The sequence below is a fragment of the Chlamydotis macqueenii genome, chromosome 14 (genome assembly GCF_036417535.1).
Source record: "Chlamydotis macqueenii isolate bChlMac1 chromosome 14, bChlMac1.mat, whole genome shotgun sequence".
Taxonomy (NCBI): Eukaryota; Metazoa; Chordata; class Aves; order Otidiformes; family Otididae; genus Chlamydotis; species Chlamydotis macqueenii.
In genome coordinates, this window is record NC_141569.1 from 13,514,986 (window position 1) to 13,584,004 (window position 69,019).

General features: G+C 50.3%; 3 protein-coding genes across 10 annotated transcripts; 2 read left to right on the plus strand and 1 right to left on the minus strand.

Moving 5' to 3' along the window:
• Positions 1-8,965: 8,965 nt before the first annotated feature.
• MFAP3 (microfibril associated protein 3) lies at positions 8,966-19,763 on the minus strand. 4 transcript variants are annotated; one of them, XM_086758537.1, is made up of 3 exons: positions 19,577-19,763; positions 14,429-14,890; positions 8,966-13,052 (listed from the first exon to the last, which is right to left on the minus strand). In XM_086758537.1, exons 2-3 carry the CDS (start codon positions 14,706-14,708, stop codon positions 12,307-12,309), a joined length of 1,026 nt encoding a protein of 341 aa, XP_086614663.1. In that variant the 5' UTR covers positions 14,709-14,890; positions 19,577-19,763; the 3' UTR covers positions 8,966-12,306. The 4 variants fall into 4 exon arrangements, with proteins under 4 accessions (XP_086614663.1, XP_086614665.1, XP_086614664.1 ...); XM_086758539.1 differs by having other exon boundaries at positions 19,657-19,719; XM_086758538.1 differs by lacking the exon at positions 19,577-19,763 and adding an exon at positions 18,867-19,464.
• Positions 19,764-19,910: 147 nt separating this feature from the next.
• Positions 19,911-30,137, plus strand: FAM114A2 (family with sequence similarity 114 member A2). 5 transcript variants are annotated; one of them, XM_086758535.1, is made up of 14 exons: positions 19,911-19,941; positions 21,239-21,450; positions 21,668-21,767; positions 22,223-22,318; positions 22,603-22,715; positions 23,650-23,784; positions 23,948-24,106; positions 24,732-24,855; positions 25,855-25,934; positions 26,645-26,770; positions 26,984-27,123; positions 27,877-27,949; positions 28,518-28,571; positions 29,294-30,137. In XM_086758535.1, the coding sequence occupies exons 2-14, from the start codon at positions 21,241-21,243 to the stop codon at positions 29,393-29,395; spliced, it is 1,512 nt and encodes a 503-aa protein (XP_086614661.1). In that variant the 5' UTR covers positions 19,911-19,941; positions 21,239-21,240; the 3' UTR covers positions 29,396-30,137. The 5 variants fall into 5 exon arrangements, with proteins under 5 accessions (XP_086614661.1, XP_086614662.1, XP_086614659.1 ...); XM_086758533.1 differs by lacking the exon at positions 19,911-19,941 and adding an exon at positions 20,404-20,738; XM_086758534.1 differs by lacking the exon at positions 19,911-19,941 and adding an exon at positions 20,404-20,650.
• Positions 30,138-46,282: 16,145 nt separating this feature from the next.
• Positions 46,283-60,858, plus strand: LOC104483163 (LON peptidase N-terminal domain and RING finger protein 1). Its single transcript, XM_086759132.1, has 12 exons — positions 46,283-46,815; positions 49,756-49,874; positions 50,538-50,660; positions 51,254-51,385; positions 52,121-52,232; positions 53,035-53,125; positions 54,425-54,539; positions 55,186-55,307; positions 55,716-55,874; positions 56,878-57,040; positions 57,130-57,276; positions 58,389-60,858. The coding sequence occupies exons 1-12, from the start codon at positions 46,422-46,424 to the stop codon at positions 58,584-58,586; spliced, it is 1,875 nt and encodes a 624-aa protein (XP_086615258.1). The 5' UTR covers positions 46,283-46,421; the 3' UTR covers positions 58,587-60,858.
• Positions 60,859-69,019: the final 8,161 nt, after the last annotated feature.

The following is a 69,019-nucleotide window of genomic DNA, read 5'->3' on the forward strand; positions in this document are numbered from 1 at the left end:
TGCTGGATGTTCAGCCCAAGAGATGCTCCCTGGGAAGGGTCTCAGATGGGTTGGCATGGGCTCTCCAGTCCTCTTTTTCCAGAGGTCCCAGAGGCTGGGGGAGCCCAGTGTGACCAGCACAGGAGCAGAAAAAGCCCTTGTGGGATCCCTGCGGGCTGTACAACCTGCCCTACATCCCCCAAGGAGGGCTGCGGCAGCAGGTTGCTGCTTGTGCTGCTTGGCAGCTCCGTGAGCTGGAGCAGAGCCGTGCTTGGAAGGTGGCGGTGGGGGGGAAACCTCATAGGAATTGGATTTTAAAGGCAAGTCCGAAGTTCAAAAGTAGCTGCAATTTGAACAGAAATATGCTCTTTGCAGCCAATTAGCAAGGCTGCGAAAGCAGCGGGAGCGTCTCATGTTTTGACAGCATTAAAAAGGCACGGAAACTAAGCAGCGCAGATTGAACGTGCCACCCGTGCGAGCTGTCGCTCCAGCGTCAGCCACCCAGCGCTGAGCGGATCTGCCGGCGGCCCCAGCAGCGCAGCAGGTCCCGGAGATCGGCGGGGTCCCAGCCTGCCCGCCAGAGCCAGCATCCCTGCCATGCCTGCCTGCTGGGGTGATGCCGGCAGGAGGAAACCACACATTTTTTATTAACTCCAGCCAGAGCAATTTTCTATGCAAGGCTCTGTGTTTATGCCACATGGTCCCCTCTTTTTTTTTGTTCTTGGATTGAAGGTTTTCTTGGTGGAAGTGTCTGATTTGGGCTGTCTCTGCTGCAGAGGGGCCCAGAGTAGCAGGGAAGCTCTGGCTGCCTGGCTCTGCTCCCTTGAGCAGATCAGTTTGAGCTGTTTCACTCTCCCAAAGGAGTGAATTGGTGGGTCTGGCTCCAGATTAATTCAGCCGACTTGGTCTCTGGAGAGTCAGACAGACCCGGCACAGCGTCCAGGGCAGAGCCGAGGCAGGGCAGAAGGCGAGGGAGACCCTTCCCAAGGGAGGGTGAACCCTCCCACCCAGGGAGGGGACTCCCTGTGTGCAGGGCGAGGGATGCTTCGCTGTCCTGAGGATGCAAGAACCGGGTCCTCAGGTGATTCCTTCAGGACCTGTGAAATGCCAAGGCTCCCAGTCAGACAGATTTTGTTTCTCTCTTGACTAATGAACAGTGAAAAACTCCATGTCTGCTCTCTGGGGCTCACAGAAACACACATGCAGAGCCCCTCTGGGACCAGCTTGTATCAAGAGCCTCCCACTGCAACCCTCTCATGGTTTCATAGTGAAAAGAGGCTGATCTGCCACTACAGCATAGCTGTGCCCATTGGTGTGGGGCTCCAGGGTCCCCTCGCCCTGGGTGAGGCAAGAGGAGGGACACTTGTCACACGTGGCACGGACAGAAGCAAGCAGCATCCAACCCCTCTTCATTTTAGCACCCAAGGAGACTGGAGACCCCCTTCCTGGGCCACCTCTAGATCTTCCTGCCCCGCTGATGAGACATGCATCCCCTTCCCAGGATACTTCCCAAACAGCAGTGACAACCAAGCCAGTGGCTTTAGAGATAGCACTAAAAAGACACCTCTGGTCCGGGACAGAGCTGGCATGTGGCCCCACAGCCTCCGCACCAGCCCGTGCCTGGCTGACACAGCCAGTGCTCCGGCCGCTGCCATCGCGTCTCCGCTCCCCGATCGAATTAACGAGGAGCGGCGCAGGCGGATCGTGAGCCAGCGGCGAGGGGGCGGTGGGAGAAGGTGTGCGGGGGGGCGATGCTCTCAGTGACTCACTGCCCCGCTCCACGCGCAGGGAGAGGGGTTTCTGTTTTGGAGGTGAACGCTGGAAAGCAACTCCCTCCTTTCCTCCTGCCTTCCTTTCCTCCCTCTTCCCCCCAAGCCAAAAAAAGCTGCGACAGCTTGATGTAGGGCTGGATAATGAGGCAATTGTGAGGAGGATAGGTACAGCGGGAGCCTGCGCTTGCCAAATCGTTCGGCTTAATTGATCAAATATTTTTATGCATCGTTTATTCCTTTAAGGCAACCGTAAGCCTCTTCTCCTGCTGCACTGAAATGAAAAGAACGATGCTAGAAATCGCTCCAGCGGAGCCCCGGTGCGACAGAGAGGGGTGGGTGGCGGCTGGGGACCCCCTCGGCCACGCTGCCCGCGCCAAGCGAGGGGTGGGCGAGTGAATCCGGCCTCTCCAGGGCTCCCCAAGGCAGGCAGCAGGCAGGAGCACAACAGCAGGCAGCATCCCTCGGGCAGGGCTTGTCCTGAAGGGCCGGCCAGAGCGCGGGTGCGGCCATTCGTGCCAGGAGCACCGGGGCAGCGTGCCACGCGAGGGCTGGCCCTGCCATTTGTGGTGTGAAGGGAGCCAAGCCGGACACAGAAGTAATCGCTACGAAATGCTTCCCTCATGCAATTAAGTCACTGTAATCACTAAATCCCTCAGTCAGAGCTGGATCTGTTAATCTAGAAAAAAAGAAGGACAAATCAAATCCTTTCCTCCTCAGTTTTGATCTCCCACCCTCCTGCCACAGGATGCCGCTGGCAGGGAATCGCTCTCTCCGGGGCTGTGGCCCCGGGTGCGGGCAGGACCTGGGGGCACATGGCTCTCACGCCAGCCTCCTCCCTTGGACATCGCTGCTCCCAAGTGCTCCCTTCAGCCCTCTGAGCCCCCCCATGTCCCCTACAACCCCTTCTCGCCTGGGTTTAGGTTTGTCAGTAGTGCTGGGGTCCCTTTGCCCACCTCAGCTTTGACACAGAGTATTTGCCACGGTGGAGAGAAGCCACTGGTGACCGGGCTGTCGGGTGGGCTGTGGCGAGGGGCTGTGGGTCATCGGCACAGGAAGGGCCATTGCTCAGGGCAGGCTGGAGCAGCCTTGTCCCTCCTGCCCGCAGCGTAGTCCCTGGGCTGCGGCTCGATGCCTGCGAGCATCCGACTCTTTCTCCGTGCTCAAAACAAGAGCTGCCTCTAGCGGCACCCGAGACACCTCGGGGCTTGTGCTCCAGGCATGGAACTCCTTCCCAGCCCTGCCCTGGGGTCCGCTGTCTGGCTGTGATGTGCCCCCCGCCACCCCACAACTGGCTGGGGCTGCACAAGAGGGTCCCCGTGGCTTCCCATCCCACCCACCCCCAGCATCCCCCTTCTTCGTCCGCGTTTGCCGCTGTCAGCCCAAATCCTGGCTCTGAGCTCACCTGCGTGTTCCTGCTGTTTGGATTCAGGTTGGCATGTAAAAACCTTGACCCAGGCTCCCTCTCAGCTGAACAAACTGAAAGCCTTGGGCTGCTGAGACGAGAGCGGCAGCAAAGACATGCCTGGCACTTCGCTGCGTCCCTTCAAGGACGGTTTGATGGGAAGCGAAGCGCAGGCACTCACGGGCAAGGAGACATCAGCAGGGACAGCTGGCAAATGAGGAGACACGTGGACCAGATGTGTGCTTCTGTCCAGGATGGGCTTCACCCGTGCACAGAGAAATGTCGGGGACTGAAGAGAATCAGTCTGTCCCATTGGCCCCATGCACAGTACATCCTTGGGGCCACGCTCAGCCCTCACCACCGTCCTCATCACACCCTGGCTGTGCCCTGTGCTGCCTCTAAGGTTTCCTTTCCAGGCCAGGGGACGCTGGAACATGCTCTGGCATGAGAGCCAGAGGTGGGGCGGCTGATGGGTACAACATATCCCAAGATGTTATTTTGGACTTGCCCTATCACCGAATTCTGTTTTCTCCTATTCAACCCCCGCTCCATGACAAACCTTCACCAACTGTCCTCTTACTTCTCCTAGAGAACTAGCAGACAAAAAACCTCATAGTCCTTTAGGAGCTCCCCCCTAGCTGGCCAAGGCCAGGTGAGCTCCACCAGCACCCATGGGAAGCAGAGGTCTCTTCTCCCAGATGCAAATTTCTCCTTTGCTCAGAGCAAGTCCCACACCCGGGACGCTCCTCTATGCTCTTGTCCTCCAGGGATGAGCAACTAGACTGTTAAGCTTCAGAAGAAGACTCCCAGCCCAGACTCTCAGGGGAAAGACGGCTGGGCTGTGCTCCTTGCTGCCAGATGAGGAGGACACCGTGGCTGAGGCATGTCAGGAAGAATTGCTGGTCTTTATGACCACTAATGGTATTTGCAGCTCCGCATTTAAAGATGATGATAAAGGTAATCAGACTGTCAGGAACAAAGATAGATGGGGAGCTCGCTGGAGCCAGCGAGGGATTCCCTGCTTTCAGTGAACAGCTGTGATTTATATTTCATCCACACCTATGGACTCGGAGCAAGGAGCAGGGCAGCAGTGCTTTACAAAAACACTGCAGGGAGGAGTAGAACAGACACTGAGTTTATTTGCACTTGAGCTTCTAGACCTGTTTGTGCCATCTTTATACATCACCATGAAGTACTGCAGGGGTTATAAACTTTTCCCCAAAAATATTTTGATAAGCAGGATTCCCTGATGCGATAACAAGCAGTAGCTTAATTTCCTGCAGCTGGATGAGCCCTGACAACCCTTCCCTTCCTTCTCCTCCCACGCAACGTTTTGACAAGGTCCTGGCAGCAGGCACGGCAGTCCCTGTGATTTATCCGAGCTATGAAGTCCGTGGTTCTTTCAGAAGAACAGGCTGCAGCAGCAGCGGCAGGGATGAAGGAAGGGGAGCGAGGTGCAAGGACTCCCCAGCTGCATAGCCATTGACCTTGGCCTGCCAGCAAGGTCCGTGACTCAGATCTCTGACGGCTGTGGATCTCTATTGGAGACCTCTCTTGCTATTCTCTGAGCTCTTGCTTTGGCACAATTCTGGCATCCCTCCTTTCTTCTGTCTTCAGATGTTGTCTCTTTTCTCATCTTACCTTTGTACAGTGGCACGTCGACGGCGGGGACAGCTGGCAACCTTACTTTCTTTATCACACAGCCATTCAACACGGCGCTGTGCCGGCGCTGATACCGTATCCATGCAACCTGGGTTTCAAGGATTGTGTTTGCTTTATTTCTGTGGATTAAAAAAAAAACAAAACAAACCAGTAAGAAAATAGCCTTCCTAAGAAGAGTTCCAGCAGTTAATTAGTTTCAACATTGAAAGGGCCACTGCCCAGCAGCTAAAAATCATCACGTTTGAATGGTGAATTAAGTCAGCCAAGCAATAAATCTGAGCAACAAAACAGTCCCTTTAACTCAGAGGAGTTCTCTTTCCTCAAAACACTGATAAATGGCTTTTTCTGAGAGCCTACGAGGTCATCAAATTAATAAAGCATTTCAAGCAATGTACGGAAATGAAGTGACACCCTGCTGCAAGAGATTTGCTGTTAAAGTCAACTCTCTGTAACAGAGTGTGATGCATACAGGATCTCCAAAGCAAAACCATCCTCTAATTTAGGACAGTTGTCCAAACTCCTTCATATCTGTTCTGGTCCATTGTCCTCCTCTCTAGTCATTATTTAGCAGAGTTAAGCTTCAGAAAAACTCACAGAAGAAAAAAATGAAAGAAAAATAAAAACTTGGCATTCTGCCGTTGACCAGACGAGATACTCGGAATGTTTCCCATGAAGGAAAGTGAAGAGAAGGCACTGAGGAGGGGAAGTAAGGGAAATGCTGAAAAGCTGTGGGGATAACGGTGGGACACGCTCTTGTTCTTTTTAGTGGCTGCTTTCCATCCCTGACCATACACATGTATGAAGCTATCGCAAGAATGCTGCACCCAAAATACTGGATTTACTCTTTTGACCTGAATTTACTCCTTTGACAGGGCAGGAACTGTTGGCTGCCAGCACTGATGTCAGGGACATCTGCACGACCCGGCACAGTTAGACAGCAAGAAGGTCCAAAGCCCAAGAAGCAACACTCCAGGCATTAAATAAGCGAAAGGAGTTTCACTTTCAGTTAAATGTGCAGGCTCAGCCCAAGCACAGAATGACCTCATCAGACCTAGCAAGGACGTAAAGCCAAGTACGGTCCCTGCTTTACATCGCCCTGTGATTCCTCTCCCGTGTGGTTGGAGCGGCCCTGATTTGGGCTGCAGGTGTAGCAGCACAAGGCATGGATAGGACGAGATCAGTGATGAATTTAGAGATGCTTGGGGGTAGATATTAAGGAAATCATTCCTGTAGTCAAGATAATTTAGCAGGGGAACAGATTGCCTGGGAGATGCGACATCTCTGCCAGTGGCTGTTTCTAAGGCGGGATGGACATCTGTGGTGGAGAGCGTGTCCTGGGTGGCCTCTCATGCTCCCTTTGAACCCAGGGCTGTTCCCAGTGCCCTGATCTTTAGAGGAAGAGAAAGTAGCACAGGACACAATTTTCACTTTCCTCTCTTGCAGATGACCCGTAAAAAGCCCTATAGCGGAGGCAGAGAGAAGGAAAGGCAAGGGGAACTCCTGCTAGCTGTCTCCGACGACTTCACTGGAAACTTGTGTGATGGCAGACTCTCCCTTAAACTTAAAGCTGAATATGTTTCCCTACTTTCCACCAAAATGGCTTTCTGCAAGCTTGTTTTACACTTGGAACAATTTAATATGAAATATGTATCTAATAATATGGTAGCACAAAGAGGCACTGAATAGGACAAACATAAAAAAGAGCTAGCACAGCCTCTGCAATATTGTATCCACTGGGTACCCTTCTTCATGAAATCCTAGCCCGGGTTTCATTTGCCTTTGACTGACTTCGAGTACAAACCTCTTGAGACAGCCTCCAGCACATTTACACACCCCAGCGCTCTGCCCTCCCAGCGCCGTCGCAACACAGCGCTCACCATCGCAGCGGTGCTGCCTCCGGCCCGCGGCCGTGCCGCGGACAGCCGATCTCCGAGGGGACGCGTTCATCGCTCCTCCGGCGTCTGACAACGGCTGACGATCCCGGCAGCGCACAGGCGACGGCCACTCCAGCCTCTTTGCAGCCTCATTGACATGCAGAAGAAAGCCCAGATGGCAGATGGAGCGCGGAGGCAGATGGATGGACATATGCATAATCTGAGAGCATCTCTGCCGACGGAAACGTCCCCGCGCAGGCATTAACACTCCAGTATATGGTTTGCATTTGGGGCGCCAGAGAGTTTTTCTCCCATAAAATAAATAAAATGTGTTCAGAGCATCTTGGGATTAAGCCATTCTAATCCTTTTATTCTTTCCAAAGGAAAATGATTCCATATTCAGGGCACTGTGCAAACAATTAATTAGCTTAATGAAAATGAAAGGCCTAATTGCTCAGTATTATTACAATCACTGGCAGCCAGGCGTGACCAAAGAATAGACTTTCTTACCAGGGATAAAGTGCAACTTTCCAGCTTTTGGAGCTTTTTTGATATTTGAACATCTAGCAAATCAATTTTTTTTTTTTTGAGTGATGGTGTAATTCTCCCTTCCACAGGCAAAAAAGCTGGCAGCATTTGGAGACATCTGAATGTGCTGCTATATAATAAAAAAACAAAGAGGAGAGAGACCCAGCTGGTGTGAAATGACCTGGCTGAACAGAAGTTGATAAAGCTGTAACTCGCCCGAGTTGAATGACATGGTGGCATCTCCACTGCATGTCTCCAGCAGGAGACTTGACTCACAAGACAAGCGTTCTGCAACGTGAAGAAAAATTGTATTTTTTTAAGGAGCACACCTAAAATTAAAGTACGATCATCCTTAATGCAGCTCCCTTTTCAATGATCTGTTGTTATCCAAATGGAAAAGTGCTTTTAAATTCCTGTAGATGAGTTTGTTCACTGTGGATAGGATCATGACGAGTCAGGTTTCAGGAGCTTTAAGAAACTGAACCATTATCGTTCATGCGTATCTCGTAACATGGAGATAGAAAGCAGATGCTGACTCAACACTGACCTAGCCTGAGGAGTATGGGTCCAATAATTCTTCCTTTAAGCAGCTGATTCTCGGGGGAGATTCCCCAAGATTCAGCTTTAATTCTATTATCTGCCTTGTGCAGAGACTGGCAACCAAAGACTATTCTGTAAAAACAATGTGAGTGAAGTCTGCTCTCATTCACCCTTGCACAACCCCGCTGACGATATTGTAGAGGGTTTCTCAATTTTTGGTCTTTGGGGTGAGGGGGACTGCAGTTCAAACTTAGCTAGGGGCACTTCTACTCTGTGCTCCAGGCTGGCACGCAGAGCTGCAGGACATGTCCATACAGAAGATAGCCTTATCATGCCAAATCAGATGCTCACATGGGAAACACGTAACCGGTGGTGATAGGTAAGTGCGGAGCTTGGGGGCTTGGGATCATCTCCTGGCAGAGTTTAATACTCTGAATTGATTGCAAAGGGATCAGGAACCCACGCCTGGTCACTGAAACGAGGTGGGATGGGCGCTTCCCTCCCACTCTCACTACACTTAGCACAGCGCTCCAGGGGATGTTGTTCCCTCCCCCTGCAATTTAATGAACTACTGGCTAGCAAAGAGCAAGGGTGAAGTCAGACCTACACCTCCTCCAGCTCTAGGGATGCAGAGTGAGAGCAGCCCACACACTTCCCTTGGTGCACAAGCAGAAATTTCTCTACGCCATGTCAGCAACTCACTGGAAAAACAGCAACACAGACTTCATCACTTGAAGGCTTTAGACTCCACATTTGTGCTGTGTTGCCTTTTAGGAGATAAGTTGTGTTCAAATACACTGGCTTTTGAGGATGATTGAAAGGAGGAAAAAAAAAAGGTTATTACAATACAGAATAGTACAATCCTGTGAAAAAGGTAAGAACAGAAAATAGAGGCTTGTGGCTGAAGGTCACTGCACTTCACAATCGTCCTTTCAGCTTGCAAAAGTGAAATCAAGGAGAACGCACGGGTCTTCCTGAAACCATTTCAGGTCTGTAACCATTTGTTTATGCTGGCAACAATTATGACAGATTCTGCTGGGGACTCTGAGACAGAAAAAGATGATAGACCCAAAGATGTCATAGCAGGAACGGTCTATCAGGCCACTGAATATCTCAGCTACCTTTGTCAGGCCGGCTAACAACACTGTGCTTAGCTGAATCCAGCTGCTATTTAACCTTACTGATACAAAAGAAAACTCTAACAGAACGAGGCTTTTGTTTTTAATTTATTTTGCAAATCTACCAGTTCATTTTATGAAAGTATGAAATCCTATGTGGTTACATTAAACAGTTACATTACAATCCAGGTAATACAAATAACCACTACAAAGTTAGTTTTAGGTACTCTTGGATAACAAGTGGGTTTTATGTTACTTAAAATAAAAACAAGTCACAAAGAAGAGATAAAATAGCCTTGTGATTGTCAAAGAATTTAGTTTAAAGCAAGGAAACCACTGTAGACTCTCCTTGTCCTACAAAAAGTTAAGAGAGAAACACTGACATTTACGTAATCTTTCAATGTTAATGTTCAATTAGATGCATCAAACAAATCTAAGTGCACACATCTACTCAGGATAACAGGAACAGTTCACAAGTTGTTTGGAAACCAGTGTCAGGTTTCATTCTCTGGAAATTACATTTACTGTATAACATCATCACCATCATCCTTGCTTTCAGATGCATAAAAATCCTGTAATATCATTTGTCAAACACACTAGAGCTCCAGATCTGCTCTAATTGAATTCAGTGGGAGTAGGATCAGTTCCTACATTTAATAAACACTCCTGATTTACTGCAATCCTTACGAAACAGCCTCCTTCCTGGGAATGAAATTAACTTAGGGAACAAAAAACTGTCATAATTCAGGAAAACCCTTAGCTTTACTATCCAGCAATTGATACTGCAACTGTGTTTCTGAGGACAGAATGATCTGCGTGATCATTCCTCCCTCTCCACCAGCAATAGGACACACGAAGACACCAAGTAACTGTGCTCGGTAAGAACTCTGAGCTATGTAAATAAAGTATAAAAATCAAAGAACAGATTGAATTAATGCACAAACTGCTCTCCTGACACGCATCTGACACACCTCTAGTGTCATCCTGCTGCCTGTAAGCTCCCACTTCTGATGAGACGTGTCAATCACGATTGCATAACTGCTTCTTAGGAAGCAATTAAATGAAGCTTTGATTTTGTAGCTGCATCTCTACATGGCCTACCTAGTTAGGGGCAAAATGTCCAAGCTGCTACTGCTGCATATCATGCAACAGTTTCACAGAGGCAAGGGAAGCCATTTATGGGGGAAAAAGGCAGGTGCAGGTACAATCCTGGTGGGCTGTGGCACCAAGGAGATTAAAACAGACCATTCTCGTAGCCTTCACCCCTTTCAACCAGGACATCCAAAATGGTGCAAACCACCCAGTCTCCACTCATGCATGGGCAACAAACTTGCAGAGCTCATTGTGGCACAGAAGTGAAGCCAGCAGCATCTCAGCCTGGCTTCTAAGGGAACTAGGCATTTATCCACAAGAGTATCTTTTAACACTCATCACCTCAAAAAAACTTGAAGAAACCAGACAGGTTACATAAAACTACACAAACTTTTCACCTGGACATAAAGTGCCATCAAATTATGGAAGCAAAAAAAGACGTTACTGTTGAGGGCAGTAGCTATCATAAATGTCTACAGAAGGCTTTTTTTCCCCTGAAGCAGATAGTTTGCTAGTCTTGGAAATGGTACCAAGCTGGTGGGAACGCTACTATAACCAAGGCTGGCAATTTTCTTCCCAACAAACATCACTCTTACCCAACGCACCAAAGTCAACTAGGCTGCACTTACTGGTGGCTGACTGCAGAACTTTCCCCAGAAGGCAGCTTAGAATGGTAACAGATGTTTCAGTTTCTCATTCTCTGATATGATACGATACATACAATTTGTTCAGACCCTTTGTTAAGAGCATGGGTTACAACAGACGACCCCCACCCTGTTATTACCACTATGCCTGCTTGTTTTCCATCTCTACCCATGTAAATGTAATGTCAAATCCTCTTAAGAATCCTGAGCAGCCGTCCAGAATCACTTGTTCAACTGACATTTCTGCAATAATAAGGAAAGAAAAAAGAGTTGTGGGAAATTAAATGGTGCTCCTGTTGCCAAGTTGTTAAAATTATATGGCAATATGGTTCCAGTAGTTGTAAGAAATTAATTTGTGGAGTGCTTACAAGCCTTACATCTACTAAATCTCAACAGGATGTAAAATGCTATTTAAGTGATACAACTTACAAACGTTCAGGAGAAAAGAAATCAGCACCAAAGAGTGAAAGAAGAAACTAGATTCTTGCCTGCACACTGATTCCTGGAGGCTGAATCTCTACAGCTGAGGAAGCCATGCGGGAGAACCTTGGTGAAGTACTTACGTTGTGTACATCAGCACCTGCACCTCTCCCTTCTGCCACTCCTCTTCAGCAGGTAAGACAGGGCATGTTCAGAGAGTTACTCCACTCAGCCAGCCCCTCCACTAACCACTCTCTCTTGCACCGCTTACTGGAAGTACTAGCCAGAGCAAAGTGAGTGTCACTGCTTGTCATCTCCTTTATTAGAATGTTATTCAGAAAGAACTGCCTGAGACACCTGATCTGTAGATGAATTCATTTTTAAATTATGCCACTACATGATTACTGTCATTCTTTTCTCACAACAACGTCAAATACAATATAAAACTTTGGATTTTCTGTAGTGAGTGAAATCAGCAAAGTCAAAAGACAGTGCTAGCAGTGCTTTTACTGCTCCATTCTGTAAGACAGAACCAGGGTAAGGCGCTTTGGCAATCAGCACCAAGTTTAAGTCACAAGCTTTGTAAAAACAATTCGCTCTCCACACACTAGAGTACACACAAGTTTTCTGCAGATGCATGGAAAACTGAGACTCCCTGGTCGTTCTCTAAGCTGCTTTGAAACTACAACAATTCATTTAATCCAGCAGCAGATCCTGGTACTATTATCTTCCTAAGTACAGTACATTTTGATAGCAACACAGAAGCACACGACACAAAACAGACTTGTTCAAGCTCACCATGGTTCTGATGGGCTACACGCACCAAGAGGCAATTCAAAAAGAGCATACAACATCAGGACAACACTACTGACTCAAAGGAATTCTGGCTCCACTTTGTGAAGGAAGAAAGAGTTCACAAAGGAAAAGATCTTATTGCAAGTTGTACTGCTCACCTCAGCCACTTCTAACACAGACCAGAGGTATTAGAAGCTACCAAGGAGCCAAGGACAAATAACTCCTGTTTTGTAAATATTTTAAGTATAGCAAGCTTGCTTTAAAAAGAAAAGCCACTGCACAATATTCCAAATGGCCTTCTCTAACAGACTTGAAATTGTTAGAACAACACCGATAGAAAATACAAATTTCAGTAGTTCTGGCACTTGGCAATTTGGAAAACTCCCGTGCATATGGGACTGAGGCAGCTTGTTTGCACATCTGTTTCTCACGGTATCCTAGGGTCACCTGCGCTTCCTTCACAACAGCGTATCGCTGGACTCAGCAGGTGCCTTCCTCAGAAGGCGCAAACTGGCAGCTGTCGTGAGAAACAGTGTCAATGCTCTGCACTTCCGACTGCGGGTGGATGGACACCTGCACGGCTATCTCTTGACCTTGCTCATTCATGGACCCATCGTCTGAATCCCCGGCCGGTGAATCGCTGCGCTTGATCTCTGGGTTGATGGGGTATATCGCAGCTTGGGTCCCGCAGGCTTGGGTCTGTTTTTCCTCCTCACCAACTTCATCGGGATCATCAACTCGCACAGCCTCAAAGATCTCTTCCATGAACGCCCTGCAATTAAGGATCAGAGGTGGAAGTGGAATGCTTCTGGCAAGCTCTTCAATGTACCGAGCAAACTCCATGGTCTTAAACTGAGTGACTTTGGCCAACTCTAGCGTTTTGGCAGATGTAATGATAGGGATACGCTTGGCTATCTCAAAAGCCTTCTGAAGCTTCTCAGCCCCTTCCGTCCTGAAGAACTCGTTGATAGCCTTCTCTGTTTTGCGGAGGTGACTGCTCATCATGCACAGACGAGTTATGTTTAAAATGAGGGTGATGGCAAAGGCAATGAGGCACACAATCATGTAGTAGATACTCATGTCCCCCGAGGTGAAGATAACCCTCAGGGTGACTGTGTAATACAAGGTGTCATTGCGATTAATAGCTGCACACGTGTATCGCCCCCGGTCCGCAAAGTTGACCTTTGTGATGTTAAGGGAATTATCGGCAATCCTCCATCGGCCACCTGGAGATTCAAGGGAAATAAAATGAGCTAATGAAACAAAAATCACTAGGTAAACAAGACACATGCTGTTTGCTCCATCAACAGGAGACAGAGCTTGGAAGTAAGCAGTCCATTCCTAGCATAATACAAACAGTACACCAAGGACTGAAATTTCCCTTTCCTGCTTGTGATACAGAAAGTCATAACCCAGTTACCCATCCTGCTGCTTAATGGTAAATTATTCTGCACGCCTGCTAGTCTGGATTTTCTCCTTTTTCTCACCTGCACTTTCTCGCGTGGTTTTGGACTGCTAGCTCTTTCTGACAGGGAACCTAATTCTTACCTAGTGCTTCTCACCCACTGTGTGACACTACGTTGAAAGACTGTCCTCTATAAAGTTTCATTTTCCATACGTTCAGAGTCAAAAGCCAAGTGACCCATGAAAAAGATCAGAGTCTGTAAATGGCTCCACTGGCAAAAGAACCCAGGATCTTCTTGAGACAGTTTTCTGCTGAGCATGCAGTGCTGATACACAAAACCCATGTAAAAAGAAATCAATAGAAGAAGCTAGCTTTATACAGTATCTCTAATACATTTATAACTTGGGGGGGAAACTATTTTCATAATTCATTCTTCTAATTACTCTACTTTGAACTAATCTCCAGATGGCATTATAACTACGAAGAGGTTACTGAATACTTAAGGCAGAAAGATGGCCTCTGAGAAGATCCTATCAATTAGCTCAATGACCTTCATTAATACTAATAAAGAAAACCACATGCATCTCTAAAATACATTCTTTTTTGAAAATTAAAAACTATAGGGACAGAACTATAAGAGCCAATGGCTAGGAAAATATATTCTCCCTCTGTACAAAAGGGTTAAATAGGATGTATTTCATCACTGGCCATTACAAATTGCGTTACGTTTCCACAGTCTCACTGGTGCATAAACCAGAAACTGAATGGAGTAAGTTACTCCATGCTTTAAAAAATCCTGTAACAAAATTAAAGTATTGATTGCCAGCTGGAAAAGGTCACAAATTGTGGAGAACTGTGTTTAATTCATGTGCTTGGAAAAATACAATATAAACCAGAGTAATAACAAATAAAAACATCAATATCTGATAGGATGCAGATTCATTTCTTCTGGATTGAATACCGCGATGCCTCTCAAATGCAATGATTCTGTGGGGCACCAGAGCAGGATGGATGGGCTAGGACAGAAAAGCCCAGATATAATTCACACACCACATGCCAGAGGGCAAAGGGCTTTGTCTTGCTCTCGTCTCATCTCCCAACTCTAAAAATGGGAGGCTTGGAAGAGAAAATGATACGGTTTTAAAATACTGCACTAACGGGGAATACTGAAGGACAGAAAACAGCAGGAAAGCTCACCTTCATCTTCCTGTTCAAGCAGGTGTCCTCTGGAGTTATACCAAAGAATATATTCATACTGGCTGATGTTCAGTTTACATTCAATTAAAATACTGGTCCCCTCTTTGGCTATGATATCATGGTGTGCCGGAGAACTTACTAAAGCTTGAGGTACTGTATGAAGTGATGTATTGAAGGACCCAAAAGCAGCTGTACCATTAAAAGCTACATTTTCCAGTGTAAATCCAATTGAAAGATCAGCACTAACAGTCAAAATTAACAGGCAATAGCTGAGCTTCATGGAAAACTAGAAAAAATTCTTTTTTCATTTAATTTGGAAAAATGAGGTCATATGATCTTAAGTCGTCTGTATTGCTCTGAGATACGAGAGAAGGCTCTTGATTTGTTCAGTGATAGAAAATGTCTTGGATCCAAATGCACTTTCAAGACCATCAATATTTGAAGTGGAAACTGGAAATCCAACTGAAAAAAAAAAAAGAATTAAGTTTATTAACGATAGCAAGCTTACAGCGTATTCAAATTTCATTTCCAGTAAACATATTTCGACTAGCATAACATAAACCGTCAGCTGAGAGGTTCCAAATCAGAGCTTTGCTCACAACACAGTAACGAAATGAGGATAAGAAGGCACTAGCACAATGTTCAGTCTTCTAGATGTCCATCTTCCCATCCGAATAAATAACCTCAGCAACAATAATAATTAACGGGAAAAAGGTTTTAAAAACAGAACAAACTGTTCAGACTACTCGAAATGCGTAACTATCTTTAGGGTCAGGAAGTGGATTCTGCATTTGTTAACAGAGAAAAAGCACTTTCTTAATAAAGGAAGAAAAACAAGACAGAACATAGAATTTCTGTCTCCCTCCTCACCACTATCAAAGTGCTTTCAAGCCCGGGTTTTCTAAAGCCAGTCTTTCATTTAATATCTAGAGAAAACCGAAGCACATAGACATCTGATTTTTAGCATTTATACATTCACTTGCTTGATTTTAGAGGAACAATCAGTGTTAGATGACGAAATACTACACAATATATGTTTAGAAAACTCTCTCGGCAGTTGCCTACAGCCACAGGAGGAAGTCCCTTTCTAAATATCAGGACATTGATGTCTAAAGGCACTTCCTTTTCTGCAGTCTCTCTTTGCTGCTGCTTTATTTTCTAACTCTGCCTCTTTTTTTACTCATTTGTTTTACAAGAAGCTCCTGTTGAAAATCTTTTCATTTATGCTGCTACATCTCAGCAGTCATATCTTGCTTATCCTCTTCTCTAACCAAATGCTGCCCCATATTTCACAGCAATTTGAAAAATGGTTTTGTCTAGGGACAGAACTCACTCCCTTCAAATTAATGTGCACAAAAGATATTTTAAGCCATTAGGATATAGTCTTTAATTTTATGTTCTTTGCACACTAGGATTTTCCTTTTTTAGAAGCCAGAATAAAACCAACTTGTAACAAAATGAGATGATACTGATAAAAAGGAAAATCTGTAATCAATTTTCCTGGAAGCCTGATTCAAGAACATTTCTAATCCAATCTGCATTCCCTGAAGTTATGATTCCATCTAGACTGCTCCAGAGCCCTAAAAAAAAATTACAAAGTACAGAAGCCACAAGCCAAAATGTTATCTTACAGAATACCTCACTCAATCCCATTGACTGTGTGACTTCAAATTTAACATCTTGCCTTCTACCAATAACAACTGCCAGCAGAGTTGAATTTCATAAATATCACAACACATAGGAATACATTTTCTTAATAAATGACACAGACACTTCTCATCCTTCCAGAATCACTAGTTAAGAGTGCCTAAAGCAGACAGAAATCTTATCACTTACGAAAAATAATTTACTATAAATAAATACAGGTGATTTGTAGTAATTGTATTTTCAGTAGAGAAAAATTAAGCGTACTCAGGAACGGGAAAACTTGCTGGTAACACAGAGACTCAGATTAGGCACTTTTTCATTTTAAGGTAATTTGACAGAGGTCAAACCAGATTCCAGACTTGACATCTGATGAGAAACGTGGATCTGACCTGCTTCTGTTGCGGCTACTGCCAAAGCCAGTTTAACAAAGAAGGCAAAAGCCAGCTGTGTCCTTAAAGCTCCTTCAAGCTTGACTAACCAACTCACCCTCTGAATCCTGCACGAGAAACGGGAAAACAGGCTCTCCACTTGTTTCCCTGTAAACAGCAATGCTTTCATCACTCCCTTTTTTTTTTTTATTGGCCCCACTCTTTTTTCTATCACGTCTCTTGTCCGTTCATTTAAGATGAGACTACCACTGAGAACTCAATTATACTGTTGTGCTGAAGAAACTACTTTCCCACAGCTAAACAGTTCAAGAAGTACCAAGGCCGCTCTCATTCCTGTTTTCCACCACTTTAGGGAAAGTGCTACGAAGCCCTGCTGCCTGTGGAGAAGAGCATCCCAGCCACATCAACTGCACAGTTCTGAAAGAAAAACCCAGTACGAAGGTTTCTGCTGATCAACAACTGTTCCGCTGTTTGAAGGAGTGGTTTTAGCCTTCCTTTTTTTTAGACCCCTAGTATTTCCTGAGGGTTTCAGAGCCTTCAAAAGGCTGCTGACAACTCGGTAATCTCGTGCAGATTTCTTAAAGGCAGGCCATGGATTGTTAACTGTGGACCACTGACATCTGGATCGCCAGTGTTGCCACCTGAGCGTCTGCTTGTGCTAGCAAGTAAGGCACCGTGGTCGCAGATCTTCAACACAGATCACTGAACGACCCAGCTGCCTTCAGCCAAAAATGCCACTGCACTTAATGGCTTTTGCACGCATCGGGACTTCACCTCACAGCCTCTGACGCAGTTACGACTGAGGACAGCTCCGCAGCACAGACAAACTCTCCTCTTCAGTACTGGATCCAACGCACAGAGGAACTTCCAGTCTTCCAAAACAATAACCCCCCAACCAATAATGTTTTAGATTTATTACAGAATAATTCCAGTGTCTCCTGGACTTTACCTGTATTACTGCCATTTTAAATTATTAAACTGTTGAATTTCCAAGTGTCTGTGACACTCCTCCTAAAATGACATTAGGAACCTCAGTCAATTATTTAACACAGGAAATACTCAGCAACACTTTCCCTCACAAGATAATTTTCAGTAATTGCATATGCTCTCCACTACATTTGCACTGAGCTTGCATAATGTATAAAACATTGGTGACGGGTCATTGAATTTTACTATGCAACTCTTGGAGGTCTGCTATAAGAAGGACGTGAACTTGCTGGAGCAGGTCCAGAGGAGGCCACGAGGATGATCAGAGGGCTGGAGCACCTCTCCTGTGAGGACAGGCTGAGAGAGCTGGGGCTGTTCAGCCTGGAGAAAAGGAGGCTCCAGGGAGACCTTAGAGCGGCCTTCCAGTGCCTAAAGGGGGCTGATAGGAAAGATGGAGAGGGACTTTTGACAAGGGCATGTAGTGACAGAACAAGGAATAATGGCTTTAAACTGAAAGAGGGTAGATTTATATTAGATATTAGGAAGAAATTCTTCACTGTGAGGGTGGTGAGGCACTGGCACAGATTTCCCAGAGAAGCTGTGGAGGCCCCATCCCTGGAAGTGTTCAAGGCCAGGTTGGATGGGGCTGTGGTTTGGTGGAAGGTGTCCCTGCCCACGGCAGGGGGGCTGGAATGAGATGATCTTTAAGGTTCCTTCCAACCCAAACCATTCTATGATTCTATGATTTATTAGAAATTGTTAGTCACATTTCGGTTTTGGAAAAGCCATTATTGTTAAGCAGACAATGATCTCTCACTATTGAGTGCTGGGAAAAATAAAATTATTTGTGAAATCCTTATTCTTCAACCATCACAGTTACACAAAACAGCCGCTGGAGCTGACAAAGGATCCAACAAGGATAAAGCGTCAGCAGTGCCAACATCACAATTGTTCAAGAAAGCATTAAGCCCAAGCAAGATGAAATGTGAGAACAGAAACTGGCTATTTTACAACTAAACCTGAAGTTGAGCTCAACATATTTAACCTCTATTAAACCCTAAGCTGTAACAACAAATAGCGGTGGAGAGATTAAAATCTGTGATGTGTAGACTCGTATGAGTCATCTTTGGCTCTTATCCTGAAAAAAGGCAGGTGTGTTCAACTCCGAGCACATAAGAAGTCCCACTGAGGTCAATGGAAGTACTGACAGTACTTAAAATTACACACATTTATAAGGCACTGCAAAATTGGGGCCCAAGAGGTTGCAGGTTATACGGCTTTACATTCACCGCTCGAAACATCGTTTCACACCTGGGGAAACGCGAAGCAATAACCCGAGACACACCTGACACACCACAGCCTGCTCTGACTGACTGCCACGTCTGGCACACGACGTGGAGACGTATTTTTGGCATTTACAGCAGGCTAAGCGGTAATAACGCCCACCAAACGGATCACTCGAGCACAGGGCACACCTTCCTACTCAAGCGCGACGTCTTGCAGAAATAAGGCCGCTGAGACCATCCCGCGGGGCCCCTCTCTCTTTCAAATCTGGGAGCAGCACGAGGCAGAGCCCTGGAGACATCAAATCCTAGAAGGTTTGTGAAAATACGCGGCGCAGTCTTGACGAGAGCCGTTACCGGTGTTCCCGGCGCAGGAGAGGCCGGCACCAGCGAGGCTCCGCGGAGGGGAGCGGCTGCACCCACAGCCCCAAAAACCAACGTGAGGAGCAAATCTCGAGGAGAGCAGAGCCCAGCAGACCTCACCCACCACGGCTGCCCGACGGGACGCGGCGTTTCGCCGTGTGCGCGGTCCCTCGGCTGCCCGACACGAGTCACGGGGTGACCCACGACGGGCACGGGATCAGGAGCGCACAGAACCGCGGTTTTCCCCCTCTCTCAGCCGAAAACGAGCGGGGACAAAACCCCGCAGGACAGAAACTGCCCCGCGCAGCCCCGGCCCCGCGCGCGCCCACGTTCGCTCGTGGAAAAACCCGGCTCCAGCGTGGAAACACCACGCACACCCACACCCCCCACACTGCGGCCCAGGGAACCCTGGCCACGCCGGCGTGACGTCACGCGGCCTGACGTCACGCCAGAAGACCCTGACGTCACGCCAGAAGACCGGCTCCCCCCCCCCCCCCGGGCGGCATTTCCATGCCAAAACACCGAGGTAAAACACGGACCCCCGACTTCGCCCGCAGTAGCGGGGAGGGCGCGGAGAGTCTGCGCGCCGCTGCGCCATTCCCCCTCGCTCTGACGTCACCAGGTGAAATCTGGCGTCACCGCAACGCAGGAAGGTGAGGGTACACCGCTCTCACCCCGGGCAGAGTGGCCCGGCCCGGCCCGGCCCGCCCCGCTGGCCCCGCGCCCCGGCTCGCCGCGCACCTCCTCCGCCGCCCGCCCCGCCGCCCGGACGTGCTTCCTGCGCGCGCGCTTCCGGGCTGGGCCCCACTTCCTGCGCCGCTCTGCGCATCGCCTCCATGGTCACGGTCCGCCCGGCGCGGGGGCGAGCGCCGCGTTGGTGGGGCGGCCCGGCCCGGCCCGGCGGGTGAGGGGGCACTGGCACCGGGAGCGGGGCAGCGGAGGACGAGGAGGGGGCATTTGGAGGGCTAGGGCCAGAAAGGGCTCGAAGGAGCCGTCTGTGGGACGGGGAGTCCCAAGGGGAGGGGAGCTTTGGGGTACCTGGGGGTCCCCTGTGTGGCAGGAGTCCTATGGAGGGGCTTTAGGCAACCTGGGGGCCCCCTGTGGGTCAGGCAGCCCCATACGGGGGTTATGGGGACCTCCCGGGGAAACGGAGGTACAGGGAGGCCCCCAGGGCTGGGGAGGGCGGGGGGGAGCCCGGTGGGGTGACCCGGGTCCCGGTGGGAGGCGGCGGCGGCCGGGTGGGCCCGGTGATGCTGGGGTTGCTGCGGGGTGCGGGGTCCTGCCCACCGCTGCGGGGGGTCATGGGGAAATGGGGTGGGGGTCCCTGTCCGCAGGGGCTGCTGTCCTCCTGCTTCGCTTACAGCCAACAAAATCTCCTTTCTGGGGCAGCTGCCCCGATTGCATCAGTGGCCGCCTCTCTGGGGACGCTGCTCCGGGCCAGCAGTGATGTCGGAGGGCCGTGAGGTGCTCGGAGTGGCCCTGCCTGCTGCTGCCTCCAAGTTACTGCCGCGGAGCTGGTGAAGCGCTGCCAGCGAAGGCAGCGGGACCGAGAAGCCTCTGCCCCCTGAGCAGGCCGCAGCCTGGCAGCCCCGTTCGTAGGCACCTTCGTCCTGGTGGGCAATGTCAGGTTGCTGTGGAGCAGTGTCAGGTTGCTGTGGCAGCTGGAGCGCGTTTCCAGTCCTAGGTGGTTTTAATGCCCTGGTGAGGCTCAGCCCTAAGTACAGAAGCCGACCAGTCGCTGCGTCCCTACCTGCCCAGCGTTCTGACAGCTGTCCCCATTCATATCAGACACCTTTCAAAAAGCCATCCCAAGCAATTTGTTTTCACTTTTTTTCTTTTTTTTTTTGTTGGTGAAGCAAGGCTTGGATTTAATTATCTGAAGACCTTTTGTACCTTTTATTTGCTTTTCAGAGTTAGCAACCTGTTTCTTTCCTGCGGAGAGGGTGTGTCGGTTAGATAAACCCACGTGTTTCTGTGGGACTTTAAACTTCCAAGTGTGACATTTCTTCCAGTCAGATGGAACTCAGCATACACGCTCCCTTAAAAACATAATCTGTTTGTGTGGGTATATATGGCAAGATGAAGGGATTTCTGTCTTAGTTGTGTTTAATTATTTAAAACGCAAAGTGTGCTTTGAATGAATGTCGAAGTGTACAAGGGAGTGATTATTTTAACTGCTCTGCTTTCTGTGGATGCTGTAGTCATGTCTGAGAAAGAGAGCAGTGAAAATTTGAAAGAAGAAACGTCTTACAAAGATGAAAACGAACAGAAAACAGAGGAACTTGGCTGCTCTGAGAGCAATGAAGAGAGAGAGCAAGAGCTTGAGCCTGTGCCTATGACTCGGAAAAGACCTGAGCCCAAACCCCCAAGCCAGCCTTCTGCCACAGAAAAGCCCACAGCTGAAACCCTCAAGGTATGTTCCTGTGCTAGCTCTGAATAACGTGACTTCACATTTCATGGCTTTGAGCACAGAAGAACTCTCAGCATAAGCCCCACTCCTTTTCTGAAAATTCACGTTGCTGTTTATCTGAAAATGAAAAGCTACACAAAAGTTAAACATCACAGACTGCTGGTGTTCCTCCCGTCACCATAGTACCTGCATCACTCTCTTCTGCTTTTCTTCATTAAAGGTCTCAGATTCTCCTGCTGCAGTTCAGACAGGATGGGGATACTGGGGAAGCTGGGGAAAATCTCTTTTATCAACTGCATCTGCTACTGTAGCCACTGTAGGTAAGGTTCTTTCTGGTATTTGATATATATTTTAACCATACTTAATGTCTCAAGCTAGTGCTTTTGAGCTTGTTTCTAGAGAAGAGGATTACTGGAAAAATGTCAATAGAATTGTTCAAGTAATGGGGAAAACTTTTTTACCAAAAGGTACAGAGAGATTAAGGAGATATGCACAGCCAAAATTACTTTTAAGTTTTTAAGGTGCTTGCATAATCTTCAGCTGGTATTTTAAATTGGTATTCAGCTGGTACTTACTACTTGATTTAAAAGCTGACATGAAACCTGAGTTCATTACATTGGTAAGGAAGCTGGATAGTAGTAGCCTGTAGTGCTGTCTAAACTGTCTTAAGCGGGAGGAATCCAGAACAATAAAAACGAATATGCAGTCCTGATCCTATTTTTGTTCTGATTTCTCTGGTATGTCATGGTTAAAGTCATAATGCTATCTTCTCTAGGTCAAGGTATTTCAAATGTCATAGAAAAAGCGGAAACAACCCTTGGGATCCCCAGTCCTAGCGAAATCTCTTCAGAGACTACAGATGATACGAGAGGTCAGTTTTTACTGCGTAAGAACTACACTGAAATGTTTCTCATAACATAATCGCCCCCAAAATAATATCACCTTACCCTGCATCTTGCCTATTGAGCTAGATATTTGTATGCCAAAGTAATACTCTGTCTTACTTCTGTTAGCTCTGAAAAGTAGGTAGGAAAATAATCCAAATTCTAGCCCTGCTCCTGGCTGATAGTTGCTGTTCATTAATTTTCTCCACTCTGCGACTGACGGGATCTTTTTCGGGAAGTGAGGAAGGTAATTTTCTGCCTTCTAATGCAGGAAGCGAGAATCCTGGTGCCAGCAGCACAGATGCAGTTGATGATGGCAGTTCCTTTCCTATTGCTGGGGCTCTTGGAGTTTTATCAACTATCTCTACTGCTGTCCAAAGCACAGTGAGTGAGTTGGGAATGCAGGAGAAAATGGGTTTAAGAGAGCATTGGGGTTTTTGCCTTTCATCTGAAACATTGTAAGAGGAAACTTTTAATTTTGACTTTTGTGGAATGAATGGTGAGAAACTGTTTCAACCTTCAGACAACCTTTATCCTGTGCCTTCCTTCTAAATGGCGCTTAATGTGTAAGTTGTCTTGAATTTTGATAGTTCTGTGCTAAATGTTGATAGCTAACAAAAAAACCCTAATGGTGAACTGTGTGGTGCATGCATTCATGTGCACATCACCACTGTGTTCTGTTGTCTCTGCTTTCTTCCTTTAGAGTATTCAGGTAAATGCAGGGTCAGACTCATTCCTGGAATATTTCCACAGAACTGTCTAGAAAAGAAATCCAATCTCCTCTTCAAAAACTTCTGTGAAACAAGCCCACATTGCTTAGAAATCAGCTTGCTCCTGTGACCATGAGAAATGCACTTCAAAGGACCCCATTACCCTTAGAAATTGTGCTTTTGTGATCTGCTGTCTTGTCAGTTTGCCCATGAATTCGAAAGAGACACAGATGGAAAGCTTGCTTCTGCTTTTAAGGCTTGAACAAGAGTTAGCAACCAAAACCCACAAGTCTAGTATTTTCTAATTGGAGGGATGAGAATGAACTACTTTAATGTGCTGCAAAGCAGCTTGTTCACAAAATAAAAATGTATTTCCCATCAGATTGCTGCAGCTGGCTGAGTGCTATATTAAACTGTTGGATGACAGTGTAATGTGGCTCTTTCTGTATCCTTCTACTCTCTTTGTGGCAATTAAAGTTGAATTTTAGGGTGACAAAGTCCAATTTGGCTTGTGAATGTCTGGCTGATAGAAAATCAAAATCAATTTCTTCAGTTGTATAGTTTTCTGTGAGTTTTATGCATTGTCTATCTAAAAATCTGATTCCTAGGGAAAAACTGTTATTAGTGGAGGTCTGGATGCCTTGGAATTCATCGGGAAAAAGACAATGGATGTAATAGCTGAGGGAGACCCTGGATTCAAAAAAACAAAGGGCCTAATGAACAGAAACTCTACGTTATCTCAGGTAGGGCAGTTCCATATCAGCTCCTCATGGGTTTCTCTCATTTACTCTTCTTTCTTTTGTGGTTCTGTCATTAAGCAACCGTTTACTATTGTACCAAAAGCCTTCTCCTCCTGTATTTTCTATCTTCTGGCACTGACCTGAGTCCTCTGCTTTTCTTTTTCAGGTCTTACGAGAGGCGAAGGAGAAAGAAGAGCAGCAGACAGCTACTGAGGTTACCATGGCTACAGAGAAGAAAGCCCATTATGGGTTACTGTTTGATGAGTTTCAGGGTCTTTCGCATCTGGAGGCCTTAGAGATGCTTTCCAGAGAGAGTGAGTCAAAGGTAATGGCCTTGAGCAATTTGCCTCCTATTTTGAGTTCAGCTGAGCAGGGAAAAAAGATCAGAAATGTCTATACATGTCTATACATGTAAAATCAAGTGCTCAGAACTTGCTATGAAATGATTGATTACACAACTTCACTTTGATTCCTGCATTATGATCTGGTGTTTACCTTTGGAGCATTAGAGCCTGTCCTCAGCTCCTAAAGCCGTTCTCTTTACCCAACGAGCCTCAGTTCCTGTGTGCCCTCAACAACTTTTCGCAAGTTACTCCTCTTACCCACTTGTTTGCTGCCTTGGTCTGGAGAAGAGTATTGTAAGCAGAGCAGAGGTTGTCCTGTCTGTCTTGGGGCACGCAGGAGAGCAGATCAGCATGCAATTTCAGAAGTCATTAGGTTTTTTTATGAAATAAATTTGAATAACTCCTTAAGAATCCGTTATTACCTAATGGGGCTTTGCAGATAGGTCTTTTTCCCTTTCCTTATTCCTGTAGAAAGTACCACATTCTCACTAATATCAGTGTGTGATGGTTTTTTTAGGCAATGTAAACCAGTGCTGCATCTTCCATCCTGTTTCTTTCTCTTATTGGATTTATGATTCTCTCTTTGGCTGTGCTGCCCCTAACTAGGTGAAATCGGTTCTAAATGCTCTCTCTGGAGAAGAGCTGGACACACTGAAGGAGGAGATGGAACAACTCAAAGAAGCATTTTCTTTACCTGAATTCTTTGAAGAAGAAGAGGAAGAAAAGAAGGGTAAGAGAGCCCCAGGTTGTGGGAGGAGAAGCTGGTTCTCAGTGAAGTTCTCAGTGTAGAACCAACCAGCCCTGATCACTAGCAATGGGCATGATGCCAAGGTTAAGTTATTCTCTAGCCGGATGCTTAATCCTAAAGCTGTCTGTGGCCAGGAGCATGATGCGTAGCAGTACCCTTCATCTCTGGAAAGCTGCTGTGTGTTAATTCCGTAGCAGGAACAACTTCTTGCCAGAGCAGGATTAGAGTTGCTTGACTGCTGGGTAGTTCATACAGCTGACCTTGAGCCAAGATGCAAATTCAAAGAGATAGTAAGTTTCCCTGACCATGAGGGACTGTGAAGAGAGCTGTCTAACCTATGAGAAAGCAAAAAGTCTTTTTTTTTATTTATTTATTTAAAATGAGAGTTAGCCACACAGATCAGAAGACTCAGAGGTGCCTCCATGCATATGACCCGTTTGATTCTTGAGGATTACGCAGATTTAAATGTAAATTTCTTGCGTTGCTTTCTAAATCGCTCATCAGGGAGGGCTTACACACCTGCACTTGCTCTCATTTAACATTTAATTTATATTTGCACATGATGAATCTTGCAGCCTTCCCCCCACTGTTGACATCCTCCCTGCCATATATAATAGGAGAACCATAGGCTTTCAGTGATATTTCAGTCTCTCCAAGGTGATGCACAAGTTAATGCATTATAAAATACTTCCTGAAAAAAAAAAATAAAAAAGTTTAAAAAAATAATTACCTTAGCTACAAAACCAGAGTTGTGAAAGCAAAAGCTAACCTTCTGGCACTGGTGTCTCCACCTTTTCACAACTTACCTTATAAATTATATTTTAAAAGACCAGGTTTGATGCGTTCTTGCCTGAGGGGATGATTCAAAGAGAAATAAAGGAAACAGTTGACAGATCTGTGCAGAACTAGTTGTGCACTGAAGTGCTGCTTACTCTTGTATCTGTCCTTTGTGTCGATTCTTTAACCTTTCCTGTCCTTTAGGAGACGAGGAATTCACAAAAGAAGTAACAGAGTTGTTTTCAGAATTGCATATCTCCTCAAAGCCAGACAAACTGATCATGGTGAGTTATTTCCTGTCTTCTAAAAGCTGGAGAGATTCCTCATAGGAACTGCTTCTCAGTCCTGCTTTGCTTGTGAAAATATCAAATGTATGAAAACAAGCTGTGTTTTAGATGCTTTGACAATGGTAGGCAAAAGAGATGGGCCTTTTCCTTTGACTTTATGGCGCAAAATCATGTTCTGCAATGTTTTTGGCTCTGATTTGGTAGACAACAGTGTGTCTTTGCCTGTCACTGGGCAGTAATAAGTGGTAGCAAAGATAACTGGGAGCAGTAAGCCTTCGGCCACCACTGTGAAATCAACCTACAGTCATGAGTTGAAGCCCTCCAGTTGGTACGATGCAGCTGGTTTTACTATGTTCAGAAGTTGGTATGAGGAAGAATCACCCTTCTTGCCTTCCTTTCACTACCCCTCACATCCGCCAAGTGGCAGCAGCATTCTGCAGACATGTTTTTAAAGCACCTCTGTTAGTCGTGGTCTTGCTGGTAAATACCAGCACTCAGTGCTAGAGAAATGACTGCCCTCAACTACATCTGAGGAGCCAGCCCTCTACAAAGTCCTGAAGGCACTAGGATCATTTGTTCTGGTTCTTATCACTAGCTCAGGAGTCGTAGCTGTTTCCTTTCTCTAGAGAGATCCAATACTCCATGTTTTGTGGTGTGAAGGGGGTCTTCATTCCAGTCATTAAATATTATGGCACATCTTCATACAGGTGAGGATATCTGCTCATGCATGGATAGCACAATTCCACAGTAATCTTCCTAAAGAAGAAGAGAGTGAAGGAAACGAAGAAGTAGAATCCGGAGATGGTGACCATGATGCTAAAAAATCAGTAGAGGTAACTGAGCAATGGAGGAAGAGAATATCTGACTGCAGGTTGTTTATCTGATTGTTAAGTTACAGCTGTGATTCCCAGAGTTTATGAGTTTCTATTTCTGTGCAGATTGTGAGATCTGAAAGGACAGTGTAGTGATAGTACAGTGTATGATTCACTTGTTTTAAAAAGCTCTATGATTTTGTATGGTATGGGGGATCTTTGTAACTCTTACAGGATATTCATGCGTTTGCCATAAGAAGTCTGGCTGAACTGACAGCATGCTCCATTGAAATGTTTCACAAAACTGCAGCTTTGTTTCTACATGGTCAGAAACAGGAGGTGACAGCCACAGACAGAACCAAGTCCCTTTCGCAGTAAGTTCATCTCTTAGTAAATATGTAGCATATAATTACTGAAATACTGATTAAACTGTCTAATAATTCTTTACAAACCCATGGGATGCAGGGCTTTCGAATTCTGCGTGTGTGCAATGGGTGGCATCACTGTCTTCCAGCAGAATTCAGCGGTCTCTCTGTTTTTTCAGCTTAAAGACATTTCTTGGTAAAGTGGAAACCCTACTGGAAAACTCTTATATAGCCAAGACGGATATTTGCCCTAAGCTTGTGCTAGTTAGTAGATAGACATGTAAAATATAAAGCAGTTCTATAAAAGTGATTCTTAATTACCTCTTTGTTAATAATTTAGTATGTTAGGTATGTGATATTGTAAAATTACTGCACTAATTAGTGGACTGATCTTACCAATAATGCATGACATGAGGAGATTTTTCTTTTATGTCAGGAGATACTTGGCAAGTGTATGAAATATGCAGTACTTTCTCATTCAGAAAATTACACCTGTCAGTAAAAAAAGTGAGTTAGTGCTGTTCCTTTTTGAATGGATTGTGTCCTCTGAATGCTCTTTCAGATCTTCAGCTTTAATTATTTATTTTTCCACCTTTCCCCTCCTTAATTTATTTGGGGAACTTCTGGATCTTCATACAGTGTTTATGTGCTGCATAGCAATTTTGGTTTAATTTAGCTTTAGGTATTTGTGTTTTAGAGGAATGCTAGAAGAAAGCTATTCTTTGTAGATTACTACATCGTTTTCCCACTTTTCTTCCACAGAATGACGATTGTGCTGTGTAAAGAATTGTCCACTTTCTCTAAAGAGTTTACTACATGCTTAACGACTGCAGGGGTAAGTGTCAAACCATAGTTCTTAGGAACAAGATGTGGTTAGCTGATTACAGCTATGGAATCTTCACCACAAAATGTTTTGTGTGTTTACACATTTATAGATGCAGTTTTTTGACCTGTGGACTGATCTCCTAGGTCAGTGTTCCTCAAACTGTGGCAGGTGAATGTATGCTGAGTTTTTGAATGCCTCCTGCTGCATTCAGCCTGGCACAGAGTTGGGGTGGGAATTGTTGCTGACAGTACTAAGGAGACAGAAGAAAATAAAGTTTGTGATCCTATTGTGGATTTTCCAAAACACCCAGGTGTGACTGAGGATAATGTCATTATCTCTAAATTCTCCAGTTGTCCACAATTCATTTGAAGATGTAATGTATGTATTCACATATGACTTCTGTTGGGCATCTGTGGGTTATTTTGTTCTTATTTGCATGCCACAGGGCTTGTGACTTAGCTTTCCTATAGTCAAGGCAGCAACGGTGATTTTAAATTTTTGAAGGATTTAGCTTTATCTTGCTTGAAGAAATGTGATCAAATTTTCCATCAGGATAATATATGTCTGATCCCTGCAGGTCAAAGAGAAAGCAGATGTGCTTAATCCCTTAATCACTGGAGTGTTTTTGGAGGTCAGTTATGCTAAAGTTAAAACTTTAAGCTAATACTTAAAAAATAGATACGCTGTTTTTTTCTGCTGCAGTATCCTTATGCATGCCAAGTTCTCTAACCCATAGTCTAAGATTCTACTTGCCTATCTAAAAGTTTCAATAAATGTCTGTAGATTTGCACAAGAGATGAGTTACTTAGTGAAGAGTGAGCCTTATGTGATCTCGGTGGACAGTTATGATGGGTCACACGTTAAATTCAGCAGTCTGAGTTTCTAGAATGTAAATGCCCATAGTCAGACCTTAGACAAGCTCAGAAATTAGCATGCAAGAGTTCCAACACTTCCTAGCTGTTAAGTTGGTTCTCAGTGCTCGTAAACTTCTGAGGTGTGGTAGGAAATGGGTGTTTCCTGTTAGTGTATTCTTCCTTCCTGCCACAGCATGCTTATACTTTGCTGTGAAATAAATTCTTCTCATGTGTTACTGAAAACAGTATCCTACATTTGAATTGCACCTGATCTTGTTTGGCAGCTTTTAAGCCAGTTGCTTTTCTGGCTAGTGGCATAAAGCCTCTCAAAACCTTAATATTAAATTGATTTCTAGAATTGAGCCTTAAAAATCTGACAAGCACTAGGCTTCTGTTTCTTATGTGCATTAATCAATGCTGTTTGAAATTAGTATGTGGTTAGTAAAGCTGATCGGTAGCATATTTATTCATGTGTGTATTTTGATTTTTGTTTTCATAGGCTTCAAACAGTGCTTCATATATCCAAGATGCCTTCCAGCTCTTGCTGCCTGTACTGCAGATCTCTCTTATTGAGGCTAGAACGGAACTATCACAGCAATAAAAATCCTTCTAATTAAGAACTTTTTGACCTTCCCACTTCGTAGTTTCCATGCTGGAGAGTGATGTAATGGCTCTTATTAAAGGGAAAAAGATTAACTCTGATCGCTGCTGCTCCAAGAACAGTGATTAAATGCAGTCTGGCAATGACAGCTCTTACAGCACATTGTGAAATGTGATTAGCATAGTCCAGGCTGGTGGACAACGTGACAGACTTAAAGTGCAGATTGCTTCTCTGTTTTCTGTGTCTGTATCTTTTCACTGAAATCCCTCTGCTGTATGTGTTAACAAGCTCTTTGGAGAAGCTCTCTGGACTGTGAAGACAATGCTGGAGAAAAGAATAGCAGCTAGCTAGTTAAAGAGTTAGCTAAAATCATGGTGTGATTTTTTAAGTCAGAGAGATGTAATTAGGTTCCTGATAGCTCTGTCTTAGTGTTGAAGTGAATATTGGGCAGAGGGTGCAGGAAAAAGCAAATATTTATGGTTATGAACCTTACAGTTCCTAGGCTGGAAAGAACAGAGCAGAGGGGATTCCTTATTGAGCCGTTGTTGCTGAAGAGAAGCCCTGGCTTCCTGAAGATGTCTGTTAATGACTCAGGGATGTGGGACGGGGAATCTCACTAGGGTGCTGTTTCTCATTCTCTTGCAGAGTGCTTGCTTCAGCGTGAGCTAGGAAAATGCTGATCTGGCCCTAAGAATGTGGGTACTTTTCTTTGTAGCAATAAATGAGAACTGGCTAAAAGGGATTCGTTCGTGTTTGGGCAATTTCATGTGAGAATTTAGCAGGAGGAGACTCCCCCTTTTCAATACAGCTTGACATGTCCGCCCCAGACTGTTCACAAACTCACATACTGCTTTTCTCTTGTTTCTGTGTAAAAACACTAATGCAATGCTCCTTTTTTCTTGGAAGGTATATTAAAGTAGGGGGAGAGGAAGCAATTTGGTTCTGTTAGTGGGAGTCCTAATTTGTCTCAGAAGCTGCTCCGCGTATGGTATCTGTTTCTTTGTGCGGTGAAAGCTCCCTGCTTTGTTGCTTTTTGCAATTTCTGTCTTTTGAGGCTGCCCGTTGGGAGGGAGCAGCCTCTGTTGGAATCACAAGAGCAGAAATGCACAGCTAAAATGGAACTTCAAGGAGTCCAGAATAGCTAACCAGAGGTGACTGAGTGTCACACCTGCCTCTGTACTTGCTCATCAGTAACAATGATGCTTAAATCCCATTTTGAAAATCCTCTGGGTTTTAGCAGGTCTTGCACATTTCTGCTGTACCAAAGGCTTAACATTCCTCTGCTCTAGTTGTGCAGTAGACAAGTGTTTTTATTATCAGAATACCGTTCGGCTAATGCTCCTCTGATTTCATGTATGTGGAAAAAGCCTTGCCTTAGTCCTGGTTAGACTGATGACATCTCTAAAGGGAGAGCCTTTTTTTTACATCTTAAAGAAAGCCGGACTTGAAAGGAGTGTGTCTGGCCTAAAAAAAAAAAAACAAAAAACCAAAAAAAACCAGCCCTGATTGTGGTTTGTGGGGCAGGACTGGGAGCTGCTTTGGGGCCAGGACAGCAGGAGCTTTTCTCATGCCCAGGTACCATCTCATAGGGAAGAGGGCTCTGAACCCAGGCTAGAGATTGAGAGCTCCCACAGCTGAGCTCCCAGTTCCTGCGCCATTAGATAATGGCAGCTCTGCTCCTGCCACAAAGCCAAAATTTTACAGGAATGTCAGAAGAGAAATAAAGGTAACGGGGTTTTATGAAGCAGAAGCTGCTTTTCTTGCAGATAAATCCTACTGACCTGCAGTGCTTTAGTGTAGAGAAGTTTAATAATTAAAGGAAATGAGGTGATTTTTTTTTTTTAAGATGCAGACAGTAATTCTTTCAGTCATATGCCCACCTGGATTTTGTCAGAGCAGCCAATAATCAAACGTGCACAAGCTTCACTTGTGTGCCAGTGCAAGGGCTGCAATAGACAGCCAACAAAAACAGTTCCACTGTTGTTGAAATCTTCCTTACCCAAAGGATTCATCAGAATTCAGCATCCAACTGTCTGGAGGTCTTATTGCCTGGCCTTGCCTTGCGCATGAACCTAATGAGAGCTGGCAGTAATCTGAGCACTTCTGGTAGTGTTTGGGGAGGTGAGAGGTGGCTGAGAATAGATAAGAGTTAGCTAAGATGCTGGCAGTGACTTGGAGGGGAAAAAAAAAAAAAGCCTTACACAATTACTTTCTTTCCTTGGGAGAGATTCTGTTACTTGCAGCTGTAAAAGCTGCTTCCTGGCAGCTTTTATGGAAAGGTTTAAAACATAAAAAAGGCTCAGTCCTCCCGATGGGCGCTGGGGCTTGTTTCCAGCCCTTGCCCAACTGGCTTCCCAGGGACTCATTTTTCAGTATTGAAACACAGAACCTCTGACAGAGGTGGGGTGAGCAGTTGTCCTCATTTGGAAGGAGCAGCAGCTATGTTGCCACTGGTGACCCTGCACAAGGGGACAGCTGTCCCAGGTCACCCACAGCACAAATGAAGTGGCCTGACTCGGAAGCAGGAAGGGGAGAACTCCTGGCAGGAGGAGGAGGAGGGCGCTGGCATTTTCTTCCTAGGTGTGCACGCTGGATCCTAAATAAACAGCAGTCTACGATGGTGTGATTTAAGCAGAGATTGCTCTTCTGTGGCCAAAGGCTCCTTGGCACAGAAATGGAGGACGTAAGTGCCCAGTACTGTGCTAATGGATGTTTTCTGGGAGTGTTGCTAGTCTCTTGGCGCTCTGCACTTGGACAGCAGCGCGGAAGTGTCGGTGCGCCGGTGTTTCTGGTGCTGGCTAGCAGGTCACCCCATGCTGTGAAGTGCTGATGGCTGCAGCCTGGCATGATGGCTGGGGCCGAGAGCCAGTTCCCTGAGGTGAGGCTTTGTGTCCCTGTGTCCAGAGAGCAATGGCAGGGCTGTCCCCTGAGCTGCTCTAACTGGAGAGCGCCGCTGCAGGCTTAGGTTCCTCCCATCAGAGTACTGAGAGGTCAGCTGGGGCTGGCAGGGAGTGAGCAATCCGGTCACCAGTTAAAAATAAGGTTGAGCATGGTCTTTGTAGGGGAGGATCCTCCTAAACCAGTGGCAGGAGCTGCCCAGAGGAGTGAGGTTGGATTACTGCTGGTCCTCACACCGAACTGCCTTCCTGGATCCAGCCGAGTGCCCTGTGCTGTGCTCCCTGTGTACGTCTCCACCGACCTCCTGCACTGGACCCTGAGTTCCCCGGCTGTGTCAGCCTGGGCTTGGGCAGGATTGCTGCCATCATTCACCCCCAGACTGAGGGATTTTCGCTGGGGGTTCCCTGTGCATGACCTTAGGCATCTCTGCTAGAGAGCACTGCTGCTATTGATTGTCAATTGGCAGCAATGGGGACACTGCCACTGGCTTTGCTGAGCTGCTCCAGGGTTTATCTACCCTTGCCATTAAAACCCATCCCTTTTTTTCCGATGTAAACCTGCGGAGGGGACTCTTGCTCTGCATTTGGGGCCAGTGTAGGCTCCGGTGGAGGAGGCCGGGGGCAGACGAGGACAGGTTTTTGGGATGAGTGCCTCATGCAGGGAGCAAGCAGCTGTACCGGAGTTACCCAGGGTTACTCTCGCTTGGTGGGAGAGGGCTCCGCGTGTGCTGCAATTACTGTAAATTAAAGTAAAATGACTGCGGGAGCAACTTTGTTGTAAAGTTGAAGGCTTTAAATGGGGCAAATCTTGCGGGAGAGGTAATACCTTTTATTAGGTGGAGAAAGCAAATTAGCTTTCAGGTACACAAGCCCTTCTTGACATTACTGTAGCTGTTATTATCCCATTTTGGTGCCATTAGAAACGAGGGCATTGCAGCAGAGGGGAAGCACATTATGCAAGTGTTTAGACCTGCTGGTAACTGCTCTCTGCTGACAGGTATTTGCTTAATGATATGTTGGAGTGAAAGCCAGCAGCAAGGACAAGCATCAGAGGGAGCTGGGAGTGCTGAATTCTGCCTGGTCCAGCCTTTCCTGGGCCTCCTGGAGCAGCCTGGCACCTCCTACCAAGAGGGGAGCAAGGACCTGCTGTGGAGGTTCCTCCCACCATGGTTTTAAGGACACCCCCAAATCCCCTTTTTTCGGTTTCAGACAGGGTCCTGACCATAGCATGTTCCTGGTGCCCACCCTGGTCCCGGGGCTGATCCCTGTGGATGTCTGGAGGCTCCAGAGCTGCCCTGGCTTGCTTGCAAAGGGTCAGGAGGTTTTTCTGCCTCCTGCCTGCACTGGAGGCAATGTCTGTGAGGCTCTTGTGGGTACGAATGGGACCGGTCATGTTCCCAGTGTCATGTGCTGCCCGTGGCGGGCGGCAGAGCCAGTTTTTCTGCTCTGAAAGTGGGACTGGGGAGGAGACCGCAACACTCAAATACCCAGATCCCTGGTAGCTGCCAGCCAGGCATCGAGTGAGGAGGCCACTTGCCTTTTTCAGCTCCAGGTAAGGTGCTTTCCTGTCTCCCTTGTGCCATTGAGGGGATTTACACACTCGCGTATCAGTTTTACGGGCAGAGCAGGAGGGCAGGGTGAAGCAGAGGGTGCAGCAGGAACATCCCCAGGATGGCTCGCACTCCCTGCAGTTTTGGGGATAGGAATCAGGTTTCACGCCTGAGCCTTGCAAGGAGGACTTCAGTCCCCTGAGTGAGACAGGAGCAGACACAAACACTGACCTGTAAGACCTTTTTGCATGGGGTTAAGGCCATTCACGCTATTTCATCTGGTGGGGCATGCAGGTTTCTTCCTTTAGCCAGAGGTCTGATTCACACCCACCTCGCGCTTTGGTTGGCCGAGGAGAACAACTGCAGCTTGTCAGGGGGGACCAGAGAACCGGTCACTGGGTTTTGCTGGTTTGCCTGCCTGAGGTTTAGGGAACCAGCTCATCTGGGCCAGGAAAACCTGCCTGCCTGAAACACAGGGTGGCTGAGGTTCCTAAGGAACAGGCAGAACTGGATCTGCTGGTCTGGGATGGGGAAAAAGCCTTGGCAGTCACCGCTGTGATGGGGGCTGCACAGGGCCATGGGTGGCATTCCCCAGAGAGGAGCAGGGCAGAGCCCTGGGGTTGGGGGAGCCCACCCTCTTGGAAATCAGCTGCGTTGGTCCCCAGGGACAGGGCTAGCCGTGAGGTGGGGAATTAAAGGGTTGTAACCACCCACGGTGGCATTTCTTAGCATGCGCTGGGGCAGCACTGCCCCTTCCCAGCCCTGGTTGCTGGGCTTTGGTCTGTTTGCCCATCTCCTAGTGCAAAGCTTGAGGTCCACCTCTGTGTACCTCATGCCCATCCGATCTGCTTGCCCCCCAGCAGCGAAGGCAGAAGGCAGGGGCATTCCCTGTGGATTTGGGGCTGGGCACATGCCGTGGGAGCTTTGGCATCAGCTACACCTTCTCCTGCACCTTCCCAAGGGCTGTCTTTTCTTTTGTTAATGTTTGATTGTTTTTAATGATTTTAGATTAAAATGTAATTATTTTCAATTAGTAGTTGCACTTCTTAATTACGGAGATGAATTAGATTACTGTTCGTTATTAATTAGATTTTAACTTTGCACTGATTACGCCTTTTCTCAGCCACTTCCCTCACTCCTGCCCTGCCTGTCCCCCGATGCCGCCCCAAACCCCGCTGCTTCCCGCTGCCCTGCAGCACCCTGGGTTTTTTAAAACCTGTTCGGAAAATACAGATCAATGTTATCCGCTCAGAGACTTCGACCAGCTCTTTAAAAACCCAAATGCCAACCAGAGGATGTCATTTTGTGGCCATAAAAACATTTTTAAAAAGCACTAATGTCCTGCCTCCCTCCATCACTGGCTGGAAGATAAACTGTGGCTGGAAGATAAACTGTGTCCTAATGACCAGCTGTGGCAGGGGAATGACCCGCTCTTCCCCGCGAGCGGAAGGGACTCCATCCCTCACCCCTGCTGCCTTCCCTCTGCCCCTGTTTCACAGACTTTTCTTGGTCCTGCTATTTTTAAAGCAAGTTTTCTTCCCCTTGCTCTCAGCTTCTCTTCTGCTCGCTGCCGTCGCCCTATCCCCTGGGACATCTCCTTTCTGCTGGGGCTTCCTGGGAGCCCCAATGCCTGCTCTCTATTGATTAATCCTCATTTAATTTTAAATATTTCTGTAGTTTGCACCTGGTCTCAGGGGGTTTAAGGCATCCCCCTGAGATTTCTCTGTTTGGCTCCATCACTCTCCCCTTGCTGCTTCCCTGGGTGGAGGGCAGTGGGTGCTGCCTGGGTGGGCACAAGATGTAGGGGTTTTTTTGGGGGTTTTTTGTTTGTTTTTTTTTTGTGGAGGCTGCAGACTGCTTTACTCCTTTCCCTTCTGTTTTGGGGGGCAGGACGTGCACAAGGCCTGTTCTCCCATGGAGAAGAGAAAAACCAATGGTGAGGTCCAGGGAGGTGTTTTCATCCCTGAACAGCTCACCTTACTCCACTCTCCAGTTGCTCCTTCAGGTCTGCTCTGTGCCGTAGGTGTGACGGTCGTGTGTCCCCAGAGCTCTTTGGCTGTGGTGAAATGTCGACGATCCTGAAATGTGAGTGTTTGGTGTGAACCTGGGTGTGAATCTGCCAGATTTGCATGTGCTGGACACTGCGCGCTGGCAATGAACCTCCCTCTGTGTCCTGCTGTAGGGTTTGGACGGGAAGATAAGGAGAGAGAGGAGAAGGAAAAGGACAAGGAGGAAGAGAAGGAAGAGGAAGAAAAAAGCGAGGGAGAAAAAGAGAAGGACAAGAAGAAAGAGCAAGAGGAAAAGGTAGGAGAATGATGGAGTTCACTGCAGATCAGCTGCTGAACCACTTGCCAGAGGGTTTCCAGCCCCAAAGTCCCCAGAGCAACGCTCAGGGTGAGCCCAGTACTTTCCAAACCATCTGATGCTGGGGGCTGTGCTGAGGATTCCCTGGACCAACTGTGCCACTGGCTGTGCCGTGTCTGGGAGGCACCCAGCAGCCCGAGCACCCACTGCCCAGCACGTGGTGGGATGGGGTGAGCTCTGGCGAGGAGGATCAGTGTCCTGGGGGAAGCAGGCAGCTGTGGAGTAGGGCCACCTCCGCAGGTGAGCGGGGTGCAGCGGGGACATGAATGATGCAGAGCTCCCAGGTTGCCACCAAGCCCCGTGGAAAAGGGTGCTTGGCACAGGCAGGCACGGGCAGCAGCCACGGTTGGTAGAGCGTTGCAAAGCACCAGCCCCAACTGATTTGCACCCAAATGAGATGCTGCTGTGGACAGCGATGCTGTCTGCACTGCACACTACACCACCCAATCCCCGCTCTTGGCTCTGGGGGTCTCTGCAGGGCCATGGGCATGCGTGGTTCCACAGCAGCGCCCTTGGTGCAAAGCCTGGCTCAAGATACCCACGAGATACCCTCTCTGACTCGAGGCTCGAGCTTGAACAGCAGATGGGGTGCCAGGGTCCCCGGTGATGCTTGTCCTTCTCTCTTTGCCCTGGCAGGGAGACGGGGAAGAGGACAGGGGGAGTAGCAGCAGCTCTGACAGCAACTTGGAGAAGGTAACCACACCACCAGCTCTGTGCTGGGGCCTGGCTGCCCCACCGTACACACGGTTTGCACCTACACACCCCTGTGTGGGTGCTGGCTATGGGTGCTATCAAATACCTAGAGGTACCAGGGGACAGGACATGAAACACCCAGCACTCCCCTCACGTGCTGTCCTTTTTCTTTTTGTTCCAGCCCCAGGACCAAGGCAGTGAGAAGGATGACGAGAAGGAAGACAAAAATTAGCCTTCCCGTGCTGGAGCAGTGGCACGTACTGAGGAGGTGGGGGGTGCAAATGTGCCAGAGGGAGCCTGGCACACTTTTAGCCAAATAAAGTTGTTTGTGGGCTCCAGAGAGAGATGCTACTTATTCATCCAGCCACCCTATCTGTCTCTCCAGAGAAGGAAATGGCCAAGAAGAGGCTGTAGGCAGGGACCTGGCATCTGGGTGAGAAGGTTTTATTCAAGACCATGAAAGAGGCTGGAGAGAAATCCATGGGCTCTGGCTGTCTGGCTCTGGGTGGCCCTCCAAAATTAGGTAGTGCCACTATCCTCCTTGTGCCCTCCGTGCTCCTTGGGATGGGACGGAGAAGCCTAAGTGGGGACAGATCCCTGGGGCTGTGCTGAGCTGTTACAACTGACTGTGATTTCCAATTTATCAAAAACATACGAAAAGCAGTTACGGGTGGGACAAATCTCCCCCACACCCCTCCCTTCCCAGCGCTGCCCCAGCGCAGGGCGCTCAGCCTGTGCGCAGCCTCCCCGCAGCCAACCTGGGGTTGGAACCGGGAAAAAAAAAAAGGGGAAATATTGGGAAAAATGAGCTGGTACCGCCATCTACCGGGGATGGGACGTGTGGCAGGGTGGCCCCGGGTTTCATAACCGCCCGGCTGTTTTGTAAGACTCCGGGGGCAGGGGGAGAAAAGGGCCCTGAAGCGCGGTGCCAGCATCCGACCCGCTGCTGCTGGTGTTAAGCCGAGCCCGGAAATCTCAGAGTCAATAAAAACCCCAATGCAAACTTGAGCACAAGCTCACCCCACCGCATCGCTGCCTTGATTTGTTTTCCTTAAGAAGTCTATTTTTAAGGGTATTTTCCTGAGTAATGCAGATTTTGGACAAACTCGAGTTTAAGAGTCAGCACCATGGAGGATTTTACTTGAAACCACAGAAAATGGCTTTCAATGTTGTTTTCATGGAGCAAATGCAGCTGGCTCTTGTATAATCATAACAAACAGCAGGAAAGATGCTAAGGAATGTTGTCTAAATTATCCAGCGCAAAGATTAAAGGGAAAAACATGAAGACAGGAAAAACAAACAACCCCAAAAGCTAAACTGGGTTTCAATGTGCTGGTTTGGCTTCAGCGGGGGAAGGCTGAGTCTAAGAGCCTTACTGCTGTGTGAACAAGGGCTCCTTAATGTGAAATAACCCTATGTGGCATTACTTTATGTATTTTACTTTCCCCTCTGTGCAAGTATGTAAGACCTGCACTAGACACAACCTACCTCCAAAAACTACATGGAGCTGTGGCATTATTTAACAGTCCCCCCCAGGCCATAGTCCCGCGGGATGGAAATCTCTTGGAATAAATTCTCTGTGTCTGGATGCAAAAAGGGGAGGGCCTGCCTTTGCTTTTTAAGTTGAAGGTTGGAAACTTTTCAAGCATGCCGTGCCAGACTTGTTTTCTGAGGTCAAGCATGCCTGCAGATGCTCAGTTGGAGCTGAGCGGTGCTGCATCTCGCTGGAGAGCGATTCTGCTTTTCGGCTGATGGCAGGTGAAGCTCACAAGCGGCTGTCTGTTGTTGACCCCACCAATGTGTCCTCACAGTCCCCAAACCCCAGCACCTTCATGTCCTCAGACCCAGCGTGGGTACACCCTGTGCTGCCGGGTGATGGCGAGCACTGAGCCAGGCAAAGTTTTACAGTTTGCTGTTTGTGTTTTACGATCCCCGCTTCAGGCTCTATGCAAATGTAACGTGCAGCCAGATCCCTGTGGCACAAAAGTAAAAAGCAAAACACGCCCAGGGACAAGCTGTGCGAACATCCAGGCGTCTGCTCTGGTTGCTGAGAGAGTCTCGGTCCTGCCTTCAGCACTTTGCCCCGCACATAGCTCGCTCCCCTCTGCGCCCCTGTGCTGCCTTGATTTTAACCAGTCAAGTTCCCCCAGAAAGTTGCAAGAATGAAAACCATCTCGAATTATCCGGTGCCCCAAGTCCCTGTTGCATCTCAGCCCTGGCTTGAAGCCGGGTGGCGTGAATGGGGCGTACAGCATGAGCATCTGCGCCAGCCACTGGGATTAGGGCTCTAAAAACACTTAGAGGAGGAGGCAAAAAGCAGGTGGGACAGTTGGCTTTTGGGGATGCCGAGGACCCTTAGCCGCAGGGGGACAGCGGCTGTCCTGTGGGACACATCCACCAGCATGACCTTGGTGTGTCAAGATGGGTGCTGGCCCACAGACGTGACAGCCATGAACTTCCCAAGCGCTTCTGGGCATGAGGTCTGACTTCACCGGGGATGTTCAACCACCTCATTCGCTTGAAGCTTCTGCAAGGTTCAACATGAGGTTCCTTGGAGCAGATGGGCCTGCAGCCGGCTGGGAGAGGAGCATGGACAGAACCATGCCGGACGCCCATCACGTCAGGCTCACCGAGGGGTGGAGTAGGAAAAGAAGACCAGTGAGAGAAACTGGCAGCCGTGGAGTTACTTAAGCAAGTCTTGTTTACACACATTTACTCCTCTTTATATAACAACCTCAGCCGGTCCTTGGGGAGAAGGAGGGGTTGCGCCTGCTGGCCTTGCTTGCAGCATCTGGGGGTACCTGCAGCGTCCCTGCACGGCACGGGGCCGTTGGGAGCCTCACAGCAGCAGAGATGCCAAAAGAGCTTAAGTACGGAGAAAGAACCTATTTCCATGCCATTTCATGCAGAGATGCCCCCAAATGAAGGCATTTTTCTATAAATGCCAACAATTTCAGAACAGGAAGGTTGGATCTTCATTTTGCGACAAAATTTTTCATCCTGCATCCAGGGGCTGCATTCAGTAAAGCCTGGTGTTTTATTTTATAAAAAGTCTTATTAGGGAAACAAGCCTCTTGAAGGCAGAGATCAAACAGAAATCTTCCCTCTGTTCCCAAGTGACCTTCTTCACGGAAAAACTCAAGCCGCTTTTTCATTCCACTAAAAAATGGAAACAGTTAGAAATCCGACTTTCCCAGAAAAGCTGAGTCCTGCAGCCCTGCTTATGAGCTGCTAAACTCTGCAGAGCGCCAGGCAGAGCCTTCCTCTGAAACAACTCTTCTATTTTTGCGCTGGATGGTAAGAAAAGCAAAACCCAAGCAGAACCTGAGTCTTGCAAGTGAAGGGTGGTCTGGAAGGTCAGACCCCTGCTTCTGCTCCCGCTCCGCGCAGAGCGCTCACGCTCACTCCTCTCTGGGCTGCGTCCTTCTGCAACTTGTCCCCTCATTCTGAAAATCTGTAAATTAAAACTTTTTTGCTAAGTTAATTAGCACCTAGAAGTTACAGCAGAGCTTTATTCACTGAAGTCCTTGGGATTAATTTTCACAAAAACGACTCTAAGGATACACGACTTTCACAGTGCCCTTCTCTCCCTGCAAACCCTTCTAGGACACCTGCATTCACTCTTTCAGAAGAGCAGAGGCACTTTACTCCCCAAACCTCACTGCAATACATTCCTAAAATCCACACAGAAACAGTGCCAGGCTTCTTGCGAGGGAAAACCAGCAATTTTCTCCGGCAGATCCACCAGAACAGGTTTCTGGGTGACAGATCTTCCATCAAGGACTAACAACCTGACCTCTTTAAAAGCCATGACGTCTGCGCGTTATGAAAGGGTGCGCTGGTGGCGGGGCAATGACTCAGTTACCCAAACACGATTCACCTGCCGTCCAAAGTGCAGCAAGAGGTGGAGGCGAAACAGCCCGTGGAAGAAAAAAAAAAATAAAAAAAATGCACAGCCAGAAATATTCGTCCGCTGCTGGAGCAGAAAGCTCTGCCCAGGCCACCGCCGCTGCAGCCAGGCAGGGAGCCCTCAAGCAGCTATTTGTAATGGTGGTAGAGAGACAGCCCTGCTCATCCTGCCTGAAATCCAGCCCAGTGCCTCTGTTTAGGACTTCACACCCGCTGGCTGGGGGGAAAGGGGGCTGCAGGAGACCCTGAGCAGCCCCTGCATTACTCCTCGAGTCTTCAAGGTGCTTCGTTCTACTCCATGGTCAGACATGGAATTCTTCGCTGGAATTTGAGCCACTGGCTTTGCAAGAGCTGTTTTGTCCTCACGTAAGAAGGACACTGAATTATCAGGCTGGTGGTGATGGAGATGCTGGAGCTGAAGGAATAAAGACCAGGGCAGAGGATGAGGAAGCTACACACAAAAAAGCTCATCTGTAGAGGAGCCACGACCAGGAGCAGAGAGAGGGGGAAGGATCTGCAGCCCCCCCGGGCAGTGCAGCCAGGGCAAGCGCTCACCTGGCAGCTCTTGGCCCCTGGGGAAGGAGTGTTCCTGGAGGGGATGCTCAGCTGCAGGACCTTGCAGCATGCCCATGCTCGCCCTGCACCACCACGCTGGGAAGCTCAGACAACCCCGCTGGCACCAGCAGATTCGCTCCCAGTCAGTGCCCTGGTGAAGGGGCCTCCTGTCACCCTTTAAGGCACTGGATGAGTGAGACAAGCTGCCTCTGTAGCCTCCTTTGACACAGTGGAAAGGCAGCGCTGGGTCCCTGCCAGCCCTGCTGGCATCACCATCAGGTGGGTGGGAGCTAAACAGGAAAAGTTAAAAAAAGCAAGAAATGAGAGGTGGCACGTACTTGCTTCTTGCTGGGGCAAGGAGCCAAGGCCACACGGGCTGGTGAATGAGCGGGGCAGGGCAGCTTGGTGAGTCCCCGAGCTGCTGTGATGGGCCACCATGGCGTCAGCCCCAGCCACACGTCCCCGGTCAGGCACGTGGACATAGAGCAGCTTGTGAAGCCGGTAACTTTTGTCTGACCCTGTAGTAATGACTGATTACAAATCAGCTCTCCCCATCCAGAAGACAAAGTGGGTGATGTGATCTCCGGATCCAGTCTGCTAGGATGCAGCTCCCTGTGGACACCAGCCCCCTTGAAAGTGGAGGAGCTTGCTGCAATGTAGCGGTGGAGTGATGTCCTCAGAAAGTGGGGTCCTTATGGATTTTCCTCCTCTAATCACTCAGTTATTTTATCCTTGCCCTGATGGACCCTATGATTAGATGGTGCCATGCTGACTCTGGGCCCCTCCCTGGGATCTCCTACAGATGGAGGATCCTCATCTGCCCTTGAAACACCAATGAAACAATTGCAACGCCTCAAGGCAAGCTTATAGTACCTTACACCACAGACCATGGTCTTGTCACTCATCCTAGGGCTTCCCCCCAGACAACGGAGACAATTCTGACCTTGCTTTTAGCTGTAGTCCCTTCTCAGGAGTATGTGGCTTGTACACGGCTGCCCATGGAAAAGGACATCTCCATGCATTTTATGTCGGACTTGCTTCCAAGACCGTGCGACAATGTTCTGCCAACTTCTTTGCCAAGATGTTTGGCCCAAGAGAGTAAAATGAGCCACACACAGATCTGGGCTCTCTCCCTGTGACTCTCCAGTTTCCAGGAGTTCAGGCAAAGCCCAGTTACATGAGCAATGAGATAACGTTACATTGCAGCTCTGTGTCCTGCCAATCCATGTGACGGTCATTTCTCTAGGAATGATGATGCCTCAGGCACAGCCTGTATGACTCAGACGGGAAAATATTAAAAGTTTTCTTTAAAGGAAAATATTAAAGTTTTCTTTAATGCCCCAACCCTGTTTACATCTGATCCTCCTTACTGAGAGCGTCAGCGCCTCTCTGAGCTGTCAGGCAGCGGAGTTTCAGGACCCAGGAACAATACCATGTAATTTAGATGATTGCTCCCTGCCCAACGCCTCGTCAGCACTGCACAGACCTCGAATACCAAACACCAAGGAGCAGTGTGGCAATCTGCTTACCACTGCCCAAGAGAAAACCAGGCATGGAGCATCTCCCCTTATTGCAAACAGGGACCTGAAAGGAAAGGTGCTTGTTATAAAAGAGGAGCTGTGACTGCAGATGAAGAGTCTCCCGCACCACCTGCTTCCACTTCCTTTTGCTTCACTTACCAAGGGCCGGCTCTGAACCGCGTGCGGAGAAACCTGGCGGTTGGATAACATCCTGGATCTGGAAACATTACGATGCAGAGAAAACAAAAATTCCAGGAAGCTGATGTGTTTGTTGACAGGCTGGGAGGAGTATGATGCAAATGACCTCCTGCATGTTATTTGCACATAATGAAGTGTAAAAATAATTCCCTACAGCAGCTCCCAAGGCTTGCAGACAAGCCAGGATCCAGGCACGGCACTGCTGAAAGGGACTGCGCTGTGGTAAACCACGGGGGCAGGAGTCGGTCTGCAAAGATGCTGAGGCTGAATTTGGCCCTGGCTTTTTGCTTGATCACCCATGCAGAAAAAAAAAAAACAACCCAGGGCCTGATCCTGTGCAGTCTGCACTGGCTCTTACACATCTGTGCCACATGAGCCCCACATGGCTCTTGCTCGTGGCAACACTCCTCCTCCTTAGTTGGGATGCTGACGCTTTCCTCCTTCCCCTGCTTTTGAAGCAGGGAAACTAGTTTTACCCTGTGTAACAGGACTTTCAGGTCTGATGGCGACAGCCTCATTGGAGAAGGAGGTTGGTGGGCAGAGCAGGAATAGCTGTGTGTAAAAGGGGTCATGACATTCCTGGTGTGTATTCCCGTTTAGCAAGTGCTTATGATGCCCTTGAAGACATCCTAGGGAACACACAGGTCTCTGCTCTCAGCACAAAAAAAGGCACTACGGGGTAGGTGCTGTCACCTCTGAGCCCCTCCTTAATCCCTAATGCCTCTAAATCGAATGCCAGTGTTTGCAACAAATATTTATGCACTGGAACTGAGGAAATGTAGCTGGTGTGAAATCCCTGATCCTCACGTCAACAGTCTGGACCACATTAACCAGGCTGTACTGGAGACGAAGCACAAGCAGCGCGTGTGGCCAGGAGCCAGAAGAGCTGGTTTCTCCAGCAGCAACACCTGGAACTCCTCACCCAGCACTGACCCTGGGCTGTTTCCCACCCTTAAAGTGAAAAAAAAAATCCTATTGTGCTTTGCAAATAGTTCCTAAACACAGTATCATCTGTTAAGCAAAACGTGAAGTCCTCACCTGGCTAGCAGGATGATTAGCATTAGACACTTAAAGCTTTTCTTAATTTTTTTTTTTTTTTCAGTTATCTACTGAGTCAGCACAAACACATGAGTGGCAAGTGAAAGCACTTGGAGTTCAGAAGCAGCTCAGCTCTGGATGGAATGAAGAAAACAAACTGTTCTTGCGCTCATGGTAATGAAGCCTGGTTTCCAATGGACTCGTGTGTTGTGGTTGGTTGATTTTTAACAGTATTATGCAAAGGCAGCAGCATGTCCTCGCTGCTTACGGGGCACTGGAGAGCCCACACACGTGAGAACGGTTGTGGAGTGAATCAGGAGGTGAGCAAAAGAACAAGGCAGGTCCCAGGAAAACAGCCCGGTGTCTCCCTGCGGAGCTGGCTGGGGCAATGAAAGATGCTACGCTCCTTGCCTGGCACGGGCTGCCTGTGGTGGAGAGCTGCTGCTCCCAAGCTGAGCGACACAGGGGGTTATGTGAGCACCCTTCAAACCTGTTGCTGCAAAGTTGGCCTTGGTAGTTAAGATTACCCTCATTTCACGGCTCCAAAGCCATGAGTGTGTCCTTCTTGAAGGGTAATCTGGGTGTAAGACTGACGAGGACTCCCTAGTGGCAATCTTTTGTTTTAGTGACTAGCCAGGTTTTGGTGCAAAAACTAGCCATGGCGAGAACTAAATCATGAGAGGGGAGGGTCGGGTGTGAACGAGCCTTGCCCATCTGGGAAATGCCCATGGGAGAACGGCTGGGGGAACTGATATGGCAGGTCCATCTGGGAGGGCGACCAAAGACTGATCCTGCACATGGGGAACATGGAAAATGTCCTCTGCGTGCGGCAGAGTCCCGGACAGCCACGCAACGCTCCCGCTGTCCCTAATGCCACGCTCAGGAGGTGTTTGGGACTGTGCAGCTAAACAACGCCCAAGATTTCTCCACTCTAAAGTGATCAAAAAGACAACGGAGCAAGCATCCGAAGCCTTCCAAGCCCAGATAAAATACTCAGTTGTTGAGCTTTTAAAGCCTCTCATGAGCTGTTTAATTTAATCAGAGTAGATTTTGAAACAAAACCTGCTCCACAGCCCAAATCTCTGCCAGCCACTCCCTTACTGGGGCATGGGTTTCACCAGCACTCACATCCTGCTGGTGATCTCCCTCCCTGAGCATCCCTTCCAGTTCGGTTTGTTTTCGGGGACACACAAAAGAGCCCTTGGGGAATGTGCATCATCCTTATATAAAGTCTGATCTGCTAAGCTCCAGAGTTGCCAGCTTTCAGCTGTTTTTCCCAGCACCTGCTGTGCAAGTGCTGCTGGCTCCTCGCTGCATGGCTGCGTGGTGAGGGGGCTGCATCTCCCTCGGGACACCATCCTGGGGGTCCGTGAGCGGGAGGGAGACCTTCCCCAAACAGGGTTTGAACTGATTCAGTTCTGGATGTGTAGAGCATCTGGGGGAGATGCAGTTTCCCCTCTACACTGGAGGGACACCCCTCTCCCCAAAATCATCCTGCCATGATGGGTCTGCAAAGGGGCCCAGCCTCACCAGCCCCGGCTGCTCTGAGGCACCACACCACCCTGCACCCAGGGCCAGCTCTGGAGACCCTCAGATGGCTCAGGCTCCCCACACCCTGGGCTGCTCCCGAGCGCTCCGGGCACCCCACACCCCAGCCGCCCTGGAGCATTCCACCCTCCTGTCCCCATCCCAAAGCGCCCTGTGTCCCCCAGCCCTGTCCCGCAGCCCCAGGCAGCCCGCACCATGGGCTGGGCTCCAGAGAGCCCTGGCCCCACTCTGGACCACCCCAAAACACCCCCCGCCCCCCAGCACTTTGCACACTGGTCTCGCTTCTGTGCCCCAGATCCCCCGCGGGGACCCTGCACCCCGGCTCTCCGGAGCCCCCCAACACCCCCGCGACCCAGGGGATCTGTCTCGGAGCCCCCCCCAACCCTCCCGCACTCCACGCCGGGGCCAACCCGCATCCCACGCCGGGAGCGCCGCCCCCCCCCGCGGCCCCGATCCCGTTCCGCGGCGGCGCTGCCGGTACCGGTGGCTCCGTTACGAAACGCGGCCGGGGCGGGGCGGGGCGGCGGCGGCGGCGGCCAATGGCGGCCCCGGCAGCTCCGTCACCGGCGCCCCCAGCCCGTCCGGCTCCGGGAGGAGGAGAAGAAGGGGGGGACGGGGTCTTGCCCCGGCGGGACCGGCCGGGCCGGTAGCCCCGGGGAGGATGGGCTGAGCCGGGCGATGCGCGGGGAGCTGGCGGCCCCGGGCTGTGCGGGCACCGGTGACCTTTAGGGGCAGCTCCCCCTTCTCGGCTGCGATGAACCGCGGCCCCCCCAGCCCGTCCTCCCCACTCCGGGAGGGGAACCCAATCCGGCAGCCCCTCGGCCCCGGGAGCGGGGAGTTAGACCTGCTGCGCTGCCCTTCCTGCCTCCTCCTCCTCTGGGAACCGGTGACCGTGTCCTGTGGTCACTCCTTCTGCAAGCCGTGCCTCGGGGGGGCCGTGCCCCCCTCCCGCTGCCCCGTGTGCCAGGAGAGGCTGAAGCTGCTGGGCGTCGAGGCAGCGAGGTGCAACGTGGTGCTCTGCGGCCTCCTGGAGAAATGCGTGGAGCGGGAGAGCCGGCTGGCCTGGCTGGTGGCACGCGTCCGGGACCTTCTCGCCCATGGGGACGCGCAGGAGGCGCTGAGGATGGCACAGAAAGGGATCGAGCTGGGTAAGCATCACCGGGCCTGAAGGGCTTGCTGGGGTGGGTTGGGGAGCGAGGGTGCTGGGCGCGAGGGGCCAGCCCCACAGCTGAGAGGGGGATGCGTGGGCTGTGCTGTTGGAGCAGGTAGGTACCAGTGTGGGTCACTTTGTCACCATGGTGTCCTCTGAGCCTGCGCAGCCCAGAGCTGGGAGACCTAGGAAGCTGGAAACATTGGAAAGGCAGAGCTGGTGGGGATGGGCAGGGGGATCCCAGGTGCTGGGCATTTCTCCTGTGTCTGCGGGTGTCCCAGGATGATGGGAGGGGACGAGTGGCTGGGCAAAGCTCTGCTGCTCATCCCAGGTGCCAGGGCCACAGGCAGGGCGCAGAGCCTGTGTCCCACTGGCCACATGCTTCAGGCATTAGCAAGGGAACGGGGAGGAAAGAGCCACAAACGGCTTCTTGCATCTTGCCACCCGGCAATATTTCAGGGTCAGAGGAAAAGCTTTGCCCAGGGTGAGGGTGAGCGTTATGTAAAGCGCCTGGGACTTTTCCAGTCCGGGACAGACGTGTCCTCACACCCAGAGCCTGGCAAGGACACAGCCTTGGCCAAGCTCCTGCGTCAGCCCCACGGCATAGGGCAGGGTGTCGTGAGTGTCCTCCCCCATCCCCGTCCCCCTTCTGCAGTCGGCTCTGGCGAGACATTTGGCAGCAGAGTCAGGATCGGGCCCGGGGGGGGGGTGATCTGCTTTAATGTCTGGCTGTAAGTGGATTTCTTGGAAAGTAATGCTTAAATCAAAGGGGTTATACAATGTGTCTGGAGCAGGGGGTTGGGGTGGTGGAGGCAGGAGGTCCTTTCTCCACCGGCGTTTCTATGACAGCAGTCGGCTCTCCTCGCGCGGTGCAGACACTTATTCATCGCCTGCTGCGAGCCAAGTGCCAGGGGTTCAGGCTACGCCTGGAACCAAAAGGCTGAGTGGGCCAGTCGATGCTGGTGTTGGCAGCCGAAAGCAGGTCCCTTTATGCAACCTCCCGAGGCGTCCGTCTCATACCCTGCGCACCCGTCCTGCCACGCAGATGCACGTGCACAGTTCTCCAGTCCTGTTTCCCTTACTGCCAGGCTTCTGTCTGATTGGGGCGTATGATTCTATCTCTTTTTAAAAAGCCTTTGTGAGTATAAGGAGAACTCTGTCCTCGGTTTTCCCTGCATGCTCAGTTCCCTGAAGGACAGGGGAAGTCCAGCTCAGGGCGACGAGGAAATTGCAATCGCAGCCACAGTGCCCGTAAACCTGCGCTTCCCGGTGCTGCTCGTGCTTGGCCATGTGGGTGGTGATTTTAGGATGTGTTTTCCAACTCCTGCAGCCCGCTTTCAGGCTGCACAACTTCTTTTGGGCTGCCCTTCGCTGTCAAACACAACCACTGATAAATGTTTGACCCACGCAGATTGTTTTTTTTTTTTTTTTTTTTTTTGTGTGGTTCAGCGTCGCACTGCGGGCTAGTTTGCAGTGCAGCTCTCTTTCCTTGGGAGGAAATAAATTGTCAACTTTTAATCTTCTGTTTTTCTAAGTGAACAAAAAAATTGCACTGTAACGCGTAATGTGGGAGGCCTCCTGACATGCCTGGAGCCGGCAGGCTGGGGAGCTCTATCAGTCACTCACCAGCCGCCGGGGCCGCCAGCTGGCTTACGTCCCTGATGTCTAATGATATCATAGATCAAAAATAGCTTCAGTAGAAGAGAAATGCAGAATTCATAGCCCCGTTTTACACATCTTGTTTTCTCCAAATCAGTCGCTTTATCGCTGGGCCGTGCAAATGTTCGCGTGGGTTTGCTCGCGTGGAAAATAAGCCCCTAGACTTTGTACCCATGAGTCCGTCTCTACCTGCCGTTAGCGGCTGGAATATTTCATCTCTGTGCACGTGCTTGTGGGACAGGGTATGGAGCAGCAAGTTCCCATGTTCCCAAGTTCCAGGACCTGACGTGAGCTCTAAGGTCCTGGGTAACATCATAAATGAAAGTAAGCTCTGCGGGGTTGGATGTTGCTCTGCTGCACTGCTCGGTGTGGCCGGTGCAGCCTCTACCCGTGGCAGAGCTTGCTCCTCCATGAGATGTGCTGAGCACCTGGGCACGGTGGTAGCGGGGCAGGCAGGGGTGCGGGTAGACGCCGGCTTCTGTCACAGGGCTTGTGTCTGGTCCAGACCTGTGGTTTGTCGGCAGAGCTGTGTCAGCACCATGTTTGAACCAGGGCACGAGGAAAGGCTGCCAGGGCTGGTTGTGCAGGAGACATCGTCAGCAAGGATGTCTTCTGATGAGGGCTGGTGGGCCACTACCTAGCCCCCTGGACTCCACTCTCCCTGGATGCTCAGTTCTCTTCCTCCAATTTGGGAAATCTCGGCCTTTTCTCATCCTGAGTCACATGGTGGGGGCAGATCCTTGCACCCCTCCCTGGTTTCCTCTCTGCCCCAGGAGAGCGGTGGCAGCCAGGTGGGTCCGGGAGGCTCCCTGGTGTTTTGGGATTGCAGGTCTCAGCAGCTGCAGGCTGGTTTGGTAACGTGTTATTGTGGCTCCGCTGGGTGAATCACGTTGCAGAGCCTCTCATGGCAACAGCTCCCACAGGGTTACGCGTATGGTGTAGCCTTTTTGCTGCATCCGAAAAGGATGGATAAGAGCCCAGATCCCAGCGGGGCTGAGCCCCAAGGCTGAGGGGGCCTCTTGGCTGAGGGCATTTGGGAGAGATGGGGAAAAACAAAGGGAAGAGCCTCAAAGAGTTTAAAAACAGATATTTAGGGAAAATAACTTCCTTGCTGAGACTTATGAGGCCAGTGACTCCTGCCAGAGGAGCACAGGAGCTGGCTGTGCTCAATGCGAGGCAGCAGCGCAGGGACCGTCTCGCCACAGCGGGGTCTCCTGGGCCTCATCCAGCCCTGCTGCACATGAACTCGTCACACGAGTGACGACATTTCTCTTTCCAGTCCCAGATGCCAGCTCCCTGCGGCTGTGCCGGGCAGAGGCGTTCGTGGTGCTGGAGCAGCTCCCGCGGGCGCTGGAGGACCTGGACGCCGTGTGCAGGGCTGAGCCTGGAGAGCACGAGGTGAGCGGAGGGGAGACCCCATTGACTGTCTGCACTGGGAGCAAAATCTCCCTGTATGGCAGCAGTTTCCCCCTTTCCTGAATTTTCCTAGCCGTTGGATCCACCCTGCTCAGGAATACACTCGCCAAACCCATTAAGTTGCAAATCCAGGCTGCAAGCGCTGCGTTGCACTAAGGGGAGGGGGCTGGCACCGCGTCCCTCCTCGCTCGTGCACAGACGGTGAGGGCACGTTAGCCATGCTGGTGCGCGGGATCGCAGCTGGGAGCTCGGGGAAGCGTTGGCTGGGCGCTGGGCTGACCATGGAGAAGTCAGCCCTGGGAGCTCGCTTTCTGGTTTGTGAAGCACACGTTGGCAATAGTTTTGCAGCTTCAAAGACAGAAGCCCTGGAGGCCTCCTCTCGGTCTCTGTAGGCTTTGTTTGCTTGGCTTTTACAGCTGCTGCATTTTGGAAGAGCCCTATATGGGTACCTGGCTGTGGATGGATTTGGCGGGCAAAAAGGACAAATCTGAGCATGGGAGCAGCGACATGTCCGGCTGCTTTGACCTGGGATGGGAGCAGGCAGGAGGCTGGAGGGAGCTTCCCTCAGGGCTTGCATGGGAGCTCAAGGGCTTGTACTCAACTGGTCACTGTCTCATAGTCACCACAAGTTTTTCTACTCTGCAGGGCTTCTTCAGGAAAGGAAAGGTGCTTTTGGAGATGGGACAGAGAGCTGAAGCGCTGCTGGCATGGGAGCACTGCCTGACACTCAGTCCCCATTTCCACCCTGCTCGGAGAGAGATGGAGAAGGTGCGTGGGCCGTACCGAGGCGAGGTCCTGTGCCCTCGCTGGGAGATGCCCTTGTCCTCTGAAGGACTCGCATCCATCATGCTTGTGCTGCTCTGGCCAGCAGTGGGATCAAGGGAAGTTGGGTCCTTGTCCAAGAGCCTTCCCATTGCTCTGATGCAGGTTCACTCATGAAGAAAACTCCCCTTCCTCAGTCCATATCTTCAGGTCTCAGGTTTTGCAGGGTTAGATGCTGACATGGCATGAAGTAGGCTTCGAGGCAGCATCAGCAGTCACCCAAGGCAAAGCAGCCAGCTGAAAGCTGTCACTGGAGAGTCATTTCTGCAGATGATTTCAGTGCAGCACCCACCCATGTACCAAAATCACTGTTACCAGCCCTTAAAATACACCATTTTGTTCGCTGCCTCGTGCTGCTTTCTTCCTTACATGCTGCTAAGGCATTTGTTTGACAGAGAACTCAGTGAGCGATGAAACAATAACCTTGACATGTCCTGCGGTGAGCAGGAGGCTGCTCTGGAGAAAGAGGGAGCCTGGCAGCCACCCACCTCCCTGCTTCCTTCTCCCAGCGCCCCCTGAGCCCTGCTTTCTCCTTGCAGATCCTCAGGCGAGAGGATGCTGCTCCGCCACGCACAGTTGCTGCACGCCTGGGTGATGCTCACCAGGGCTCCACTGGTCCCCAGGTTGACGGAGAGAACCCTGCGCTCCCATCGTCCTCTATACAAGCCCAGGTAAGAGAGCATGTGATGATCTGAGTCCGTGATGGGACATGATGTCCCTTTGGGACATCCCAAATCAGGGTTTTCCAATGGTGGGAAAGGAGGTGTGATAAGGGGAGGCTGTGCAGGACCATAGCCACGTGCACGTGGTTGTGTGCTGGGATGAGCAGCTGCAGGTAGCGGAGGGTGGGAGAGCAAAGACGCCATCGGAGCTGATGCTGCAGGGATGAGGAAAACAGAGGAGGCTCTGTCTTCATACCCCTCCCAATTTTATTCTGCAGTACTTCTGGTAAGATTTTAGACTCTCATGGTGTTTAAAAACCCAAGTCACACTACAATCAGGGAAAAAAAAAGTCAGTTTTTGTGTTTTTTTTTTTTTTTTTAATCCAAAACCCACATTTGAGAACAGTTCAGACCATTAGCATCTATTAAGGAAAGCTCATCTTTTGCTCTTTGCCTTCTGTAGATGAATTTGGCAGGTTTGGAAAGAGAGGGAAATAAGAGAAAACGGGCTCAGGTACACCCAAATACCAGGTGGTACGTCTGGACAGAGTAAACCCATGTTTACCCATGAGATGAGCAGGAATGTCTGAAGGCCACGCTCTCCTGCTGTCCCGTGGACGCAAGATGTTAATGAACAGCAACGCAGGAAGCCTGCTGGTGCCATCGGGCTTGCTGGGACAGAAGGGGCTGTGCGTTCAAAGGGAGAAGAGGTTTTGGGCTCAGTTTCATCTTTACTGTGTCTAGGATCAGGAGGGAGAGCCGGCGGATGGCAGAGGGGACGCTGGGTCTGAGCATGGCCAGGGGCGACGGCAGGAACCGGAGGCTTTGGCAGAGAGGCAGGACCGGTGGTTGGTAGGTGAGTGTCGTCAAAGGTGCCAAAATCTCATCTCATTCAAAATACTTATTTAAAACCCAGCTGGCACTGAAAATGTAGTGTTTGCACCGTGTACCAGCTCGGCGAGCAGACATCCCCGGGGCACACGATGGGGCAGCTCTGGCCAGAAACATTCACCACTTCTCACGTGTGTGAGGAGAATCCAATCTTCCTGTGCTGCGCTGGTGAACCCCACACCTTGGGGTCTAGGTTGGTGAAAAGTTCTTGCTAAAGCCAGCCATCACTTGTTCCCTCTGTGGAGTCAGAGAGAGGCTTCCTTTGGTTCCCACGGGTTTAGATGGGTTTAGGTTTAGGTTTAGATTAAATTCCTGTGCGAGGGACATGCCGTGCCGTGCGCTGGGGGAAGTGGCACCTCCGTTGGCATGAACTTGCCATCAGTGTCCGGCCAGGTGCCTGCCACGTACCAGGGTCTGCATAAAGTGGTGATGATAACTCGTGGCAGGTCTCCAGCGACCTCCATCTGGGAGCTTCTTAGGCCCCTTCATCTCCCTGTGCCTCAGTTTCCCTGCCTGCAAAAGGAGGTAGGAAGATACCACCTTCCTCTGCCAAGTACCATGAGAGCCACTGATGTAAAAGGTGTGGGTGAACACGGATGGGTTAGTAGAGGGCTTTATGTCGCATTTCCTAGCGGTTTTGGTTTTAACTTTCAAAGCACTGTGTAGCAGCTAACTACTTACACCTCAGAACAAGGTCAGAAACCAAAAATTAGTTTTCAGTGTTGAAATGGCGGGTTGTCTTCTCTTTACCTCTCTTTTGCCACTAGATGATGAAGAGGAAACAGCAGCGAAGTGTACCCAGCCATGCCTCGGAGAGCTGCTGAGCGTATCTGACTTGGAGTGCTCTCTCTGCATCCGGTGAGTTCTCTGGTGGGAGAGCTTTTGGGATGAAGAATTGGCACCTGCTGGGTTTTCCTTCCCGGTGTGGATCTTTCTTCACATCTTAATAGCAAGCTCAGTCCCCCGTACTGCTGAAACGCGGGTTTCGGTAGAGATGAGAGATAAGAGGGGAAGGCAGACGCACGCGTTGCCCTGCCAGGCTGAGAGAGCTGAGATCGCCCCGTCTGAGGGTGCAGCATCGTTAGGTCTGTACCGCTTGGGATGTCGACGTGGAGGTGGGGATGTTCGGCGGGGTCAAAGACTGAAAGCAGTGGTTGCCCTTCGTAACCGCCGGCTGGAACAGGAGGGTGTTGCCCCAGGGAAACAGCACCAGTGACAGGGGCATGGCAAACCCAGAGAGGAATGTTTGTGAGCTCCTTGCCTGGAGATGGAAAAGAGGACAGGGCACAACCCGTATCCATCTGCTGACTCAGGGCTGAGGAAGGGCTGGGTGCTGCCACAGGGCAGGCTGTTATTTCTGGCGTGTCCCAGGACCTCGAGCAGTTGTGCAAGCAGCTGCTGGCAGAGGGCTGGGCGTCGCGGCGCCAGACGCACAAGACGGTCAAGGTCACCTGTGCGGTGGCTTTGTCCAGGTGTGGGCAGGGCACAGGGGAGTGACACAGGGGAGAGAGAGAGAGCAAGGCTGTATCTGGTCCAAATTGGGTGGATTTAGGTCTCTTCTGAGAGCAGGGAAACAGTGTTCAGGAGGAGGCAAGGCATTCCCGAGACCTTCATTTCATTTCTGATCCTGGAGCCCCTGTGAGCGACCTGAGTGCTTGCTGCCAGCTCTGCCCTTGGAGCAGGGGAGGAGGAGTTTCCATTGCTGCCTTTTGGGCTGCACCACTGGGAGGGTCTGGGGACCTGCAGCCCTGCCGGGACCAAGGGGTGCCAGGTGTGTACTGATGTGGTCCACGGGGACCCTGCAGGGACGGGGAGCCGTGCTCAGGCCCGGAGCAGTTCTCATCTTACATCGTTGTGCAAGTCCGACAGCCTGAGCCCAGACTTCTAATTAAAGGAATAAGTTAGGAACCTTCACATTTAATTAACAAGAGTTACGAACGAAGCTTAGCCAATGCAGCTGTAGTGAAGGCAAGTGAAGCGAAGGCTGAGACCAGCCGGGGTTTCCAAAGGAGGGTGCTGAGCCAGACCTGGGGAACAACAGCTTTGAGGGTCCCCAGCCCTGTGAACGGAGGCTCTGTGAAGTCTGTCTCTGCTGGGCTTACCTGTGCTCGTTCCGCCACCTCGCTCTGCAGCCCGTTGACTTCGGTCCCTTCGCAGGATGTTCTTCGAGCCGGTGACGACGCCGTGCGGGCACACCTTCTGCAAAGAGTGCCTCGAACGCTGCCTGGACCACCGGCCCAACTGTCCCCTCTGCAAACAGAGCCTGAGAGAGGTGAGGGCATGTATCCCGTGGGATGGAGCCCGAGGGAGAGCCAGGCACCGGCTCTGGCTGCTGGCACCATGCCCAGGGCTGGGGTGGGAAGGTGCGATGCTCTTACGTTAGCAGTTCCCTGGCACAGCGGCGTCAGCTCCGCTTACATGGGGATGACCAGACAGTTGATAATTAAGACCAAGAGATTCATTTCCACAAGATGCCACAGTGATTTAGTGAGATTGTAAACAGGACTGAGAGGTAGAGCGAGAGGGAGAAAGAAAGAAGGGCATGCTAATTACTTTTAAAAATGGAAATGGATGGAAAACCTGCTAGCCTGGAGAGTTGATTTAATCTTTAATGAAAAGGGATTTGGATGAGACCATCAGGGAAATTAGGTTGTCATACAAGGACTGCATCACTGTCAGAGACGGGACGCTGCGCTGGACGGGCCCGGGGTCTGAGCCGTGTCTGGAGGTCTCAGTGGAGCTGACATCCCGTCCTGCTAGCTGGCTCGACATCCCCCGATGGGTTTCATCCCTGCCTTTCTGTGATCTAAAATTACCCTCAACTCCAATAAAAGTGAGCGTCATTCAGAGCCTGGCAGGGCCTCAGGGCTCCCCCTCTGCTCCTCTCCAACCTATTTCTGGGACTAATTTTCTTTTAGTACCTGAAGGCTGGAAGCTACAACCCCACTGTGCTGCTGCAGGACATCTTGCTGGCCACCTTCCCCACGCAGCTGGCCGAGCGCCGGGAGATGCACCGGGCTGAGATGGCAGAGCTCTCCAAGTAAGCAGGGAGCTGCTCCAGCATGCATGTTTGAGTATGTATGCATGGGGAGCCGGGGCGGGGCACCGAGGGGGCTCTCCACACCACATACCATAGCTCTGGCCTGGTTCTGCTCAAGTGGTGTCTGTCCCACTTCTAGAACCACGTCACAGCAGTGCTGGGTGGGTGCGCGCGTGCCCCATGGGGCACCTGGAGCTGAGGAGGCATCTCTGCAAGGAGCTGGTTTGTGGGCAGAGTCGGTCCTCGGGCTCTTGGTGAGCTGAGTGGAGGCTTTGGTGTTGCTCTGTGCTGGAGCATCACTTCTTGGGGTAAAGGACACATCTGGTTTGAGGGAGCAGCTGTTGCAGAGCCCTTGGGATGGGATTTGCTCCGGGAGGTTTCATAGTAGTCTCTCCTCCTGTCCCTCAGCCTGACCAAGAACATCCCCATCTTCGTATGCACGATGTCCTTCCCAGGCATCGCCTGCCCTCTGCACGTCTTCGAACCTCGCTACCGCCTCATGATCCGGCGGTGCCAGGAGACGGGCACGAGGAGGTTCGGCATGTGTATATACGAGCATGGGAAAAGGTGAGCTCCCAGGCAAGGTGGCTTCCCTCTGCCCTGGCTGATTTGCCCCTCTCTGCTCCAGCCTCAAATTTCTAAAATCCCAAATAGTTCAGAGAGAAGGAACCTATCCCACTGCACCCTGCAGATAAGATCAGCAGGGAGGTGGTGCATTCCCCACACAGCAGAGTGAAACAGGACCTTGCTGCCTCTCAGCGTCACCACCGGCCGGGCGAGGAATGGGGCCAGCGCTGGAGCGGGGCAGAGCCAGTGGTGCCTGTTAAATACAATGGTCTGGGAACAGCTTCTGGCTCAGGACGTCTCTGAGCTGCGTGGTTCCCTGGCCGTGTCCTCCAGCTCCTTTTAGTGAGCACTTTAAAACTGCAGTATTTCTCATACTCTATCCTTAACGAGCTAGGAGAGGACGCTGGGCTAAATGGGCTTTTGTTTGGTGTAGTGTGGCCATCTTTGTGTTCCTGATGGCACTTCCAGATCTCGGGTGGGCTCAGTCCCAGGCTCCTAACCCAAGTACTCTGTTAAGTACCTGTATCTACATAACATATCCTCCCCATGCTCCGGTCCTGTTCAAGTGAGATGAGATAAGTAACATTTTCTGGGCTTTGGAGTATGTCTTCAGGACCAGTGGACATCAGGGCAGTATGAGGACCCAAGGCCAGGTTGGATGAGGCTCTGAGCAACCTGATCTGGTTGAAGATGTCCTTGCTCCTTGCAGGAGGGTTGGACTGGATGGCCTTTAAAGGTCCCTTCCAACCCAAACCATTCTGTGATTTTATCATTTTGGTATGAGGCAGATCCAAGGGAGTGTGGACAGTGTGCTTGCTATTCCCTGCCCTCTTAGCAGCAAGTGGGAACTGAACAGAGTTGAATGGATCTCTGAATTTGCCCCCTCCCAGCCAGCTTGTTCCTGGGCCTTTTTCTCTTTGGAGGTGGTGCCTTCGGGAGAAGCAGCTCTCCCACCACTGGTATCCCAGCTCAGCTCCTCTTTTCTCTCCCTGGCTCCCTCCAGTTTTGCTGACTATGGCTGCATGCTGGAGATTCGGCAGATCGAGCTGCTGGCGGACGGGCGGTCCTTGGTGGACACCATCGGCAGGAGGCGGTTCCGGGTGCTGAGACGCGGACACAGGGACGGCTACAACACTGCCGACATCGAGTACCTGGAGGACAAGAAGGTGAGGGCAGAACCGAGGCAAAAGCTCCTGCTGCGGTGGGACAGAGCCTCTCCGTGGACACCTCCTGTGTTCCTCTTCCCTCTGCGCAGGTGGCTGGGGAGGAGCTGCAGGAGCTGCAGTGCCTTCACGAGAGCACCTACCGCTTGGCTCAGCGGTTCTGTGAGCATGGAGACCTTGCCTCCAGGCACGTTTTGATGCAGCATGGACCACTGCCGGAGAAGGACGAGGACATCCAGGTAATGCCCTGAGGGAAGGGATGCTCTAGATGGAGAGGGTACCAAGAGAGCCTCTGAGGCAGCGCCGTTCCTGCACTAACCACTCTGCTTCCATGCTTAGCTCCCCACCAAGATGAGTAAAACAAACCCCGGTTTTCAGTCCTTTTACCAGTTATGGCATCTCTCACTCAGAGCTGTGGTAGGGCTTGTTTGTTAAAACTGTTTAACATTTCTTTAAACTGTTCTTGGAAACCGACCACTGAGTTTCTAAAGCTTTCCCAAACTCTTTTCCTAAATGATAATCAAGAAACTGGTTTGAAAAAAAAAAAAAAAAGGGCAAAACACTGAACCCCACAGCTCAGCGAGTCCATGGTCTCCTTTCCCATCGTGTTCCTGTGAAACAGCTATAGTTGGCCAGAGGAGAGGAGCTAAGAGGGCAGGATCCAGTTTGCTTATTAAGTTGCTCTGGCAAATTCAGATTCTATAAAGGAAAAAAAGAAAAAAAAGTCCAAAATTTAATTTTCACTCTTTTAAGAAAGTGTTTCCTGCCTGGATCATTACAAATAGGCTCTTGCTGGCTTGTCCCAGGCTAAGGCTGTCCTGGCCAGCAGTTGCATCAACGCTGTGCTCAGAATTACAGAACGATTCACCCTCCTTCAGCTGAATCAAGCATTTCCCTCTCAGTTTGGCTCAGGTTTTAAAAAAGCCGGTTTACAAAAGCACTGCCCAGCGGTGGTGCCTGGCCTGCGCCTTGCCTCTGAGTGACGACAAGGCAAATGCCCCAAAAGACACCGATCGTGCAGGATTTGGCCCCTGTTTGCAAAAAGCATTGCCTTAGACAAGGAAACGCACAAGATATTTCTTTGTCTCTTTAGTATAGACTTTTTCCCGGTTACATCTGTGTCTGGAGGCTCCCTGGGGAACGCTTGTCTGGAAATTAAATTAGTTTATCCAGCAGTTTTGAGCCTGGGCAGGCAAAAAAACTGTTCAGAGGAATACCTCCACCAAAGCTGGCATTGCTATCCTGACAGGAGCAAATGCTTCCCGTCAGCGATGCTGCCCAAAGGCCGCGCGTTCACCTTGCGGTTCCTGACCCGAGGGTCTTTCTCTCTCTCTCTCTCTCTCCCATCCAGGCTTTGGCAGACGGCCCAACATGGTGCTGGTGGCTCATCTCCATCCTGCCCCTTGACCCATCCTACCAGCTGAATCTCTTCTCCACCACCTCCCTGCGTGCCCGCCTCATCCAGCTGCAGCGCATCCTCGCCGCCCTGCTGCAGCAGCCCCGGGCCGGGCACCCGCTGCCCGAACGCAGCCCCCGGGGCCACGTCTGAGCCCCCTGGCCTCTCTGCAGGGGAGACCTCCACTCTCTTGGGTTTCTCTGTGTGTTGCCTCTCAGATGGGGCTTTGAGTGACCTGGTCTGGTGGAAGGTGTCCCTGCCCATGGCAGGGGGGTTGGAACTGGATGATCTTTAAGGTCCCTTCCAAGCCAAACCATTCTATGATTTTGCGTGTGGTTTGAGCCCCACTCCCCAAAAAGTGATGAGCTGGGCACCCTCTGCTCGGCTCGGTGAGGCCAGTGCCGCGCTGGCAGCAACACTACACCGTCCAGACCGCTGCCGGGAGCTGCTCGGTGACACGGCTGTGCTGTGCCGCCGGAGAGGGGACTGGGCTGGAAAGGTGGGCTGTGTCTCGGGAACCAAAATCACTCGCTGAGCTGCTTTGGCACTAAGGAGAGTTCTCCTTGGGGCAGAGGACAGAGTGCCAGGATCATCCCTGTTTTGGCTCTTCCTCGTTGAAGGGCAGTATAGGGATTTTTGGTAGGTGGTCCAGCTCTGTGCAGCAGATGTAGAGGCCTGGGAGAGCTGGCACCAGGAGACAAAGAGGTCCCGATGGCTTCCCCCAGCCTCAGGGAGCTGATGACTCTGCCTCCACTTACGACTTTGACTTAATTTCTATCCAAATGAGAAGAAAGGTAAAATTGAACAACCTAAAATGCATAGTCCTGCTCCCAAGCACCTGCATGGCCACATGAGGAGGAGATGCTGCTCTCTGAATGTACCCAGGTCCAGATGTCCCCTTCCCACCGCTCTGCATCGGTGCTCTGCCATGTTCACTGTGCCGAACTTGCCGGCCACTTCCTCAAGTGCTGTCTCCGCTGCCATGAAGTGCCATGGAATGGGGGGATGTGGCAGCATCGGTGCTTTAGCCTCCACCCAAAGGCTACTGTTCCTGAGCCTGGCTGGGTTCAGGTTGCAGGGTCGCAGCTGGGGGCTGGAAGGAGCTGATGGCATGAGGGAGTTAAGCCTGGAAGTGGTTTTGGGAGACTTTCTGCTCCTGTGTTCAGTGTTTCTTACAAACTTTTTGCCTCCTCAGGAGAAAATCAGGATCTGAGCTGAGGCTGTGTCCTTGCGCTTGGGACCCAGCACAGTTCAGGATCCCCCTCAAAGAGCGCAGGGAAAAGTCAAAGGGAGCCAAACCTCTGGAGAGGCGGGGAGGGGGTAGGACCAGTGACCGAGGCCGAGAGCCCCATGTCAGGGGAGCAAGTGCCTGTCTGCAAGTGCCTGGCTGCTGCTGGCTTCTAAATACAGGGCAAAGACCGTCCCCCTGCACAGAGCAGGCTTTCCTCCATGGAAATCCTGAAGGTTTGAGATTTTTGTCTCCCATCCACAATTTCAGTGGCTTTGGGTTGAATTTTGGGAGTGACATCCACTTAGTCATCGGATTAACGTTGCTTCCAGAATTTTTTTCCTGCTTTTCTCAAAGGCTCCGCAGCCCAGCTGGGGTCTCAGTGGGCTGTGGGATGTGTGTAGGGGAGAGAAAACCACTCTGGGGCTGCAGTGATCCTTACTGCACATGTTGCTGAGCTGTGCCCTGGGCAGGAGGCTCTGGACACAGGTCTGGAGAGGTCCCTACCCAGGGCCACCACTTTTCCATGTTGCTCTCTCCAGCAGTGAGAGGTCTCGGTCCCTTCTCTCCAGCAAAGTGTCTCCCCGGCGCAGCAGTCAGGGGGAGCTGGGGGCTGGCTCCCTGGGGACCACAGTCAGTGCAGGGCGGCTGAGGACAACTCAAAGCTGGATTTGCTTCTCTACCTTTGAGCCACCTTCGCCCCAAATTTGCTGCTGTCACTGGGGCACCATGACTCCCCCAAGGGGCTGTAGCCTCGGGATGTCAGATCGGGGTGGGCAGGGGTAGGTGATGGAGGGATGCCTCCTCCCAGGGCAGGTGCATGCAGGTGGCAGGATGCCACTGAAGTTTGGGAAGTGCCTTTCTTTTCCACAGGGTCAGTGTGAGCTCACCCACTGATGCCACACCCCTCGCCTACCCCCCGGAATTGGCTGGTCCCCAGGTGTGGGAGCTCCCATGCCACTGCAGGTCCCTCCATCAAGGGGGTGGCATGGGGGGGGTGGGGGGGGGGGTTCTGCACCACATCCATGCTGGGGGAGAGCTGGGGACCAGAGCCACATCTGCCTGGCTGCTTGGGGAAGGGACTCGTGCAAATCACTCCCGTTTGCCCAGAGCACCTTTGGGGTTTGTATTAGTATCTTTGCTCTTTGAATTAAATTTTATTTCTGGTCATTGAAATAAAGACCTTTTGTTGTTGTTGTTGTTTTGTTGCTGGGTGTTTAACTTTCAGCCACTCATTGATGAAAGTGCTTGGGCATCACCAGGGAGATTTGAGGATGTGTGGACAGCTGACATCCTGGCAACAAGGGAAAAAAAATAAGGTGGTTTTGCTTGCAGAAAGTGAGCATGTGAAAGAAGGCAGGCGGGACTAGCTCCTGGCTGTCATTGCAGCTAACGGCTTTCGGGAAGGATGGGAACCAGGAAGCCAGTGTGGTAGACGTACTGACCAGTGTGGGATGACCCTGGAGGGTGGCGATGTCCTTTGAATGCTACGGAGAGCATCTGTCCCTGTCCCAACTTTGTAACCGTGGGCACAGGGCTGCGAGCCGGGAGCAGGTTAGATTTTGGCAGCTGGCATTAGGGATGGGTGACAAGCCAGGGAGACACGCGCGAGCTCTAAAACGAGAGGGTGGCCCTGGATGGAGAACGGGATGGTCTTCAACCATCCATGGGGATGTCTGCCTGGGACAACTCTCACCTGCCTCTTGCTCCCACCTCACCTCTTCCCTGTGTCTGTCTGGAGTCCGGAGCTGGCACCAGATCCCTTTGCCGTGTTGTCCTTCTCCACTAGATGTCAGGAAGAGGCTGAGTGCAGGCGAGGAGGAAGGCACAGCGAAGGGGGTGTGCAGCATCAGCCGCTGCTAGAGCCTTGGCCATGCTTTTCTCAGCCCCAGCCCCAAAAGCAGCCCCACTCTCAGCCCTGGCCCTGCACAGTGAGCAGGGCTGGGCTGCCCCGAGCTCTCCATCAGCACAGAAGTGAAGCTGGGATGGCTGCAGCGCATCACAATGCCACTTCCTCTTTCCCAGGGTCTGTCCTGGTAGATCCTTTCTCCACTCCAACCAGCAAGGTCTTCCTTGCCCTCTTGGGACTGGAGCAGGGGACTGGGGCTGTTCCTCCCCATCCTCATCTGGCCACCCTGCTCATCACAGCCTCAGCTCAAAGGTGGGAGAGGAGGCAACTTCTTGTCTCAGCACACAGCTGGTACATAGTAGTGTTCCCACAGCCCCTTGCAAGAGAAGACTCCACATCTCACAGCTCCACTGGAATGTCAGGTTCCTTCACTGAGCAGCTGGGATCTGGATGGGGGCAGCTGGGAGGGAACTGGCCGCACCCACGCTGCCACGCTCCCAACCTTGCCCTAAATGTCTACCTGGATGAGGGAACCCCAGCATTCCCAGCATCAGGTGGGACTGTGAGGTGGATGTTGGGCTCATTACTGGGTCCTACCAAACCATCCCTCCTGAGATGCTCTACTCTCCAAGGTCTATTTTAGGCAGCTTTCAGACCCAGGCTGCTGTGGCCTGACTGTCTGCGGGGACCCAGAGGACTCGGAGCAGCCAGACAGAGCTCATTCCCCAGCTCTGAGGGCTCCTGCTTCACCTTGTCCTCTGTCGTGAGCCTGTGGAGAGGCCAGATCTGCTCCTGCTTGGCACAGCTGGGGCTGGCAGCTATGGGCACCACCAGCCTCTCTGCCCCAGGCTCAGTGGTGGCATGCACGGCAACTTCACCCCCAAATCAGCAGCCAGAGCCGTGGGGAGATGGGTCCATATCTGCATAGACTCCTCAGAGGCACTCGGGGTCCGAGGGAGATGAGCTGCCTGGCCCTGCAGCACAGGCGCTCCATCCCGCCTGCACCGCTGCGCTGTGCTTGCTGCTGCTCGGATTCATTTCCTCCCTGTATTTTTCCATCTCCATGTGTGCTCCTTCCCCGCGCATCCCAACAATAACTAGTAATGCTTTCTGGCCTTTATGTAACACTTGTCATTGGAGCTTTTCAAACGGATATCTGTATCCTTCTCTGGATTTTATAGGAAGGAACTGGGGGGTGGAAAGAGGACACATGTTGCCCAGGGTCACCCAAAAAGGTCCCTGGTAGTCATGGGACCACTTCTCAAATGGGTCCCTCTTCCTACCACATCCAGCCCCCACCTCTGTGGATGCTGGGATGTAACCTGCACCTGGATTTTTCATCCCCGGGGAGGTACAAACCAGAACTAGCACTGGCCTTGCTCCCACCATCCCAAAATGCATCCTCCAGCTGCCCGACCTCTTCTCCAACAGCATCATTTCCTTCCTTCCCATTCAGCGCCTTCAACTGGAGACATTGGTGACAACTTCCCCCACATAATACTGTGGGCAAGCAATTAACTAAAGAGGCAAGTAATTAATACAGCAGGTGTCAGGCTGCACCTCGTCTTTCTTTAACAAATGGTGCATTTCCAAACTAATCAGACCAGCCGGTACTTGAGATAGTGGAAAATCAACACTAGATTGTTCGAGCTAAGATTTTCTTCTCCTCCAGCAAGGCCTTGCTTGCACTGGAAGAGGAGCACAGTACATGCTAAGGTTAATGAAGGTGGGAGGAAAAGGGAGAAAACCAGCACCTAATTTTTTTCCATTCTTTAGTAATACCAGCTGGTGCAATGAAAGACAGATTATATTGTTCCTGCTTTAAAATAAAATATAAAGGAAAGCAAGGACGACAGATGTACCATCTCTTTCAAGAAAACTCACCTACAGGATGTATTCAAAGACAGAAAATGACAAGTGATGAAAAAAGCATCTCAAAGCCATTGCTGGAGCAGCAGGAGTGGGACCTGCCAATCCTCCTGAAGAAACGGCCCCATCACTTCCTCCGGCCAGGCTGTGCCTGGCGTGACATCAGTGTCTGTCCCGTGTGGAGCCGAGCAGGGTGATGGCAGATGTGCTGAAGGCAACCCAGAGCAGAGATCGAGCAGCAGCTGGACAAATGCCTTTGGCCCCTGTTTTCTGGCATTTTGGACGTGCCTCGCTGGCACATCCCCAGGCTGTGCTGCACACAGGAGCCATGCAAAGCCAAGCCCTGATTCAAGCAGGAGCAGGAAACCTGGGAAGATGCATCAGGTGGGGCTGTCTCAGTGTGACTGTGGGTCATTTACACTTTTAGTAAACAGACTTACTGGGACAGGCTTTTCCTACAGGCTTTATAAAACCCATACGTGCCTGTCACACCAGTGATGCTGCCAACCTGCAGCCCAGGAGCCCTGGATTTGTGGCAGCTGCATGGGGCTGCCTCCCAGCCCTCCCACACCGCCTGATTCAGGGCCACCTTTCAGCCTCTCGGGGAGCACCCAGAGGAGGAATTAACCCCTCCCAGTGTGTGACTGTCCCCAGTCCCAAGACAGCAACACACCTGAGGGTAAGCACGGGGTGAAAGGTGCAGGATCACCCCCCAGCACCGCTCTATCCAGCCCCTGCCACGGCAGGGTCCAGGTGAGATGTGTCCCCGGATGGCCACCACTGATGCCAATGGCTCTCTTGGTGTCTCTCAAAGCCTTAACAAACACCAATTAGCTTCAGTCTGGATGCGTAGGATTGTAAGAGTGGGAGCTGACAGTCAGGGATGGGGAGATGTTTGCTGCAGTGGGTTGGTGAGGTCTCCCTCAGCTTAGAGCACCACAACCCAACCGAAGCCAACTGTCACCAGAACTCGGTTGGAGCGTGCCAGCCTGCGGAGAGAAGGAGATCATATAGGGCTCTGTATATATCCTGTTGCCTTGCCTGAGTCTCTTCCCACAGCCCACGTCCCCCCCGAGTGCCCGTTGGTGATTGGGTCTCTCCCTTCCCCGTGTCCTCCCTGTTGATTTCACAAAACTGTTTCAGCCCAGGCAGAATATTTACAGGACTGGTTAAACATTGAGGAAATGGGAAACTTGTTAAAAGCGCTGAACTTATATAAATACAGCATTATTAAAATAAAACAAAACGACTTTTAGCAAGGACAGCTCTCTCAGCTGTGCTGTGTTTACCTTAATTGTTTCCCTCCATTAATTACCATCTTGAGAAGGAGACTTGTGCAAATTGAAATAAATTAATCGAATTTGTTTAGAGTTTTGTGTGGCTGGCTTGTGGGGATTGCAATTAAGGCAGTATGTTTGGGGTATTAAATTACATCGCCTAGATCTGTTCTCCCCTTTTCCAGCACCAGGAATGTGGAAAGGCAGGAGTCAGCCGCAATTAGAAGGTAAACAGGCAGTGCGAGCAGTGGTTGTTTAGCTCCTCTGCTGCAAGAATTTCACTCCTTGCAAGTGTTAAGGCTCATCCCTTAATAAATGCAGCTCAGCTCTATGCAACGAAAGCTAAAGGGGAGATGGTGGAGAGGAGTCCAGGACACACTTCAGCTCTGCCCTGGCAGTGGAAACAGCGACATGGGTGGGAGTTCAGTCCTATTCTCCAGGAAAATTAGGCTACGTGACTCAGAAGCCTTGCGTGCGTTCTTGCTGGTTCCTACTAGCAGCTGCCCAGTACCACCCACGTTTGACACAGGGGAAGAGGCTTCCAGATATAGCAAGGTCCTGACAAGGTCTGTGAAAACAGGCAATGAAATAAGGAAGAGAAATGCCTCTGCCAATGGGGAGGGGAAGGGGATGCTCAACCCTTATTAGACATCAGAGAATCTACACCACAGTCTTTTTCCAAATAGGTATTTAAGAGGAAATCAAGCTTCACTGGTGGTGTCCATGAGCCAGTCTGGTCAGGTCTTGTCCAAAGCCAGCCAGAGGAGGGGATGGCGTGGGAATTTGTTCTGAGACCCTCTAGTCCCGAGGTGAAGTGCAGCCAAACTTCAGGAGGCATTGCAGCACAAAGTAAGGAGAAAGGTGCAATTTCCTCTCTAGAGAAAAAGGATTTTTGGGAAGAGAAAAGAGAGAAAAAGAAAACAAACCACAAATTTCAGTCTGTGGAGTGGCGCTGCCCATCCAGGGTGACTCCCTGGGGACGATGCTTGCGGCAGTGGCTTGGACGATGGGGCCAGGCAGGGGTGAGGAGGGTGCACCAGAGCTGCGCGGGTACACAGACACGCAGGGAACCTGCTGTTCAGAGACCTGGCTGGGACATAAGGTGCTTGATTCTCCCTCACCTGCCTTCTGGCTCATCCACAAAACCACAGGGGATTCAAAACACCTCCTGTCACTTCTCTGCAGATCCTTCTCCCTTCCCTGCTGCCCTCAGCCATCCTCCATCCAGCAGACTTGTTGCTGCTCTGCACCACCAGGAAACCCCCCCACCTCGTGCCCCAACCGGAGCAGATTCCCACGGGAAACCCCTGTTGGCATTGTGCAGAATAGCCCTACACCATCCTCGCCTCCTCCCGCTGCGCTGGGCACTGCTGGGAGGGCAGAAGGGCTGCAGCCTCCGCCCTGGTTGTAAATATGGGGTGGGCAGGGATGTCAGGGACAAGCAGCGTCTCGCAGATGTGTTCTCCGCAAGCGAACCTCTTCACCTGGCCGCTGCCTGCGCCCGGATGATGTATGGAGTGGCTGGGCTGCAATAGGATTTCTACCCAGAATATTGGCTGGATGACAAAGGAGTCTGTCTGTGGTGATAATTGCACCATAAATAGCGCTGGGTTCGGCAGTGATGAGTGAGGCATTGGAAAACCTCACCCTCTGGATTCCTCCCACTTCCTTCCATCTTCCTGACTGCTAACAAGCTGGAAGAATAGCTTGTCGGTTTTTACCAGTCGCAAGAGGTTTATTGCGCTGGGATGCAGCTGGGCACCTTCCTCCCCATACATCTTAATAGTGAAAAAAGAGAGAGAGGGAAAAAAAAACCCCAGCTAAATTGGGTGATTATTGTAAAGCAGCAGGTAGGACTGCATCGTGGCGCGGCTGTCCCTCTTCATTCTCTCCGCTGCAAGGACGGTGCCGTCCCGCTCCCTCCTCCAGACTTCCCCTGGCTCTTCTGGGTGCTCTCAGGCGCTTGGGGGTAACCATCCGCTTTATTCCGCTGATGGAAACCGAAAACCTGCCAGCTAGCCCCAAACACTGAAAAATGAGGAGCTCGAACTGGGGAGTGCTGTAAAAGTCAGGACTGGGAAAAAATGTAATTAATGGGAATAGATTGGAAGCCCTCTCCAGCTTCTTGCCTTTTGAGCTTGCAGAAAGCACATGGACCCTCATCTTTCTTCCCGAAGAAAAGCTGGGGAATGGATCTCACTCCAATAGCAGATTAATCTGCTCTTGAACTCCAAAAGATACCTTAAAAACAGAGGTTTTAACCATAAAAACCCTTACCTTAAGGTTTCTCCCATCAAACTGAAGTCCACCTGAGCTCTGTCCCCTGAGAAGATCTGCTCACTGTTCACGACCAACCACCACGTACTTTGGGGAGGGTGGTGTACATGGAAAATGTAGCCATGTAGAGATGGGATTTGACATGTCCTCCTTTGTGTCTGCCTCTGGGAAATGGCTTAAGCTGCCCTCATTCCCCTGGCCAGGCTTTGTCTCAAGGTCACAGCCCCTTCACTAATGCCCCTGGCTGCACCTTCTACAGCGCAGAAATGCCGCGGCCGGTGCGGCTGGTGTGTGTCTGCGCAGCAAGGGATGCAGGCGATGTTGCTGGGCTGATGCAAACACCCGGCTTCAGCTGCCATGTGCTGTCAGAGCTCTTTAGCGGCAGGATGAAAACCTGCGCTGGCGGAGCATCCTCCGCTGACAGTCACCTCCGGCGCCGCTGGCAGGGCACAGCTCCCCGCTCTGCCGATCGTGGGCTCCTTCGGAGCACACACCCGTGGGGATCCTTCAGGGGCTAGTTACTGGGCTGTCTCCATGGCCACTCCTGGCATCACTCAGGCACACTGACATCGCCATTGTTTTTCTGGAAAGATGATTAAATTTTTTTTTAATTTTTTTTTTTTTTTTTAGAATTTTGAAGGGTCCAGGAAAATTATTCTCTTTCCTGGACACTTTGTAAAGCTTCCACAAATAACTGCAGTAGGAGGAAGGCAAGTTTGATTCTGAGATGGGAAAAGAGATGCTTCAAAAGCAATTTTAAAAGGCATTGAGTAGAGTTGGGGGAAATCCACCCCCAGTGTCCACGTTGCAGCAGGACACTTCAGCAGGGGATGGACGGGCAGTGCTGAGGCTCACACTGCCACAAAAAGAGAGCAGCTCTCTCCTCTCTGCGTGCATTGCAATGAAGGCTGCTAAGCAGGCGCAAGCTTTTCAGCTCCCGTACAAATCCGTAAGCTCCCCTAAACCTTCTTCTTCTGCATGCGCAACAAATCCAAAGGCCAAATATAGAGTATGATTTTTCTCCTTTTTTTTTTTTTTTTTTAACCATTCTGGAGTGTTTGAAGCAAAACTATTTACCCTGTTTAAGCTTTGGATTTGCAAGTTTAAAGCTTTCGTAGTTCCAGGTGCACCCAAAAAGATAAGGGAGGTAGGAGGTGCACTGCTGTACTTAAAAATAAATAAATAAAGCTGAGATTAATTTGAAGCTGCTTCTTAATATTCAATATTTCTTCGTTATCTACTGCTAGTATATTGACCTCATCTAAGCTGACATGGGATAGCATAAAACCCATAAAACAACAAAGCAACGACCATCCTTTGGCTCTACGTTTTCCACGTGGTTTTCTCCTTTTTCCTCTCCACGTGGCTGGCGTGCCTTGGCAGAAGCGAGGGCAGCGATTTTGCAGCCTCGTGGGCGGGAGGTCCCCACTAATGAACACCACTGTGGAGAGCGGGAGGGAGGCAGTTTGGGGAGGTATAAGAACCATTTGACGACGCTGGAGACCCCAAATGCTTGGGACCAGGGAGGGAATGACTGGGCAGAAGAGAGTGGCGTGTTCCCTCGCACCGGCTGCTGCAACGGGGCTCCTCCTCTGCCGACGGCAAAAGCTGCGGCACAGCCAGCGCGGCACGGGATGTGCTGAGCACCAGATCCCCTTCGGAGGCTGTTCCTGGGATTCCTGGCAGGAGATGCAAAACCTGACTTCATAAACCAGATCCTATATGTACGTATACTTGCCCAAACACACAGGGAGGAAAAAAACCCAACCCAGGCTTTAAAAATATAATGAGACTGAAGAAACAGCCTGTGAGTTGAGGGATCTGCACTGTGCGTGACTCAGTGGAAAGAGGCGAGTCAGGGCTTTGGGGAAGAAGCTTTGGGAGAGGGAGGCTGGGGCTGAGATGGGATTAATCAAGTAGCAAGAGCTGCCCAGACATGGCTATTCTCAGCTATTCTATTAGGAGGGAGATTACTGCTTATGGTTCATCAAAATGAGCTTTGAGGCAATTAAACAGGCTGTAACGATGGGCCCCCTCCTTACTCAGCAGCTCTGCTTCGTTCAGCGCTTCTGGCACAGGGATTTAT

Bases quoted from the DNA above. Each gene is read 5' to 3' on its own strand.
- FAM114A2 (XM_010116020.2), top strand. From the start codon at position 21,175: ATGAATGTCGAAGTGTACAAGGGAGTGATTATTTTAACTGCTCTGCTT. The intron at 27,950-28,517 runs GTAAGTGTCAAA...TGATCCCTGCAG, and splicing joins CATGCTTAACGACTGCAGGG to GTCAAAGAGAAAGCAGATGT. The intron at 28,572-29,293 runs GTCAGTTATGCT...TTGTTTTCATAG, and splicing joins TCACTGGAGTGTTTTTGGAG to GCTTCAAACAGTGCTTCATA.
- MFAP3 (XM_086758537.1), bottom strand. From the start codon at position 14,708: ATGAAGCTCAGCTATTGCCTGTTAATTTTGACTGTTAGTGCTGATCTT. The intron at 13,053-14,428 runs GTGAGCTTTCCT...TTGAATCTCCAG, and splicing joins GCTTGAACAGGAAGATGAAG to GTGGCCGATGGAGGATTGCC.
- LOC104483163 (XM_086759132.1), top strand. From the start codon at position 46,422: ATGAACCGCGGCCCCCCCAGCCCGTCCTCCCCACTCCGGGAGGGGAAC. The intron at 55,875-56,877 runs GTGAGCTCCCAG...GGCTCCCTCCAG, and splicing joins ATATACGAGCATGGGAAAAG to TTTTGCTGACTATGGCTGCA. The intron at 57,277-58,388 runs GTAATGCCCTGA...TCTCCCATCCAG, and splicing joins AGAAGGACGAGGACATCCAG to GCTTTGGCAGACGGCCCAAC.